The 72,089-nt window shown below is 38.8% G+C and overlaps 2 protein-coding genes and 1 pseudogene across 3 annotated transcripts; 1 reads left to right on the top strand and 2 right to left on the bottom strand.

The window, feature by feature from the left end:
- The first annotated feature begins 44,334 nt into the window (after positions 1-44,334).
- On the top strand, positions 44,335-47,130 carry LOC107821032 (putative fructokinase-7). Its single transcript, XM_075239241.1, has 4 exons — positions 44,335-44,373; positions 45,708-45,845; positions 45,982-46,175; positions 47,043-47,130. The coding sequence occupies exons 1-4, from the start codon at positions 44,335-44,337 to the stop codon at positions 47,128-47,130; spliced, it is 459 nt and encodes a 152-aa protein (XP_075095342.1).
- Positions 47,131-47,842: 712 nt separating this feature from the next.
- On the bottom strand, positions 47,843-71,295 carry LOC107821034 (MADS-box protein SOC1-like). Of its 2 annotated transcripts, XM_016647426.2 has the most exons (9): positions 71,092-71,295; positions 70,632-70,820; positions 49,150-49,234; positions 48,983-49,044; positions 48,774-48,873; positions 48,646-48,687; positions 48,378-48,419; positions 48,063-48,245; positions 47,843-47,969 (listed from the first exon to the last, which is right to left on the bottom strand). In XM_016647426.2, exons 2-8 carry the CDS (start codon positions 70,811-70,813, stop codon positions 48,099-48,101), a joined length of 660 nt encoding a protein of 219 aa, XP_016502912.1. In that variant the 5' UTR covers positions 70,814-70,820; positions 71,092-71,295; the 3' UTR covers positions 47,843-47,969; positions 48,063-48,098. The 2 variants fall into 2 exon arrangements, with proteins under 2 accessions (XP_016502912.1, XP_016502911.1); XM_016647425.2 differs by having other exon boundaries at positions 47,843-48,245.
- LOC107821030 (pre-mRNA-splicing factor ATP-dependent RNA helicase DEAH1-like) lies at positions 49,494-56,609 on the bottom strand (annotated as a pseudogene).
- Positions 71,296-72,089: the final 794 nt, after the last annotated feature.

The raw sequence follows: 72,089 nt of genomic DNA, 5'->3' as shown, positions 1-72,089 counted from the left end.
CCAATTTAAATGATAAAAACAACCATGGATTCGGGTAATTTAACTAATATTGAGTTAAGAACACTTACCCCGTTGTTTCCTCTGAAAATCACCCAAAATTGCCTCAATTCTGAGCTCCAAATCGCCAAAAACTTTCAGAACTTAAACTCACTACCCAGACTTTTCTTCTTCGCGAACGCGGTCAGTGTCTCGCGTTCGCGAAGCACAAAATAACTCCCGTCCAATTTCCTCCTTCGCGAACGCGACAACACCCTCGCATTCGCGAAGCACAAAATGCCTCTGCCTCAATGCCTTCTACGCGAACACGTTCAACCCATTGCGAATGCGTTCAACCCATCGCGAACGTGACACCCCCCTACGCGAACGTGTAGACCAATTGCCTGGGGGTCTTTGGCTGCTTCCTCTCTTCTTCGCGAACGCGTAACACCTCTCGCGTCCGCGATGCACACCCAGTCCACCCTTCGCGAACGCGGAGAGCAACTATTGCCAGCCTCCCAGTTCCTCTTCGCGAACGCGAGGCTCCACTCGCGAACGCGATGAAGGAAAATAGATGGTGCATCAGAAAAATTCCAGCACAGTTCCAAGACCAAAATCTAACCCGCTAACCATCTGAAACTCACCCGAGCCCCTTGGGACCTCAACCAAATATACCAACAAGTCCTAAAATATTATACGGACTTAGTCAAACCCTCAAATTACCTCAAACAATGCTCAAACCATGAATTACACCCCAATTCAAGCCTAATGAACTTTGAAATTTCTAATTTCTACAAATGACTCCGGAACCTATCAAATCACATCTGATTGACCTCAAATTTTGCACACAAGTCATAAATGACATAACAGAGGTATTTCAATTTTCAGAATCGGATTTCGACCCCGATATCAAAAAGTCAACCCCCGGTCAAACTTCTCAAAAATTAAACTTTCGGCATTTTAAGCCTAATTCCTCTACGGACTTCCAAATAATATTCTGGACACGCTCCTAAGCCCAAAATTACCATACGGAGCTATTGAAATTATCAAAATTCAAATCCGAGGTCGTTTACATATAGGTCCATATCCGGTCCACTTTTCTAACTTAAAGTTTCAATTATGAGACTAAGTGTCTCATTTCACTCTGAGTTCCTTCCGGACCCTAACCAACTAACCCGATATAACATAATATAGCTGAATAACACAAAAAGAAGTAGAAATAAGGAAAACGGGGCTATAACTCTCGAAACGACCGGCCGGGTCGTTACAGTACCCCAGATGAAGTTCCTTTGTATTTTATCTATTGCTTTTGTGGTTTTTTAGGGGAGCTTGATGAATTTCATGACATGGTTTGGTATGCTATACAGGGAGGCTTTGCTAGGGTAGTTCTCCCAGTCATGTTTAGGAAGCTTGTTTTCCACCCAGCTAGTTTGGAGTGCATGTTGTCAATGATGAATTGGAAGTCACTATTAACTGGCATTTTATGGAAGATGGGTTAGCCCAAATATTTGCCAAAGGTATATGAGGCTTAGATGGATAAGCTGGCAGAGTTAGCCTCCATTTGGTGGGGTTGGCAGTTAGCAGAGAAGAAGACCCTCAACTTTGTGAGGTTAATTTTTTGGCCTAAAGCCTGATTAAAAAAGTTTTAAGTATTGATGATTATTGTTGAGCAATTTTTTTGGTCACCCCTGGAAAATAATGTTAGGTCATCAGCAAAGAACATATGAAAGATCTTTAGGCTAGACCTACTAATGTTGATTGGGCACCACTCCTTTGTCTGAACAACTTCATCAATTAACCTAAAGAATCTTTCCATACACATGATGAACATATAAGGGGATAGAGGGTCTCCTTGTCTTATACCTCTTGATGGTTTGAAATGAGGGGTTTGGTTGCAGGAGTTTCACTTGCTAAAGCACCTAGTTTTGAGAAAGCTCATGCTATTGTTGTTGTTGGTATTGCAAGATTCAGAGATTCTTCAGCTTTTATTGCCAAGGTAATTTTATAAAAAGCTTATGTTAAGCAAATAACAAATACAAATATCCTCTGTTGTGTTGTTGAATTGTGAATCATTTAATCAAACAATTCATAATATTTCTATATATTAGTATTTTGTATCAATGGTATATTTCCTAACCTACGTGTATAGGCCAAAATTATCCTAGTTATATTTAGGCCACATTAGCACTATGAGAGTCTTCGAAGGCTGCCACATGTCATCAGTATGATTTCAACAAAAGACGGATTCAAGGCTGAAGTGATCTGACGAAAGTTAGGGGCTAGGTCGAGGAGTCAACAGAGATCAAGGTCGAGGATGAGTACTCTCCTTAACGGAGCAGTAACGGCTAGTTTTGTTGATCTGACTTTAAAGAGAATATTACAGTGAATATTTCTAAGATCTGTACTATTAGGGTTTTATGTCACATGACCCCTTATAAATAGAAAGAAACATAGTTATATGGGGAATGGAACACTCATTTGTAAAAGAACACTTTGACATTCTCTAGAGATTCTTGCTTTATTACATACATACAAAAGACACCTTTTTCTTGAGATCCATATCTACTCTTTCTCTCACGATCCAAGGAGAATATGAATATTCAAAGGCTTATCAATCATTTATCATTGTTAGAAGGAACATTACACGATTGACGATTCCATTCTCTTTTTCGGTCATATCTGTTATATTTATTTACATAAATACCATTATACGTCATTTATTTCTATTTAATGCTATTTACTTCGTATTTATGCCATTAAGTGTTGTTCATTATTATATATTCATCACTGTTACCACAGATCTTGTAATATTTTGTCACGGCACTAGTTAAATAGTCTAATGGATATTGTTGTTGGCTAAGATTAACCGTATCTTGTTAAGAAAATCTAATTGTTTAAATCTAGATCTAAATTTTGGTCAAATAGTTTGGCACCGTCTGTGGAGATTTCTTAGCTAATCTTTTAGTTTCCATTAGATCTAAAACTCGCGTGATTTGCTAACTTAATAAGCCACAAAATTTATCTCTCCTTTCTGCACGTCCAGAAATTTCCATGGCAGGTAACCAAGGAAACGGGACTAGAACAATAGATGACGTTCCCCCTAACCTCATGAATTCCATCAACAAAAGCTATGAAACACAGGGCGAGGATGTGATGCCCACGGCCTCCCCCAGGCATGAGAGGTCGCCTCTTCCTTTTTGCAGCAGGACGAAACCAAATGAGAAAGGAGCTTCCACATCTACAGGAGAAGGGATGCCACATGCTATGAAAAAGCTCCTCAAAGCATGGCTAACAGATACCCTAGTAAGTGTGCTCAACATAGAAACTCCATGCACGACCGTTGAAACCACAAGAGCCTTCACGGTACAATGAAGGGACGAACATAGCGATCAACCAGACCCCTTAACTCTAGGTAAAACTCACAATGTTACTGACAGTGCAGGTGATAGCGTTCTCGTTGCTGTTTTGAAAAAAATGGAAGAAATGGAGAATAAGAACAAGGCGCTTAGAGACCAAATGAAAGAACACCAGGAACGAGTAGACAAGATACCAGGCGCCCCTAAATTACTGCCGAAAAGGGATGTCAATAGATTTATAGAACAGCCGTATAGCGAGGAAGTGGCCACACATGCCATACCAAAGACCTTCAAGATGCCACCGTATCTCAGAATATACGATGGGACAACCGACCCCGAAGACCATGTGACTCATTACGTCACCGCCGTGAAGGGCAACAACCTCACCAAGAAACAAGTGTCCTCCATTTTATTAAAGAAATTTGGCAAAACCCTCACCGGAGGTGCATTAACATGGTATTCATAGCTCCAGCCCGCTCCATAGAAACGTTTGAAGAAATGGCCGACAAGTTCGTGACGGCACAAGTCGGGGCCAAGAAAGCCGAAATGAGAGTAAACGACATTTTCGCCATCAAGCAGTCCTTAGGAGAGGGACTAAGGGATTTCCTCCCCGATTTAACAGGGTAAGGATGACCTTACCAAATGTGTCCGAAGGGATGGCAGTCGCAGCCTTTCAGAACGGGTTGAGTAGAGAGGGTTCAAGAGCGACCAGAAAGCTGCTGAGCTGAATTGATTAAGTACCCTCCAACCACTTGGGATGAAATCCATACAACCTATTGTGTCGAGATCCGAGCAGATGATGACAGCCTCAACGGACCAACTCGACGACTCATCTTGGTGAAAACCGAGCCTAGGAAAGAACAAAGTGATAACATGAGGAGGGATCACCCAGTCTCACGGCCAAATGGGGAACGACATCAGCCTTATGCAGGCACCCGCCCCTCCTTCATTTCTCTATGATGATGGCTCATCTAGGCCAAGAACGAGGACCCACATGAACGAGATAGGTATGTGCCCTTTGTTATCTGCTCACAATTTTTGTGTTTTACCTACAAAGGTGGTCTATGCCCTTGATAAGCTCGAAACAAAGGTGAAATGACTGCCAAAGATGAGGTATGATCCGAGCACTAGAAAATCCGATGCACTCTGCGAATTCCACCAAGAACGCGGACACAAAACAAAAGATTGCATCGCCATAAGGCAAGAGGTAGAGAACATGTTACAGCAAGGGCACCTCAAAGAGCTACTGAGCGATAAAGGAAGGAACCCCTTCGCTAGGGGTTGAGAACATCAAGGACCGTCGAAGCCGCCCTCACCAGCTCGTACCATCAATATGATTATTAGTGACAGTGATGACGCCTCCATCAATGGCGTCAAGTTCACTGCCACCCACAAGCTCAAAAGATCGATCACACATGCATTGTATGACGGACTCGAAGAAAGTATCATTTTTGATGAGTCAGATACCGAAGGTTTGACTTTCCCTCACAACGATGCTCTAGTCATTACTTTATGAATTTTAGACATTGATGTTAAACGTATCATGGTAGATGATGGGAGTGGAGCGTGCATCATCCATCCCCAAGTCCTCGCCTAGATGAGACTTGAGGATAAGATAGTGCCACATTGCATCACACTAATCGGTTTTAACAATACAGTTGAGCAGACTTCGAGAGAAATTACGCTCTCCGTCCTCGTCGGTGGCGGAACTGTGGAGACAATGTTCCACATTATAGATCAGGCCACCGTGTACAAAGCCATAGTGGTGATACATCCTATGAGATCCGTCCCCTCCAGTTTGTACTAAGTGGTTAAATTCTCAACAACTTGGGGAATATTCAGCATACGAGGGGAACAACGCACGTCCCCAGAATGCTACCGAATTGCTATGGATAGCACGACAACTCAACAAAAGAAAGATAAGGAAAAAGAAGCATAGTAATCAGCAGGGTCGAGGTCATCACAAGAAGGAGCTGAGGAAGTCATTATGGACCCCGAAACGGTCGAAGCCACAGAATCAACTATAGAGGACCTCGACCCCATTCAATTAGACCATAACGACCTCAGTAAAAAGGCTTATATCAGTTGCAAACACCAAGAACCAGGTAAATTTAGTCAGTTCTTAATAGCTAACGCAAATTTGTTTACTTTCATCCATGCAGAAATGCCATGCATCCCCAAGGAGATTGCCACACAAATTGAATGTCAACCCTTCTATCCCTCAGTGAGGCAGGTCCGATGAAAGTTCAACCCTACCATTAACGATGTCATCCACGAGGAGGCAGAGAAGATATTAGTGAATGGCTCCATCAGGGAGTCGAAGTACCCCAAATGGATAGCTAACGTGGTGATGGTCAAAAAGAAAAATGGGAAATGGGGGATGTGTTTTGATTTCGCATACATAAACAAAATATGCCTAAAAGATTCTTTCCCGTTGCCACCTATCGATCAACTCATCGACGCAACGGGAGGGCACGAGCTGCTATGTTTCTTGGACGCATATTCAGGTTATAACCAAATACTCATGGAGGAAGAAGACCAAGAAAAGACCACATTCATCTCCCACAGGGGGACATATTGTTATATGGTCATGCTGTTTGTGTTAAAGAACGTGGGGGCCACCAATCAGAGGTTGGTCACAAAAATGTTCAAAGATCAACTCGGTAAGACCATGGAGGTATATATCGACGATATGTTGGTCAAATCCATGAGTGCAGAAGATCATATAGACCATTTGAAGGAAGCTTTCAACATACTAAGACAGTACATGATAGAATTAAACCCCGAGAAATGCGCGTTCGGCATAGCCTCAGGAAATTTCTTAGTATCACAACGAGAAATCTAAGTCAACCCAAATCAAATCAAGGCTATCGACGGGATACCTGAGAAACTAACTACTAAGAAGCAAGTCCAAAGGTTGACTGGTCGAATCGCCGCCCTATCGAGATTTTTCTCGCAGTCGTCCGATCATAGATTTTTTGGCGTACTCAAAAAATATAATGGCCTCGAGTAGACGCCCAAGTGCGTGCAAGCACTGTGATAACTGAAGGCGTATCTGTCATCACCGCCTTTACTCTCGAAACCTGAACCCGGGGAATACCTCATCATCTAACTTGCCGTCTCCAAAGTAGCAGTAAGTGCGGGCCTATTTCGAGAAAGTAAAGGTACGCAATATCATATTTATTACATCAGTAAAACACTGGTCGATGCACAGACGAGGTACCCACACCTCGAGAAAATTGCCCTGGCATTGGTCATAGCTTCACGAAAGCTTAGACCCTATTTTCAGTGCCACCCTATCTCGGTCGTCACCACTTTCCCTTTAAGAAGCATTTTTCCTAAACCCGAGCTATCGGGGAGGCTGGCCAAATGGGCCATCGAGCTCAATGAGCACGACATCATATATCATCCTCGAATAGCAATAAAGTCGCAAGTGCTCGCCGACTTCGTAGCAAACTTTAGCGCAAAAGTAATGCCCGAGGCCGAGAAGGAAGCCGCTCAAGCTTCTCTCCAAACACAAGACCTCAGGGTCCTATACACTGACGTCACATCCAATGCTGCCGGATCTGGACTAGGACTCGTACTCGAGGTCCCTACCGGCGAAGTAATTCGCCAGTCCATAAGATTCCCTGATATGACTAACAACGAGGCTGAGTATGAGGCCGTAATTGCAGGGTTGAGGCTAGCACTCAAATATGGGGCGAAGCGGCTAAAACTTCATTGTGATTCTCAGCTCCTGATCAACCAAGTTACAGGGACTTTCCAAATCAAAGAACAGAGGTTGCAAAAATATCAAGTCGAGATCCGTAAGCTGCTGCCCAATTTCAATAAGTGCCAGCTCGACGAGATCCCACTAGCTCAGAACATCAAAGCAGATGGCCTCGCCAAGTTGACCGCCGCCACCAGAAGCATCACGACTGGGGATAAAAGAATATCCATATCCTCAACTTATCACTAGAACAAATCGAGGTAAAATCTGTAAGTTTAACTTGGGACTAGTGCAATTGTATTATTACATACTTGCAGGATGACACCCTCCCAAACGACAAAAAGGAAGCTAAAAAACTAAGAATGCAAGCGGCCAGATATAGCCTCTTTCATAATGACTTATACAAGATAACGTATGGAGGTCCTTTGGCAAAATGTTTAGGCCCAAACCAAACCCAACGCGTTCTTGAAGAGGTCCACAAAAGCCATTGTGACGCTCATTCTGGTGATCGAGCACTCGTCAGGTGTCTCATATGGGCCGGGTACTACTGGCCCACCATGAAGAAAAGATGCCTCAAAATTCGTGAAGAAATGTGAACAATGTGAGAAATACGCCTCAATAATCCACCAAGCAGGCGAACACCTTCATTCGGTCACCTCTCCATGGTCATCGTGGGTCCATTCCCGCCAGGGCGAGGTAATGTACGATTCCTTTTAGTTTTAACTGACTATTTCTCTAAATGGGTGGAAGCAGGAGTGTTTGCCCAAGTGCGCAAACAAGAGGTAATCGCCTTCATAGAAAAACATCATCTGCCGATCTGACCTACCCAAAGAGATAAGCTGCGACAACGGGCCTTAGTTCGCGGGAAAGAAAACCATCGAATTCTTCGAGAAATGGCTCATTAAAAGGATACTTTCAACTCCTTATCACCCAGCAGACAACGAGCAGGCAGAATCCTCCAATAAGTCCATATTAAACATCATGAAGAAAAAACTTGAAGAAGTTAAGGGACTGTGGCCGGAAATACTCCCAGAAGTATTATGCGTGTACAAAACCACCCCAAAGACGAGCGCAGGAGAGACGCCCCATTCCCTAGTCTACAGAACATAAGTAGTTATACCAGTCGAGGTTGGAGAACCCAGCCTGAGGTACTCCTATGAAAGCGGCACCAACAATATAGAGAGTAGGATACAAGACCTCGATGAGGTCGACGAATGAAGAGATATAGCATACATAAGGATGGTCACTCAAAAAAACAGGCGGAGCATTACTACAACAAAAAGGCAAAGGTCCAACCGCTTAAGATCGGGGACTACATACTCAAAGCCAAAACCAAAGAAAATAGGAATCCACGAGAAGGCAAATTGGGAACCAACTTGGACGGGCCATACAAAATTATAGGCAAAGCAAACAAGGATTCATTCCAATTAGAGACAATGGAAGGAAAACAACTACCAAATAATTAGAATATCAGCCACCTCAAATACTTCAACTTATAGAAAATAAGAATTGCCCCCAAGTCGTACTCTTTTTTCCCTCATTTGAGTTTTGTCCCAATAGGGTTTTCTCAAGGAAATTTTTAACGAGGTGACGAGTGGGACACTTTGAGTCTGAGTGTACGAAAACTGACTAATTCCTTTTTCATTGCCCGACTCCTCAAGATTCTACAAGTCGAACAATGAAGGGACTGGATATACTAGGACTAGGACTGGGATGGGAACGCCAGCTAACGCCCAAAATTTGTAACCTTCTCCAAAACTTTCCCAAGGGCAAACTAATGTAATCAGAGCAACGATGTCAAAGTAATAGAAATTCACACTTATCAAAACTGCTCTAACGAAAGGTTAAGTTGGATCAAGCTCGAACAATACCTACCGGCCCTTAACCACAACTTAATGAAAGATTAAGTTCGACCAAGCTCGAACGACACCTACCGGCTCTCGTACATAACTTAATAAAAGGTTAAGTTTGACCAAGCGCGAACAACACCTACCTGCCCTCGGCCACAACTTAATGAAATGTTAAGTTCGACCAAGATCAAACGACACCTACTGGCCCACGGCCATGACTTAACGAAAGGTTAAGTTCGACCAAGCTGGGACAAACACCTATCGACCCCCGGCCATGACTTAACGAAAGGCTAAGTTCGACCAAGCTCAAAAAAATACCTATCGCCCCCTGACCACAACTTAACGAAAGGCTATGTTCGACCAAGATCGAACAAACACCTATCATCCCCCGGTCACGACTTAACGAAAGCCTAAGTTCGACCAGGCTCGAAAAAACACCTATCGGCCCTCGGCCACGAATTAACGAAAGGCTAAGTTCGACCAAGTCTGAACAACACCTATCGGCCCTCGGCCACACCCTAGCTAAGAGACATACTTAACCTATATAAAAAAAAAAGGGCCATTATGGCCCATGGCTATTTGGCTCAAAAGCTACAGTCAGAAGCAAAACATACAAACACAAGCTAAAATATACAAGCATAGAAACAAACCGCAGGAATGAAAAAGGTACAAGGATCAAATTTGATATTCATACTTAGATAAAGAGTTTTTTACAAAAAGCACTCGAAGATGCCAACAAAAAAAACATAAAAATTTAGAGAAAAACCTCTGGCAATCACCACCCCGACCGTCGACGCCATCACCGTCTCGGCCTCCTGCATCCTCTCCATCCTCGCCCTGCGGGTAAGCGAAAACATACCAGGCCTCATCCTTGAGCCGATCTACGCCTTCCTCCTCATCCTCCTCACCAGGCCGAGGCATAGCAGGATCATAAACATAGGCGAGTCGAGCCGAGTGAGACTTGACTCGAGCATTCTCGAGACTCGTTCCCGAAATAGTGCCTGCTTCATGTAAGTCGCGGAGCATATCCAGACGGGCTTCAACATGGATCCAATCCTCGTACAGCTCCCGAGGAATGTAAGGATACTCGGCCTTGAGAGCAGCAACTCAATCGTGTTGTTCAGCGTTCGCCTTGTCTAGCTCCCCGATCCTTTCTCCAAGACGGTCCTCCTTAGCCCTCATTGTCGACCGATCATTTTCCCGCTCAGCACGAAGAGTTTTGTTTGCCAAGGCAAGGATGTCCAACTTTCTTCGAGCATCCAACCGAGAAGACTCTGCCAGCTCGAGCTCTTCCTGCTTCTCGGCAATTGATAAGTGGGGCTTTTTAAGGCTTATTAGCGCCTTTTAGCTTTTGTTTTAGTCTAAAAGCATTGAATTTTATTTCCAAAACTAATAAAATTATGCAAAATTGCAGGAATGCTGGAAGTTGGTCTCCCGATATGAAATCCGACTCAAAAGGAGTAATTCGGAGCACAAAGCAATCAAGGGCACAAACGCACAAATGTGCGGTCCGCAAAAGAAATTGCGGACCACAGAATTCCATCTGCGGCTGCAAACAAAGAGGAAAAATCTAGCAGACATTTACACAAAGTGCAGACCGCACATGAATTGTGCGGCTACAATGCTGGGCTAAGAGTCAAAGATCAGAGAGTATGCAAAAAGACCAAGTCCAGGAGCTTCTGTGAATTGCGAGCTACACAAGATTTGTGCGGTCACAAAAGAGTGCCTTGTGGCCTCAGTCCTAATTGTGCGGACCGCAGAAGTGTTGCCTTACGGCCGCAGTCCAGAAATATGTGGCTACAGAAGAATGCCTCGCGGCTGCAGTTCAGAAATGTGCAGTTGCAGGACTCCAGTTCCTGCTAGATGAAGAAATCTGCGGACCGCACATGGAATTGTGCGGCCGCAGAACCTCCCGAGGAGCATTTTTGTCCGAGATTTTCACCCTTGTATAAATAGACAAGTTTCATAAAATTAGGTTAAGTTTTGAATATAGAAAGTTGTTGTAGTCGTTTCTCTTTGCAATTTTAGGAAGTTTTAGCTTATTTGAGTATTTTAATATTAGATTTCATCATTTTAATCTTCCATTATGAGTTACTTAGATTTTTATCTTTATTTTCTTCAAATATCATAATAAGTAGCTAGATTTTTACTAGGGTTGTGACCCAACCCTAGTGTGTAAACCTTACGGGTGATTAATTTTATGTTTGTTTATGATTGGGTGTTGATTATTTAGCTTAGTTCATACTTCAATTTTAGAATTAATGGTTACAAATATTGATTCATGCCTATTTGACTTAGTCTCTACTTGAGAAAGAGGGACCTAGTCTGGGATAACTAGGCTAACAAGGAATTGGGTCAATTGAGAGATTGATTAACCCAATTAAAGGGTTCAACCTAGAGATAATAATAACACGACTTGAGCTCTTATCAACTGTTTTGGGTAATACCCTTTTGGTCTTGAGAAAGCCAAATTGGGCAAAACCATTCTCTGACCGAGATGTAGTGAGTGGGTAATTTAGATTTGAGAGCTATAATATACCCCAATCGACAAAACAAACATTAAAGTCTTTATCCCATTAGGCAGAAACCTAGCTCAAGGTCACAGCCCTAGGCCTTTTATCCATTTGGAAAAACCTTAAAAATAATTATCTCTAGTCTTCTTTCTTTATTTTGTAATCATTAGTGTAACAGTAGAAATACAAAACAAATCCTTATTATGGAAGTGAAATCTAGATAATCCAATTGCTCAAATTGAAATATATACCCCTAACTCCTATCTTAGCTCCATGTGGATTTGACCCTGGCTCTTAGTTGGGTTTCTATTATTGCATACGACTGTTTTATACCTCTTTTGAGTATGCATTAGACGTCATCAACAATCTCACCCCTGAGAGCCTCCACCTGGAATAAGCACCCTTCTAACTAGAATTGCAGTTGGACTACTTGAGCTTGAAGGTTGCTACATTGGGCCTCCACGCCAGCCCTTACTGAGCTCAAGCTCCTCTTCTTTGCTCCTAAACATTCCCTCGAGGACGTTGCACTTTTCCACGGCCACCATCAGCTCCTCATCCCTCTTCTTCAAATCTTCTCTCAAGGCTAGCACATCAACTCCCTCACGAAGGTGACTTCAGAAATCCTGGTACTTTCCACGGTACTCGGTATACTTTCCTTTCATCTTCAAGAAAATCTCTTTATGCCTTTTCTCCCTCAGAGCACTCTCAATTTCCAAAATGACCATCTATAAATCAAAGAAAAGAGGTTAGAACTTAAAAAATCCAAGGCATAAGGAGAAGGGCGGATAACAGTCATACTTACCCTAAGAGAGAGACCAATGATACTCTTCGACAAAGTATTGTGGATTATCTTCTTGAGGGTCTCACCCTCGATGTCAAACAGAGAGGACCGAGGGCAGAGACTACCTCCTCGGTATTTACAAGCAAATCACGATACATTGGGATCGTGATGGTCCTAGAACCTCCCTCCAACCTCACCTCGAGTTGGGTGAGCCCCTCATCGATCATCATCAGATCGTCCAAGTCAATGTCGAAACTCGACTCATCACCATCCTCATCGACGGCTTTCCCTCTATCACCGGCTGGAAAAAGTAATATCTATTGATTCCCGGAAGAATGAAGCCTCTTCTCGCCTCGAAAGTACGGGGCCTCCATCAAATGCCCCCTCATCGATCAGCTCCCCCTCGGGATATACCAGTACGGCCACATCTGCCTCTTCCAGTTGTGGGGCCTCGGAGGTCGCCCCAGTACCTTCATCAATATGTATTGATGTCATTTCCCAAAGAGCAAAGTCGTCCTCCAATGAGTCAACGGCCACCAGGATTTCCCCCCGGTGTCTAAAGCTCTCCTCTTACGAAGCCTTAGATCCCCATCACTGGGGGAAAATTCATTATCTTCATCGACTAACGAGAATAGCTGAGGAGCAGAAGCTATAGTTGGGATGGTGGTAGATTCAGAGGCCGCAACAGTCAAGACGGGTGCAAGTATAGGAGACTCACCAGCCACGACGAGGGCGAAAATCGAATGCATAGCGGCCCCTCTCTTAAAAGATGGCACAGGCGCCCTGCTCCTTCTAGAAGACCCTCTAACTGGACCTATGAAAGGAAGAAACATAAAAGTTAACAAAAGCAAGCCAACATACAACGAAGAGAAGCAACGATCGCGGTCAAAAAGAGAAATCACTTATGGAAGGGAGAGCCGGTATGAACTTCTTAAAGAAGCTCGGCCAGTCATGAAACACTACGGGAGGACAGTTGTTGGCTGCAAGGAAGGAAGAATCACTTAACTAGCCCGAAATAGGCGAAGAGATGCAAAAGATGAAAAACGAAAACTGGACATTTACGTGTATAATTCCAAGCCTCAGGGAAGCCGTCGGTGTTGGCCATGACGTCCTCAGTTCTGACATAAAAGAAATCAAGCCAGAATTGGTGACTGGCCTTGTCGTCCATCTTCACCACCAAGCACTTGCCTCCATAGTGGCGAAGGTTCAACATCAACCCCCTATAGAAGCTAGGGGCGAATAGGTGCACGAAATGCTGCACTGTCACCTCGACCCCGGCGAGCTCAAAAAACTTGGTCAACATCTTGATGACCTTGTAAACGTAAGGGGCGAGCTGAGTGGGGAAAATGCCATAGTGGCGGCAAAACTCCTCCACCAGCGGGAGAAGAGGAAATGAGTAATCGATAGTGAACAGGTAAGCATACAAAGTGCAGTATCCGGGGCGGTGAACATGTACTTCATCCCCCTTAGCATGGATCAGTTCGATATGGTTAGGGAGGCCGAACTTGGCTTTAAATTCAGCCAACTATTTGGGCGCCATTGTCGACATAAATTTCCAAACACCGCGTACGGTGATCATTAGAAATTGGGCCTGGCTTCAGGGTTGCGGGGGATAATCTCCTCCACCGATGGAAAAGTTTCATCCTCCACGATGGCAGCTGCATTCTCCCCGTGAGCAGGGAACACCACCTCCAATGGAACGGTGGGACTCCCTTCACCAATATCAGATGGTAAATTCGACATATTTATGAGAAAGTGAAGAAGAATACTGAAAAGTGAGTTGAGGATGCGGTATAGAGCAACGAAGCAGAAAAGTGAGGTTCAGAGAGGAAGTTTGAAGTCTCAAAGTTGGGAAGAATAAAAGTTTCAAATTTAGGTTTGGCCATTACTATTTGTAGAGATTAAAGAGGTACCGAATCTGAAATGGTTCGTCATGATAGGCACCAAACCCGAAACGGCTCATCATAATTGGCACCGAAATCAAAACAGAAGATCCAATCATAGGTTATGCGTAAATCGACGTAATGCATCGGGAAAAAGCATAATCATGATGCATGATGTCATGACGCCACTCCCTCTCTTGGACTAGATGGTTCCAACAAATCACCCAGAAAATTTAAAGGACTTGAAATATGCGCCCCAGAGAGAGCCACGTCGCATGCTCGATACAAAACCACGACCCATATTATCTGTTCGGCAAGCTCGACCACGAGGATGACCATGAATGACATTATCCACTCATTGACCTCGCCTGTAAAGAGGACCTCAACAAGCGAAGAGACTAACTATATGGGCCAAAATTATCCTAGTTATATTTATGCCACATTAGCACTGGGAGAGTCTTCGAAGGCTGCCACATGTCATCAGTATGATTTCAATGAAAGAGGGATTTAAGGCCAAAGTGATCTGACAAAAGATAGGGGCTAGGTCGAGGAGTTAATAGATATCGAGGTCAAGGACGAGTACTCTTCTCAACGGAGCAGTAACGGCTAATTTTGTTGATCTGACTTTAATGTTATTTACTTCGTATTTATGCCATTAAGTGTTGTTGTAACATTTTGTCACGGCACTAGTTAAATAATCTAGTATATGTTGTTGTTGGCTAAGATTAACCCTATCTTGTTAAGAAAATCTAATTGTTTAAACCTAGATCTAAATTTGGTCCAACACTACGGGCCTGCAATATTTTGGGGCCAAACACATTGATATTTTGTGAGTGACAGTGATACTCAAAGCCACGAAGCGAGAAAATCTTAACCAATTTGATACTATGTTGAAATATTTATTGTTAGTATTCTGTATTCGAAAATATATTCAAAAAATTGAAACAATGTAAAACCAGAAATGCAGAAGAACAGAATTAATCCGAGCGATGACGATAACGGCGCGAGACTTGCCTTCTTCTCAACTCTTTAAGAGCTAGAAGAGGAGCAATTGTTTATATACCCATCAAAAGTTTTTTCCTCCTCCAATATGGGACAATGTTCCTTTGTCAAGGAGGGAAAATCAAATTTTCAATCTTCCATCCATTTCCCATTGACCCTCTTTTAAGCTCTAAGAAGCTTAAACCCAACAATCTCCCACATGAATGGGGAATGGCTATATCATGGAAATATGCATGAAAAAATGTGTGATTTACAAGCAAGGATTAATCGCATCTGGATAAGTAGGTTTCCCTTTGAACTTTCCGTAGTGAACTTATGTCGGATATACTCGATCAATCGGTAGATTTGATATCTTTGAACCGTCAAAATTTGGTGTATACCTAGACAACCATAAGTCACACAACCAATCCTTAACCATCTCTGGTTCTCATTGTTGTGTTCGTTTCAGCCATGAACACCGCCTGGTTTCATAAGTGCGTAGAGAACTGGCCTTGCAAAATTCTCCTTGAAGCGGCTAACACTTCTCACTTACATAGGTGATTCCTAAACGTGTCATCCCATAGATACACTTTTTGATATACCCCGTATCAAATTTAGAAACCATTAAAAATCCTTAATGTTTTATCCTTGGTACTGAACATTGTCTCATCACGAGAATGGACCAAAAACTTTAGTTAACAATGTTGAACCATCATTAATGATTTTGTTTGATCTCCTTAAACCTAGATCTTGGGATCTCCAGTCTTCTAGGTAGAGTTGCCGCCACAATGACTTATCCTCAGCCATAGTCCCATTCCCCTCGATGATCTTTAAACTACCTCTCTAGTTAGGCCTTTTGTAAGTGGATCCGACACATTGTTGCTTGACTTTACGTAGTCAATTGTGATGATCCCTATGGAGAGTAGCTGCCTAACAGTTTTATGTCTTCGTCATATATGACGAGATTTACCGTTATACATAATGCTCCCATCCCTTCCAATTGCCGCTTGACTATCGCAATGTATGCATATTGGTGCCAACGGTTTGGGATAAAATGGAATATCTTCCAAGAAATTTTGGAACCATTCAGCTTCTTCACCAGCTTTATCTAACGCTTTAAATTCAGCCTCCATTTAGAGCGGGCAATACACGTTTGTTTGTGAATACATATCCACTTGTGGACTTAGAATCAGTTGAATCGGTGATCCAATTTGCATCACAGTATCCCTCAATCACCGCAGGATAATTACTATAGTGCAAAGCAAAGTCTTGGGTATGTTTTAAATATCCCAAAACTCGCTTCATCCCCATCCAATGAGAGTGACCTATATTACTCGTGTATCGACTCAATTTATTTATAGCACAAGCTATATCTGGTCGAGTACAATTTATGATATACATTAAACATCCCAGCACATGAGCATAATCCAATTATGATATGCTTTGGCCTTTGTTCTTTGCAAGTGCAAGATTCACGTCAATTGGGTCTTTGCAACTTTAAAATCTAAGTACTTGAATTTTTCAAGTACTGTTTTAATGTAATAAGATTACGACAATGCCAGACCTTGAGGAGTCTTATGGATCTTAATACCCAGAATTAAATCGGTAACTCTCAAGTCTTTCATATCAAACTTGCTAGTTAGCATTAATAAATGGGGATTTTGACTACTTATTAGCGCCTTTTAACTTTTGTTTTAGACTAAAAGCATTGAATTATGCTCCCGGAACTAATGAAATTGTACAAAATTGCAGGAATGCTGGAAGATGGGTTCCCGAGATGAAATCCGACTCAAAGAAGAGTAGTCCAAGCACAAGGCAACAAAGGGCACAGAGGCACACAATGTACAGTTTGCAGAAGGAATTCTGCAACCGCAGAAGAAATTGCAGACTGTAGAATTCCACCTGCGGCCGCAAACAAAGAAGGAAAACTCAGCAGACATTTGGGCAAATTGTGGACCGCACATGAATTGTGCGGCCGCAAGAGCTGGGCTAGGATTCAAGATCAGAGAGTATGCAAATTTCCAAGTCCCGAGTCTCTGTGAATTGCGGACCGCACAAGAATTGTGCGGCCGTAGAAGAAGTGCCTTGCGGCCGCAGACCTAATTATGCGGACCGCAGAAGATTGGCTTGCAACCGCAGACCTAATTGTGTGGACCGTAGAAAACTGCCTCGCGGACACAGTTCAGAAATATGCGGCTGCAAAACTCCACTTCCTGCCAAGATGAAGAAATCTGCGGACCGCGCATGGAATTGTGCTACCGCAGAACCTCCCGAGGGGCATTTTTGCTCGAGATTTTTAAACTTGTATAAATAGAAGAGTTTCACGAAATTAGGTCAAGTTTGAGCCTCTGTAAACATTGTAGCCAATTTTTCTTTGCCATTTTTGGAAGTTTGCTTTGCTTTGGTGTAATTTACAATATATTTAGCTATTTTAATCTTTTATTATGAGTTTAGTTAGTCTTTCTTCTTCATTGTTTTCAAACCCAAGTATGAGTAGCTAGATTTTCACTAGGGTTGTGATCCAACCCTAGTGTGTTAACCTTATAGGTAATTCCATTAGAGCTTATTTATGATTGAGTATTTACTATTTAGCCTAGTTCATGCTTTAATTTGAGGAATTAATGGTTGCAAACATTAGTTCATGCCTATTTGACTTAGTCTCTTCTTGAGAAAGAGAGACCTAGTCTAGGATAACTTTGCTAACAAGAAATTGGACCAATTGAGAGATTAATTCACCCAATTAAAGGGTTCAACCTAGAGATAGTAATAACCTGACTTGAGCTTTTATCAACTTTTTTGTGTGATACCCGTTTGGTCTTGAGAAAGCCAAATTAGGCAAAACTATTCTCTGACTAAGAGGTATTGAGTGGGTAATTTAGAGTTGATAGTTATAATACACCCCAGTCATTAGAACAAGCATTAAAGTCTTTATCCCATTAGGCAAACTCCTAAGAAATAGTCACATCCCTAGTCTTTTAATCAATTTGGAAAAAACCCCAAAAAGAGTTATCTCTAGTCTTCTTTCTTTAATTTGCAATCAATAGAGTAAAATTAGAAATAAAAAACCAATCTTTTTGTGAAAGTGAAATCTCGATAATTCAATCACGCGCATTAAGATATATAACCCTTACTCCCATCTTAACTCCCTGTGGATTCGACCCCGACTCTTAGTTGGATTTCTATAATTGCAAATGACCGTTTCATATCTCTATTAAGGTGTGCAATTGGACGCGATCAATTTTTGGCACCATTGTCGAAAAGTTAAAAACGGTGTTAGCTATATATTTGGGACTTTTTTTGTAGTATCCTTTTTTCCTTCCGTACTACTAACTTGTTTGAGTAATCATAGGTAAAACCATGGCCAATAATGATCTTGGAAATATTGCTTTGGGGGATGTGGACATTGAGGATGACCAAGTAGATAAGGTTCCTCTTGAACCTCAAGCCAATAAAAGAGGTCGAGTGCCCCATGACAATATGCTCGTTCCACCCCCACCTCCACCATGAGCGGCTGCACACCAGGTGTAACCCAATGAAGGATATGCAAGTGCAATAAACCATCCCCGTATTAGGGCGGACAACTTTCAAATCACCAACGTGATGCTCACTTTGCTAGAGAAACGAGGTTTCTTTACCCGTGCTCCAAGTCAAAATGCTTACAAACATTTGAAGGGGTTTGTGGACACTTGTTGGGGGAGCAAACAAACAAATGTCTCCGAGGATGCTTTGAGGCTAAGGCTTTTTCCTTTCTCTCTACGGCGGAAAGCTTTAGATTGGTTGGAATATTTGTCGAACCATTCCATTCACACTTGGGATGAATTGGCGGAAAAGTTTATTTATAAGTTCTTATCTCTGGGGCATATGGCTACACTTCGGGATGAGATTCTAGCATTCAAGCAAGATCCCAATGAACTACTACACGAGATATGGGAGCGTTCTAGAACAATGGTCAAGGAATGTCCCAATAACGATATGACGGAAAACATGATTCAACAAACCTTCTATCGTGGGATTAACACGACCAACCAATGTGTGGTGAATCAACTTGCCAGTGGAAATTTTTTGACTACGCCTTATGGGAGGCATGTGAAATTCTAGATGTAATGGCAGAGGGAGTAAACAATGCCATGGAGGGAGTGAACAATGTGATGAACAAAAGAAGAACAAAGGGTCAACAACTGCAACATCAGGTGGATAATTTTGAGTAAGAGGGTAGTAGTTTTGATCAAGATGACTCTTACAATGATCAAGAAGAGGAGGTCCAATATGTGAACAACTTTCTATTGCGGCGAAATAATTTCCAAGGCCTAAATCAACAACAATGGCGACCTCAAAACAATCAAGGAAATTGGAATTCTAATAACAAAGGTAATTGGAGTGGTGGAAACATTTAAGAGAATTGGCATAACAACAACAATCAAGGAAATTGGAATGGAAATAATCAAAGAAATTAGTAAGGTAACAATCAAGGCGGATGGAACCATAATTAAGGCAATCGGGGGTCGGGTTTTCAAAGGCCCTCGATGTATCAACAACCGAACAACTCGCCTCCCTGTCCTTCCCATGGTAATAGTTCTTCAACCAATGAGATGGGGCGTATTGAGTATACGTTCAAGCAAATGATGGAATAAATGTTGATTCGGATGCCCAACTTGCCTCACACAACACATCGATCTGCAACTTAGAAGTGCAAATGGGGCAAATCTCTCAAGCTCTCAATTCTCGTCCTAAGGGGGCACTACCAAGTGACACGGTGGTGAACCCAAAGGGTGGGAACAACACGGGGCATGCCATGGCCATTACTACAAGAAGTGGAAGAGGTGGGAATGCACCCACCTCAAGTCAAAGGCAACTTGTGGATGATGATCAAGTGGTACAAGAAGAAGAGGTCCCGAACGATGTGGTGCAAACAAATGATGAAGTTCGGATTAATATTGATGTAGTTTGGAAGAGACTCAAGAGGAGGTGAAACCGTCTAGGGATCACGTTATTGACATACTGGAATCGGTAGTGCAAAAGGCTAAGGCACCATTTCCTAAGACTCCAGCTCCATATCCTCAAAGGCTTGCCAAACAAAATGGCGAGAATCAATTCAAAAAGTTCATTCAAATGATGAAGAGTCTCCCAATCAATGTGCCATTATTTGAAGTTTTGGAACAAATGCACGGTTATGAAAAGTTTATGAAGGATCTTGTGACAAAGAAGCGGTCAATGAATTTTGAAACTATCAAGGTCACTCATCAAGTGAGTGAAATTGTGCACTCAATGGCTCCTAAATTGAAAGATCCTGGTGCTTTCACAATTTCTTATACAATTTAAAGTGCCGAGTTTTCTAAAGCTCTTTATGATCTTGGGGAAGTATCAATTTGATGCCATATTCGGTTTTCAAGACCTTTAGAATTGGGAAACCAAGGCTCACCTCTATGAGATTGCAAATGGCTGATCGTACCATGAAGAGACCTTTGAGAGTGATTGAAGATATCTTGGTTCGTGTTGATAAATTCATTCTTCCGACGGATTTTGTCATTCTAGATTGTGAAGTTCATTATGAGCTGCCAATTATTCTTGGAAGACCTTTCCTTGATACGGGGAAGGCTCTTTGTGATGTTGAAGCGGGAGAACTCAGCTTCCGAGTGGGAGATAAAAAAGTGGTATTCCATGTGTGCAAGTCCATGCGGAAACCAATTAGCAACGAGGTATGTTCTTTTGTGGACTTGGTGACCGATGTTATTGTTGATGATATAAGTGCCATAATCAATGTTGGTGATATGTTGGAGGTCGTCTTGCTCAACTTTGATGATGGTGAGATGGATGGCTTCATGGAATGTGTGAACTCTTTGCAAGGAATGGGGTTGTACAATTATGCACCCCGAAAACTATCTTGGATCTTGAAAATAGGAAAACTCCTCCTACAAAGCCTTTCATTGAAGAGCCTCCTACCTTGGAGTTGAAGCCATTGCCTCCACATCTTCGGTATGAATTTCTTGGCCCTTGTTCTACTTTACCGGTTATTCTTTCCTCTTGTTTGACTAACGTGCAGGTAGATTCTACATTGGTGGTGCTACAAAAAAGGAAGAAGGCTATTGGGTGGACATTGGCGGATATTCGGGGAATAAGCTCCTCATTTTGCATGCATAAGATCAACTTGGAGGAAGGTGCCAAACCATCTATTGAACATCAAAGGAGACTAAATGAGGCTATGCAAGAAGTTGTCAAAAAGGAGATTATCAAGTGGTAGGATGCCAGGGTTGTCTACCCCATTTCTGATAGTTCATGGACTTCTCCGGTTCAATGTGTCCCAAAGAAGGGGGCATGACGGTGATCACCAATGACAATAATGAATTGATTCCTACAAGAATGGTGACCGGTTGGAGAGTGTGTATGGACTATCGTGAGCTCAACAAAGTCACAAGGAAGGATCATTTTCCACTTCCCTTCCTTGACCAAATGCTTGATAGGTTGGTCGGTCATGCTTTCTATTGCTTTATTGACGGGTATTCGGGCTACAACCAAATCCTTATTGCTCCGGAGGATCAAGAGAAAACAAACTTTACATGTCCCTATGGTACTTTCTCCTCCAAGAGGATGCCATTTGGTTTGTGTAATGCACCGGTGACTTTTCAAAGGTGTATGATGGCGATCTTCACGGACATGGTGGAGGATTACCTTGAAGTTTTCATGGATAACTTCTCGGTGATTGGCGATTCCTTTGATAATTGTCTTGCAAATTTAGATAAAATGTTGGCAAGATCTGAAGAAACGAATTTGGTGCTCAATTGGGAGAAGTGTCATTTCATGGTCGAGGAAGGCATTGTCCTTGGCCACAAAATCTCAAAGAATGGAATTGAAGTTGACAAGGCAAAGATTGAGGTGATTTATAAACTTCCACCTCCAACTTCGGTGAAAGGTGTGCGGATTTTCTTAGGCCACGCGGGGATTTTGTCACGAACCAGAATCCCACCACAGACGTCGTGATGGCACCTAGTCTCTAAGACTAGGTTAGCCGATTTTAATTTCATTTTTGAAGCCATTTTTTTTAATAAGAGATAAATATGTAATCATAACCAACAGCAGAATAAATATGAATATACAACATCCCAAGACTGGTAGTACTGAGTCATGAACTCTAACTGAATACATGGAATGATCACGAGGACCGAATATACAATATTGTTTGATTAAAAATTAACAGTACAATGAAATGAAAAGACTCCAAGGGACTGCGACGACCAAGCAGCTCTACCTTGAATCCTTACGATCCCGCTTTAACTCTGCTCAAGTCCGATATCTCCAATACCTGGCTCTGCACAAAAATGTGCAAAAGTGTAGTATGAGTACACCACGGTCAGTACCCAGTAAGTATCAAGACTAACCTCAGGGGAGTAGAGACGAGGTACAGTCAAGACATTCACTAGTTTAATAGCCTATGCAATATAATATACAAAATAATATGAAACAAATAACAATAAGGGCATCATAAAACAACCAGTGATATGCACAGCAAGAAAACAAGAACACCATTAATAAATACAATTACACCCAATTAAACCAAGTCCTTCAAATAAAATATCTTTCGCATAAAATTCTTACGAATAAAACTCTTTTCCAAATATAATTTCCTCAAATAAACATCTTTCGAATATAAAATTCTTTCACTAAATCTCTTCAAATATAATTTCTTTCATATAATTCTTCTTGAAAAAAATCCTTCCAAATAAATATTTTGAATATAATTCTTTCAATTTAAAAGTCACCATGTGACACCTCATTTCAAAATCATAAAAAAATATGGGTCTCAGCCTATTTTCATATTTTTCGTAAACACGGGTCTCAGCTCATTTTCATATTTTTACGGCACTTCGTGCCCATAATTAAATCATCATATTTCTCCAGCACCTCGTGCCCACTTTTCATATCACAGCTGCACGGACAGTTCACGTGCCAATATTATTATCAATTAATCACAGCACCTCGTGCCCACATTTCATATCACAACTGCACGGACAATTCATGTGCCAATATTTCCATTATTTACTCACGGCACCTCGTGCCCACATTTCATTTTATAATCCGCCTGGCAATAGACACAAGCTCTCAATTTCAATATAAATCAGATTGTTATCAATTTACCAACAACAAGACAAATTACACAAGGTATAAAATAAACAAAAGAAAATCACAACATCACATGAAAATCACCAACACCACAACTCCACATCATCACATATCGTAACTGATAATAGACGCCCTTATCGCTCCTATTGCCACCCTTATCGCTCCTATAGCCACCCTTATCGCTCCGTCCAGACAATATCAATAGCCACCCTTATTGCTTCTATTACCACCCTTATTGCTCCGCCCAAACAATATTCCAACAAATAAAATAACAGTGAAATACCACCCTTATACCCACATAATATCAATGGTGAAATGCCGCCCTTATCTCCCCCAAAATAATAACTCACACAACACAACAATTTACACGGAAAATTATCATGGCATCATAACAAAATCAATTCATATCACAATTTGCCCAATAGCCACAACCAAAGTTTCAAAGATACAACCAAATCAATTAATTTCACAACAAATAGCCGAAGGCTCCACACAATATGTATATCACCACAAAAATAATCAACCGGGATAGAAATTATTCAACATAAAGTAAAGCCTTCATTAATCTAAATTTAGATAATTATATTAACACATCTTCTTAAGCCTGCTTAATTAATTATTTGCGGAGGAAAAATCCATAATGAGATTAAATTCCAAGAAATATCAAACCGACAAACTCATGGAATTACATAAATATTCAAATAACAATCATATCAAATTGTCATATAAAAACAAGTTCAACCAACAAGGATTTAGGCATAGCAAATAGATGATTAAATAAATGCCAACAATTATCCAATTTACTACACAATATGCCTATATTTTGCACATATAAGCCCGAGTACGTACTCGTCACCTCGCATACATGACTTTTCACATTTCTCAAACGGCACATAAGACTCGATGCCTAAGGGGTAATTCCCCCACTCGAGGTTAAGTAAGACACTTACCTTTTTCAAGTTATGTCGATATTCCAAAATCGGCTTCTTGCTTGAATTGACCTCCGGACAACTCAAATCTATCCAAATTAATTGCATAACTTCATTAAAATTCATCGAAAACAATTTCGGATAATAATACGTCGACTTAAAAATTTATTCAATAAGGCCAACAAAAGTCAACGCGGGGCTCGCCCTCAGAACCCGACATAATTTTCATGAAATCCGAACGTCATTTTGATACGAGTTCAACCATAATAATTTTATCTAATTCCAATAACAACTCGACCTCCAAATCTTAAATTTTTATTTTTGGAAGATTTTACAAAATTTTGATTTTTTTCTCCATTTAAATCTGAATTAAATGATGGATTCAAAGGCATAATCATGGAAATTAATCAAAATTGGATAAGAATCACTTACCCCAAACACCCACACAAGAATCTCTCCAAATATCGCCTTCTACCGAGCTCCCAATTTGATTTTTGTGTTATGAACTCAAACCCCCGTTTTTGGGACTTTTAATTCTGCCCAGGCGTCAAAGCATCACGATCGCGGAACATCAAACGCGATCGCGAAGAAGGAAAAGAGTGTTGCCCAGATTGTGCTTCGCGAACGCAGAGAAGAAAAGTCTGATGGCTCACGACTGACCTACGCGAACGCGAGAAATAGTACGCGAACGCGAAGAATGGGATGGCATACCTTCGCGAACGTGGAATGAAGGACGCGAACGCGAAGAGGATGTAGTCACCAGTGCCCAGCTCCTATTTTCTTCTACGCGAACGCGAAGAGAGAGCTGCAAACGTGAAGAAGGGAAAGGCAGAAGTACGCGATCACGGAAGTAAGCTCACGAACACAAAGAACAAATAATTCTCCTTCCAAAATAACACTACGCGAACGCGGACTGGGAGACGCGAACGCGATGAAGGAAATGTTACTGCCATCCAAATGCACTACGCGTTCGCGACACTTGCCACGCGAATGCGATGAATGATTGAGGCACAAGATATCAGCAGAATACAGCAGTGGAAAATGAAGGGAAAATGGTCCGAAATCAATCCGAAATACGCCCGAGCCCCTCGGGACCTCAACCAAACCTAACGACAAGTCTTAATACATCATATGAACTTAGTCGAATTCTCAAATCACATCAAACCACATCAAAAACGACGAATCGCACCTCAAATCAAAATCTATGAACTTTGAACTTTCAAATTCTATATCTTGTACCGAAACACATCAAATCAATTCGGAATGACTTTAAATTTTTTACACAAGTCATAAATGACATAACGGAGGTATTCAAATTTTCAGAATCGGATTCCGATTCCGATATCAAAAAGTCAACCCCCCGGTCAAACTTCCCAAAAGTTCATCTTTCGCCATTTCAAGCCAAAATCTTTTACAAACCTCCAAATAATTTTTCGGACACGCTCCTAAGTCCAAAATCACCATACGGAGCCATTGACATCATCAAAATTCCATTCCGGAGTCGTTTGCTCAAAAGTCAACTCTCCGGTCAAATCTTTCCATTTAAGCTTCTAAATAAGGATTGTTCTTTTAATTTAATTCTGAATCTTCAGTAAATCAAACTCGACCACACCCGCGGGTCATAATACATATTGCGAAGCTGCTCGAGACCTCAAGTCAATGAGCGGGGTATTAATTCTTAAAACGACAAGTCGGGTCGTTACATTCTCCACCTCTTAGACAAATGTTCGTCCTCGAACGTGCTAAGAATTATTCTGAGGTTACCAAATTGATGATTTTTACTTGTACACATATACTCGCGGTTGATCCCACGTTACTGCATTTGAGATAAGTCCGACAACACCATCTCATTTGAGATTATTTCTTTTATCTATATTTGTAAACTTTAAGACCAATTTCTTACACTCCAAATATTTTCAAAAGGCCTGATTTTCACAATAACGCATGGTATTAGTCTCAACTAGCTATAGCAGCTCATGCCTACGCACACATCAACTTTCTTGATAGTGTGGAAGTACTTTAAAATTTTTCTGAGGTGTTATATTCTTTCCCGCTTAGGATCATTAGCCCTTAAACACATAACATAATTTATCTCTTCTTTTACATATATCAATCTGCCAAAATTTTTCTAGCTCCCAAAATTTTTTATTTTTTTTTAGAAATTTCGGAAGAGTCTCCCCTGTAATTGGGCCTAACCACCTGCCAGAGTAACACCAAAACAACTCCTAACAACACATCCACAACCCAACAAAACACCACAAGGTATATATCAATAACACTAATCTCAGCATTACAAGCACTGCATTATCATAATGATATCAAGACATGAAGCACATCATATGTATGTTCATCACCACATCTCTGGTCTTAAAAGTTGTTCATAATTAATTCCAGCATCATCAATTAATCTCATATTAACCATCACCTCGTTTCGAATTTTTACAACATTGATGACAGAATGTGAGGCATGAAGACCTCATAACTATTTACCCGAATTAACGTGTCACATTTAACGCCACCTAGGCACTCATCTCATAGGCTAAAACTCAATGTTTACAGCACGAAAATGGCTGAATATACACAGAAAATATACAAGAATTATCAAATAAGCCTAACAGGCATGACTCCCTATTAATATTATTGTACAAATTTAAATTTCACACAGGGAGAATTTTAAACTCATAAATATTTCACCACAAAGACCTCGTCCTTATATAACTTCAATCGCAGCTCGTAGCCCAGTTTAAATATTTCATCTTATATAAAAAAAATACGAGGATCTCGTCCTCAACTCCGAATCACAAGTATTTTGCACATTGTGCCAACTGAAATTTCAATTTCCTTTCTTTCTTCTTTTCAATATATTTCATAAACAGTTTTCACAACACATAATGAACCCTCATACCGGTAGGGCATATAATTCATAAATATTGGAATCAATTATTCCAAAACACATTAAACCCGTTGTAATGAATAATAATAATTACTTTTGAACTTATAGCCCTCAATGGTGTACAAAAATAAAATGACAGACACGACTCACATCTTCAAATCTCCAACAGGGATAAACATGTAAGTGGGTCACAAAATTACGAAGCTCACCCATAAGCGGAGCATAATAGGAGGACTCACCTCAATATTCAGAACGAATCAAATTAAAGAAAAATATCCTTTTATAACAGAATCAGGATCGTACCTGTAACGACACCATCTGGTGTATCGGCCTCAGCTAAATCATATCGATTATATCAACGGGTCAGGCCTCCACCTCTTAGGCGCCCACTACCCGCATGTTCTCCACCTCTAATTGACTGTGCACGTGGAGTATTAACTGGAATAAAGCTTGTAGCAGGAGTGCTCTGAAGAAATCCACCCCTCCCGAGTCTGGGACAATCTCTCATGATGTTCCTAATATCACCACACTCATAACAACCCCTCTGAGATCGCGATTGCTCGAACTAGGTCTGTGTCGAATAACTGAAATAGTCATTATAGAAATCTCGTCACGGTGGTGCGTTGTAAGGACTTACTTGAGCACTCTGAGTAATCTGATGTGCAGACTAAGTTGGCCGACTGCTCGAGCCTCTGCTATAATGGGTCCTAGCTGAAGAGTAAAATTCACTGAACCCTCCAGGTTTTCGAGACATTTTGGCCTTCTTAGACTCCCTTTCCTCGCCTAAAACACCCTCAATCTTTCTCGTAATCTCCACTACTTATTGAAATGGAGTATCAGTTTGCAATTCTTGAGCCATGCATATTTTAATATCATAATCGAGCCCCTCAATCAATCTGCGGACCCGCTCTGTGATTGTAGGAACCAAGATAGGTGCGTGACGGGCTAACTCACTGAACCTAATAGCATATTCTGACAATGTCATAGTGCCCTGACGTAACCGTTCAAAATCTATGCGCCGCGCATCTCTGAGAGTCTAGGGAACAAACTCTTTCAAGAACATTTCCAAAAATTGAGCCCAAGTTGGTGGTGTTGCATCGGCTGGTCTACCTTCTTCATAGATTTTTCACCACCGATACGCTGCGCCTAACAGTTGAAATGTAGTAAAGGCAACTCCACTCACTTCCACAATACCCATGGTGTGGAGAATACGGTGACAATATTTTAGAAATCCTTGGGCATCCTCTGTAGTTGTACCACTGAAAGTAGGTGGACTATACCTCTTAAACCTTTCAAGTCTCTTTTGTTCTTCTTCTGATGCCTCTGGCCTGACCTCAGGCCAAACCGAAATAACAGGTTGTACCAGTATTACACCCGGAACCTGACCAACGTGAACCTGCTGCTCTGGAGTTGTGGTAGGAGTCTGAGCTACTCCCCCAATATGCAAAATATTTGGTGCAACAGAGATCAATCCTGCCTGAGTTAATGTACCAAACATACTCAGGAACTGTGCCAAAGTCTGCTGAAGTCCGAGAGTAACAACAGGTGCTTCTGGTACCTGTCCCCCAACTGGAGCTACTGGCGGCTCCTCAACTGTTGTTCTGACAGGTGCTCTAGTCGCGACACGTGCCCTTCCTCGACCTCTACCTCGGCCCCGGCCTCTTGCAACCCTAGCAGTATGTGCGGATGCCTACTCTGCTAACCCAATAGTGCGTGTCCTCACCATCTGTGAGAGAATAGAGATACAAAGGCTCAAATTCTATAATCAACAAATTCGCCCGATAGGAATAAAAGAAGTGGAAATTTCCTAACAGTTCTGTAGCCTCTCGAAGATAAGTACAGACGTCTCCGTACCGATCCGCAAGACTCTACTAGACTCGTTTGTGACTCGTAGAACCTATGAACCTAGAGCTCTGATACCAACTTGTCACAACCCAAAATCCCGCCACAGGCGTCGTGATGGCACCTAGTCTCTAAGACTAGGTAAGCCGATTTCAATTACATTTTTGAAGCCATTTTTTTTAGTAAGAGATAAATAGGTAATCATAACCAACAGCAGAACAAATATGAATATACAACCTTCCAAGACTGGTAGTACTGAGTCATGAACTCTAACTGAATACATGGAATGATCACGAGGACCGAATATACAATACTGTTTGATTAAAAATTAACAGTACAATGAAATAAAAAAACTCCAAGGGACTGCGACGACCAAGCAGCTCTACCTTGAATCCTTACGATCTCGCTTTAACTCTGCTCAAGTCCAATATCTCCAATACCGGGCACTGCACAAAAATGTGCAAAAGTATAGTATGAGTACACCACGGTCGGTACCCAGTAAGTATCAAGACTAACGTCAGTGGAGTAGAGACGGGGTACAGTCAAGACACTCACTAGTTTAATAGCATGTGCAATATAATATACAAAATAATATGAAACAAATAACAATAAGGGCATCATAAAACAACCAGTGATATGCACAGCAAGACAACAAGAACATCATCAATAAATACAATTACACCCAATTAAACCAAGTCCTTCAAATAAAATATCTTTCGCATAAAATTCTTACGAATAAAACTCTTTTTCAAATATAATTTCCTCAAATAAACATCTTTCCAAATAAATATTTTGAATATAATTCTTTCAATTAAAAAGTCACCATGTGACACCTCATTTCAAAATCATAAAAATAATACGGGTCTCAGCCCATTTTTAAATTTTTCGTAAACATGGGTCTCAGCTCATTTTCATATTTCTACGGCACTTCGTGCCCATAATTAAATCATCATATTTCTCCGGCACCTCGTGCCCACTTTTCATATCACAACTGCACGGACAGTTCACGTGCCAATATTATTATCAATTAATCACAGCACCTCGTGCCCACATTTCATATCACAACTGCACGGACAATTCACGTGCCAATATTTTTATTATTTACTTACGGCACCTCGTGCCCACATTTTATTTTATAATCCGCCTATTGCAGGCTCTCAATTTCAATATAAATCAGATTGTTATCAATTTACCAACAACAAGACAAATTACACAAGGTATAAAATAAACACAAAAAAATCACAACATCACATGAAAATCACCAACACCACAACTCCACATCATCATATATCGTCCCTGACAATAGTCGTCCTTATCGCTCATATTGCCACCCTTATTGCTCCTATCGCCACCCTTATCGCTCCTATAGCCACCCTTATCGCTATGCCCAGAGAATATCAATAGCCACCCTTATCGCTCCTATTTTCACCCTTATCGCTCCGCCCAGACAATATTCCAACAAACACAACAACAGTGAAATGTCACCCTTATACCCACATAATATCAACGGTGAAATGCCGCCCTTATCTCCCCAAAATAATAACTCACACAACACAACAATTTACACGAAAAATTATCACGGCATCATAACAAAATTAATTCATATTACAATTTGCCCAATGGCCACAACCAAAGTTACAAAGATACAACCAAATCAATTAATTTCACAACAAATAGTCGAAGGCCCCACACAATGTGTATATCACCACAAAAATAATCAATCGAGATAGAAATTATTCAACATAAAGCAAAGCCTTCATTAATCTAAATTTAGATAATTATATTAACACATCTTCTTAAGCTTGCTTAGTTAATTATTTGTAGAGGAAAAATCCATAATGAGATTAAATTCCAAGAAACATCAAACCGACAAACTCACGGAATTACATAAATATTCAAATAACAATCACATCAAATTGTCATATAAAAACAAATTCAACTAACAAGGATTTAGGCATGGCAAATAGACGATTAAATAAATGTAAATAATTATTCAATTTACTACACAATATGCCTAAGACTTAAACCCAATATATTTTGCACATATAAGCCCGAGTACGTACTCGTCACCTTGCATACACGACTTTTCACATTTCTCAAACGACACATAAGACTCGATACCTAAGGGGTAATTCCCCCACTCGAGGTTAAGCAAGACACTTATCTTTTTCAAGTTATGTCGATATTCCAAAATCATCTTCTTGCTTGAATTGACCTCCAGACAACTCAAATCTATCCAAATTAATTGCATAACTTCATTAAAATTCATCGGAGATAATTCCGGATAATAATACGTCGACTTAAAAATTTATTCTAAAAAGTCAATAAAGGTCAACGCGGGGCTCGCCCCTCGGAACCCGACATAATTTTCATAAAATTCGAACACCCATTCCGATATGAGTTCAACCATACCAATTTTGTCTAATTCTAATAATAACTCGACCTCCAAATCTTAAATTTTTCTTTTTGGAAGATTTTACAAAAATCTTGATTTTTTCTCCATTTAAATCCGAATTAAATGATGGATTCAAAGGCATAATCATGAAAATTAATCAAAACTGGATAAGAATCACTTACCCCAAACACACACGCAAGAATCTCTCCAAAAATTGCCTTCTACCGAGCTCCCAATTTGATTTTTGTGTTGTGAATTCAAACCCCCATTTTTGGGACTTTTAATTCTGCCCAGGCGTCAAAGCATCGCGATCACGGAACATCAAACGTGATCACGAAGAAGGAAAAGAGTGTTGCCTAGCTTGTGCTTCGCGAACGTGACAACACGCTCGCGAACACGGAGAAGAAAAATCTGATGGCTCATGACTGGCCTATGCGAACGCGGGAAATAGTACGCGAATGCGAAGAATAGGATGGCATACCTTCGCGAATGCGGAATGAAGGACGCGAACGTGAAGAGGAAGTAGTCACAAGTGCCCAGCTCCTATTTTCTTCTACGCAAACGTGAAAAGAGAGTTGTGAACACGAAGAAGGGAAAGGCAGAAGTACGCGATCGTGGAAGTAAGCTCGCGAACGCGAAGAACAAATAATTCCCCTTCCAAAATAACACTACGCGAATGCGGACTGGAGGACGCGAACGTGATGAAGGAAATGTTACTGCCATCCAAATGCACTACGCGTTCGCGACACTTGCCATGCGAACTCGATGAAGGATTGAGGCACCAGATATCAGCAGAATACAATAGTGAAAAATGAAGGGAAAATGGTCTGAAATCAATCCGAAACACGCCCGAGCCCCTAGAGACCTCAACCAAACCTATCAACAAGTCTTAATACATCATACGAACTTATTCGAATTCTCAAATAACATCAAACCAAATCAAAACGACGAATCACACTTCAAATCAAAATCTATGAACTTTAAACTTTCAAATTCTATATCTTGTGCCGAAACACATCAAATCAATCCGGAATGACTTCAAATTTTGCACACAAGTCATAAATGACATAACGGAAGTATTCAAATTTTCAGAATCGGATTCTGACCCCGATATCAAAAAGTCAACCCCCCGGTCAAACTTCCCAAAAAATCATCTTTCGCCATTTCAGGCCAAATTCCTTTACAGACCTCCAAATAATTTTCTGGACACGCTCCTAAGTCCAAAATCATCATACGGAGCTATTAACATCATCAAAATTCTATTCTGAAGTCGCTTGCTCAAAAGTCAACTCTCTGGTCCACTCTTTCCATTTAAGCTTCTAAATAAGGATTGTTCTTTTAATTTAATTCCAAATCTTCAGTAAATCAAACTCGACCACACCCGCAGGTCATAATACATATTGCGAAACTGCTCGAGACCTTAAGTCACTGAACGGGGCATTAATTCTTAAAACGACAAATCGGGTCGTTACAATTTTTCCAGTGTTTCATCAAAGACTTCTCTAAGGTGGTGAACCCCTTGTGCAAGCTACTTGAGAAAGATGCTAAGTTTAACTTCAATGATGATTACATGAGCGCCTTTGAATTGTTAAAGTTCAATTTGACAACCACTCCCATCATCACCGCTCCTAATTGGAGTGTCCCTTTTGAACTCATGTGTGACACTAGTGACGTAGCGGTTGGGGTTGTTTTGGGGCAATGTATCAACAAGATTTTTCATCTGGTCTACTATGCTAAAAAGACAATGAATGGTGCCCAAGTCAACTATACTATCACGGAGAAAGATCTCCTTGCCATTATGTTTGCAATTGAGAAATTCCGCCCGTACTTAATGGGTGCAAAATTTATTATCCACACGGATCATGCGAAACTTCATTATCTTATGAGCAAAAAAGATTCCAAAGCTCGGTTGATGAGATGGGTGCTTTTACTGCAAGAGTTTGATATTGACATCCAAGATAGAAAATGGAGTGAAAATCAAGTGGTGGACCACTTGTCTCGTTTGGATGAGAAGGGGACGCCACATGATGGCCTTGAAATCAATGACTCCTTCCCCGATGAGCAACTCTTGGATATTTCAATGAAGGAGGTGCCATGGTTCACGGATCTAGCAAATTTTCTTGTGTGTAGATCATCCCGGATGAATTCTCTTCAAACCAAAAGAAGAAGCTCAAACGGGATTGTCAAGATTATTATTGGAATGAACCATACCTTTTTCGGATTTGCACGGATGGGGTGATTAGAAGATGTGTACCAGAAGAAGAGCAAGGTAAAATTATTGGGTCTTGTCATTCTTCGCCATATCGTGGTCACCATGGTGGAGCAAGAACGGTGGCCAAAGTGCTAAGTTGCGGTTTCTATTAGCCCACTTTTTACAAGGATGCAAGTGATGTAGTGAAAAGATGTGATGAATGTCAACGGGCCGGTGACATCTTGAACAAAAATGAAATGCCCCTCACTACCATTTTGGAGATTGATATCTTTGATGTGTGGGGTATTAACTTCATGGGTCCTTTTGTGAGTTCTTGTGGAAATACCTACATCTTAGTCACGGTTGATTATATGTCTAAATGGGTTGAGACCGTTGCTATACCCAACAATGAGGCGACAAGTGTGGTGGCGTTCTTGAAGAACAATATTTTCACAAGGTTTGGTACTCTGCGGGCTATTATAAGCGATGAGGGGTCGCATTTTTGCAACAAGGCTTTTGACACTTTACTTAGCAAGTATAGTGTTACTCATCAAGTTACGACTCCTTATCATCCACAAGCAAGTAGTCAAGTGGAAGTCTCCAACCGAAGATAAATAGTATTTTGTCCAAAACAGTGAATGCTAACCAAATGGATTGGTCCAAGAAGCTTAATGATGCATTTTGGGCTTATCGGACGGCTTACAAAATACCTATCGGAATATTGCCATACCGGTTGGTGTTCGGCAAAGCTTGTCATCTTCCGGTGGAACTTGAGCACAAAGCCATGTGGGCTCTAAACAAATTGAATCTTGATTGGGATGTAGCCGCTAACTTGAGGGTTGCACATTTGAATTAATTGGATGAGTTCCGGTATCATGCTTATGCAAGTTCATCCTTTTACAAAGAAAATATGAAATATCTTCATGACAAACATATTTGTAACAAAGAGTTCAAGGTGGGCGATCTCGTATTGTTGTTCAACTCGAGGTTGAGGATGTTTCCCGGAAAACTAAAGTCTAAATGGAGTGGTCCATTTGAAATTGTGGGTATGACGCCTTTTGGTGCATTGGACTTGAAGAACAAAAACAATGAGGTATTCCGAGTCAATGGTCACCGGGTGAAGCACTATTTGGGAAAGTTGGAGATGGCCACGTTGTGGCAATGATTCATTTCAACTAATGGTATTTTGCGTCGTGCCGCGACATTAAATCAGGCGTTTCTTGGGAGGCAACCCATGTTTCTTTTTCTTTTCTTTGTTTCTTTGTAATTAGGTCTTATTTTTGTACTAACTTGATTTGAAGTGTGCTGTAGAGATGAGTGTGCTTTACAGGAATTGTGGACAGAAATCTGGTTAAGTGTCGAAAGAATTGCGGACCGCAATTGCATTGTACGGACCACACAATTATGGTTGTTGTAGCAAAAGGTACTCTACGGCTGCACAATTAACTTGCGGACCACACAAATTGAAGGTGGAAAATGACAGCTCTCTGAAGTTAGCCTGTCAAAGAAATGGCCGATCTACGGCCGCAACACAAAATATGCGGTCCGCAATAAGGATCTGCGGTCGTACACAATACTTTGTGGACAGTAGACAAAACAAAGGTTTAATCTCACCAGGTAACAGAGTACGGTCCGCAACCGGAATTCTGCAGCCGCGCTCGCCCCTTTTCCCCTTTTGAACTTCAAGCATATAAATAAGATGGTTAGGGCTACTGTTACCCTTTTCCCTCTCTGAGCACAAAACTGGCACAAATTTAAAACCTCTTGGTAAATCATATGCCCACACACCTAGAAATTGTTGATCACTCATTTCTTGCACTCATTCATATCTAGTATGATTCAATTACTTGTTAGAATTGTTCAATTTTTAGTTTAATTTATAACTTTTTAATTAGTTTAGGCCTTTTGTTAGTAGAAATAAATTGTACAACCATGTGGGGGTAAATCTGTAGTGGTCAACTAGTACATGCTCTATGGGGACTGGTTCAATAGATTTTCATGCTTGTATGTTGTTTCCATGTCAAAATTTGTGCAAAACAAATTGCAAGCTCTAGATAAAAGGACTGACATGTTCGTAATTGTTTGAAATTGTGCGGTCCATAGAAGTTGAGTCTAGGGTAACTCTAGGAATAAATGGGTCTGCGTCCGCAAGGAAAATTATGCGGACCGCATAATTTCTATTGCGGCCGCAAAACAGCTATTTTACTGTCTTTAGAGAAGTGTAATATTTGTGCTTCAATGTGCAGCCGCAAGAAACAATGTGCGGTCCGCAGAAAACATGTTGCGGCCACATATCAGCCAATTCTCTGTTATGAGTTGCGGCCGCAATGAAAAATATGCGGACCGCACTTCACATCTGCGGCTGCAAGAGAGAATTGTGCGGTCCGCAAGGCCTAATCTGCGGCCGCAAGGATAAATGTGTGAACCGCAGATCCCTATCATGCAAGCATATTTCAACTATGTTCCTCACTGTGTCTTCTGGTGTGTCCTTACATAACTCATTGTATGTCTGAACTTGAATTGCAACTAACAATTGCCTTTGCTTGGTATAGAAAATGGTTCGATCTAGAGGCAGAGGCGACACTTCGAAAGGAAGTGGTGAAATCTAGGGGTCGAGGCAAGAGTGCTTTACCCCTCGGCCTACAAAAGACAATCATAAAGAAACCTACAACCGGTAGAGGGAAAGGTGAAGACCTTTCCGAGACCGGCTCTTATGTCCTATCTAGGGAAGTATCAGAGGGCAACTCTGCCTCTGTACAAGAGTAGTCGGCTGTTCCGTCAAGGCCGCCATGGAGGTATCAACTCAAGGACAAGTCGTCCTCATCTCATAGCACTTTTGAGGGATCGGAAAATGCTAGTCAAGCTTCTGAGCCATCTACTACACATGGCCTTAAGGCACGAGATACATCAGTTCAGGGTATCCCCGGTGATGGCGGGGGGGGGAGGGGGTGATACTACAGTTTTCGGCCTTGAAAGATCGAAGAAGAAAGAGGTGTGGGAGGACCGGTTTGTCATCTTTTCCGCTTTCTCTAGCTTCCGTGAATGGTGTCCAGTGAGGTCGCTCACTCTTGAGCAACAGTTTTAGTTGAAAGATCCGGAGGGGTATAACCCGGCAGTATTGAGAAAGTTTAAAGAACATAAATGGTGGATGTGGTTTACCCAGAGCGTGGTAGATGCTAAGGAGTACCTTGTCCGAGAATTCTACGCCAATGTGGTGTATATCAAGAAAGGGCAAAGGTGACGAAAGTGAGAAACCTCAAAGTGCGATTTGATCAGCACACATTGAACATATACTTGGTATTTGATGATGTCGAACCCACAGAGTACTTAGAGAAGTGTGCACTTAGGGATGCAGCTCGTCCTTGGCTAGCAGAGATTCTAGCAGCCCCTGGGCCACCACCACCATGGATCACAGCAGGGGTTTCTATTCACAGGAACACTCTGAGCTTTGAGGCAAAAGGATGGCAAACCTTTGTCTGCAGCAGACTAGACCCGTGCCAGAATGAGACTTATATTTTGATCCCTCGGGCAGTTCTAGTTGCTTCTATCATGGTCGTGTACCCTATCAATGTGGGTGTCGTGATGTCAGCCAATATCTCTATGATAGCTCGGCAAGCTGACACGTCCTACCTGTATCCCAACACTATAACAAAGTATCTCACAGATGCGGCAGTAGAGCCGAGGGACTTTGATACAAAGGTGCGGCCGAAGAAGCCTTTCTCATGGTACTCACTGATGGATGCACACAACCCTAAGAGAAAGGGTCAGCCGTCTACCACCACAGGCCAGTCTGATGATCCATCAGTGGTAGTTGCAGAGGCAGTTGATGTTCTATCCACTTTGGCGGAGCCTTCATCTAGTGCTGCAGCTATGCCTCCACCACCATCTTCAATTCCCACTGCAGTTCCTTCCACATGTTCCACTTCGGCTTTGAAGCCGGTGCCCATGCCTACTGCTTTACTTTCTGCACTGCGAGTCTCCCAGACATTGGCGAGCCTCAACAACCGGATGTAGATAGCCACTGCAAAGCTGTCTGACTTATCCAGTACTGTTACAACACAGTCTTCTATTCAGGCACCTCAGGTTCCCCCTACTGTGGAAGAAACATTGAAGAAGCTCTTGGAGAACTAGAACACCATCATGGCTACCTTGGTCTAGCATGGGTCAGTGATCGAAGAGTTGGGCAAAGAAGTATAGAAGATGAGAAAGTCCCAAGCTAGTAAGAACTCAGTGGACAAGCTCCAAAGGTAGGTGACCAAGCTTGCTGCAGCCGGAGATATTCCATTTGACATGTTGATTGACCCACACCCTTCAAGCCCAGAACTAGCAGCACCATCAGCACCGATGGCACAAGCTGGCAGTCTGAGGAGCTAGACTCTACTGCAGACACTGCTGAGGCAGTGCGTCAGATGTTCACCAACCTAGTCACTCCCAGAATTGAGGATGATGAAATCCAGTTGGAAGAGACTGAGGGTGTTGACCTTGCTGTGGACACAAAGATGTCCAAGGAGCCATAGGGAGTTCTCTTCACTCTTTCCCTTCCTTTACTCTTATTTTGTTAAGCATTGGGGACAATGCTTATTTTTTTCGGGGGGTGGAGTTTATTTTATATTAGTTGGTGATTCTGAGACATTTGTCTTGTAATAACTTAATACTATTTTCTTCTTCTTCTTCTCTCATTATGTATATATCTTCTCTTTCTCCCTCATTATGTATATTCGTTATTCTTTCGATAGTTTTTGCTTTGTTAACTTCTTTATGTTTGCTTTCTTATTAGTTAGTGTTTAATTTAGTAGCTTCTTTTTTATTTAGTAGCTATTTTTATCTTTCAGTATATAATAAGCCTTTGGTTTTCTTAATGTCACGGTTCTTTCCAAAGGTAGTTATTGTGTGAACTGGGTGACTCGTCCCAATGATGGATGGCGTGACAACCTTCTTAAGGGAATGAGTCAGTTTTGTGTTTAGGTAATAATAGTAGTAGTAATGAATAAAAAGACCTAATTGAGTCATGCTCGAAGAGTCAATCGTTCTTCATTTGGTACCTACACACTTAACTATGTGCTTATGGTTAAAAATAAGGTTTTTGAAAGAAATAGCTCTAGTTAGTGACTTTGTGACTCTTGTGTTGACTTTGGCAACCATCGAGTGGTTTAATTGAACCATAGTGATTTTCAAACTTGAATGTGGTCGTTGTGGGCCCTCAACTCTATCCTCTTTAACAATCCAGTTGTGTGAGAGGTGAGTTGCTTTGTTGTTAGTCCAAGTACCCGTGCAAAAGGTCTAGAACTTGCCCTGAATGTATTTCAAGGTGAAATCTTAAGTTTTGCTTGGCTTGAGAAGTGATTGTAGGATTTCCTAGGCCCTTTTGCATTTTCTATTGCCTACCAATGATGCCATCCCTAGTCAACCTCTTCGAGCCTTTATCCTTTCTCATTTGAAAACAATATTACAAGTCTTTACCCGTTCTATTGTGACCCTCTCTTGGCACCCGAGCTTTCCTTAACACTCATGTGAAACAAATGTCTAAAAACGTAAGTTTGGGGGAGAGATGAGGAAATTGAAAAAGGTATCAAGGCACAAATAGAGAAAAATAAATGATGAGAAGAAAAGGTAAAGAAAAAAAAAGAACAAAAAGAAAAATGCAACAAAATAAATAAGTAGAAGAGTTGAAGGGATTCAAAGAAAATCAATGATCCCAAACATGGAGAAATATGAATGTAATGATCAAGAAAGAATGATGTTAAGTCTCTCTAGTCCCCCATAGAAAAGGAAGTACCTCAAAGAATTGGCAAAGTGTGAGCCGAGAAATGAATGATGGAGCGCTTATGGAAGGTGTAACCACTCAACCATATTGTATCCAAATCTAATCCAAAAACTTTCATTATATCCCGAAAGAAGTCCTATTTGATCTCGAGCCGAGAGAGCTTACATTAGTGGTGATCTATATGAGGGGCAAGCCTATGGTACTTGAAGCCGTACTTGCGACATTCTCTTGAGAGAGATGAGTGAACCTTTCATAAATCTTTGGATTGAGTGCTAAATTTCTTAATTGAGCCAGGAAACCGAAGAGTAGAGGAGGAAGAGTTTAGAATCCACAATGACCTACATGATAGAGAAAGAGTCCTTGATGACTAAAGTCAACTTTTGATGCTCAAATGTCACTTTAGAACTATATATGCAGAAATGTTTAACTTGTCGCCTTGTTGATAATACATAAGCAGTGTGGGTAATTATTGGTCCCAACTGATGTATGGATGGCTCACTTTCGACTCGCTGAAATGACCCTTAACTTTTGGAGGTGGGAACTAAATTAATAAGTGGGGATAAGTGGGAGAGTTGATAAGTGGGGATTTTGACTACTTATTAGCGCCTTTTAACTTTTGTTTTAGTCTAAAAGCATTGAATTATGCTCCTAAAACAAATAAAATTGTACAAAATTGTAGGAATGTTTGAAGCTGGGCTCTCGAGATGAAATCCGACTCAAAGAGGAGTAGTCCAAGCACAAGGCAACGAAGGGCACAGAGGCACACAAAGTGCGGTCCGCAGAAGAAATTGCGGACCGTAGAATTCCACCTGCGGCCGCAAACAAAGAAGGAAAACTCAGCAGACATTTGTGCAAATTTTGGATCGCACATGAATTGTGCAACCGCAGGAGCTGGGCTAGGATTCAAGATTAGAGAGTATGCAAATTTCCAAGCCCCGAGTCTCTGTGAATTACGGACCGCACAAGAATTGTGCGGCCGCAAACCTAATTGTACTGACCGCAGAAGATTGGCTTGCGACCACAGACCTAATTGTGTGGACCGCAGAAGACTGCCTTGCGGCCGCAGTTCAAAAATGTGCGGCCGCAAAACTCCACTTCCTGCCAAAATGAAGAAATCTACAGACCGCACATGGAAATGTGCGGCTGCAGAACCTCCCGAGGGGCATTTTTGTCCGACATTTTTAAACTTGTATAAATAGAAGAGTTTCACAAAATTACGTCAAGTTTGAACCTCTGTAAATACTGTAGCCATTTTTTCTTTGCCATTTTTGGAAGTTTGCTTTGCTTTGGTGTAATTTACAATAGATTTAGCTATTTTAATCTTTTATTATGAGTTTAATTAGTCTTTCTTCTTCATTTTCTTCAAACCCAAGTATGAGTAGCTAGATTTTCACTAGGGTTGTGACCCAACCCTAGTGTGTTAACCTTATGGGTAATTAAACTAGTGCTTGTTTATGATTGGGTATTTATTATTTAGCCTAGTTCATACTTTAATTTGAGGAATTAATGGTTGCAAACATTAGTTCATGCCTATTTGACTTAGTCTCTTCTTGAGAAAGAGAGACCTAGTCTAGGATAACTTGGCTAACAAGAAATTGGGTCAATTGAGAGATTGATTCACCCAATTAAAGGATTCAACCTAGAGATAGTAATAACCTGACTTGAGCTTTTATAAATTGTTTTGTGTGATACCCATTTGGTCTTGAGAAAGCTAAATTGGGCAAAACCACTCTCTGACCGAGAGGTATTGAGTGGGTAATTTAGAGTTGATAGCTATAATACACCTCAGTCAGCAAAACAAGCATTAAAGTCTTTATCCCATTAGGAAAACACTTAGGCAATGGTCACAGCCCTAAGCTTTTTATCAATTTGAAAAAAACCCAAAAATAGTTATCTCTAGTCTTATTTCTTTAATTTGCAATCAATAGAGTAAAATTAGAAATAGAAAATCAATATTTTTGTGGAAGTGAAATCTCGATAATTCAATCACGCGCATTAAGATATATACCCCTAACTCCCATCTTAGCTCCATGTGGATTTGACCCCGACTCTTAGTTGGGTTTTTATAATTACAAACGACCGTTTCATATCTCTATTGAGGTTTGCAATTGGACGTGATCAAGCATACGCTTAGTCGCATTTATGTTGGTAATGTCATTACTGATTATCAGCATATCATCCACATATAAGCAAAAAATGACTATGTGATTTGTAACATTTTTAATGTACACACATTTATCACATTCATTTATCTTAAAACCATTTGACAACATTGTTTGGTCAAATTTCGCATGCCATTGTTTGAGTGCTTGTTTTAGTCTGTAAAGTGACTTAACAAGTCTACATACCTTCTTTTCTTTACCTGGAACCACAAACCCTTCAGGTTGTTCCATGTAAATTTCTTGCTCCAAATCTCCATTTAAGAAGGCCGTTTTAACGTCCATTTGATGAATTTCAAGACCAAATACCGCAACTAATGCTACTAACGTTCGTGTGGATGTAATTCTTGTAACTAGAGAGTATGTATCAAAATAGTCAAGACCTTCTCGTTGTCTATACCCTTGGACCACAAGCCTTGCCTTATATTTGTCTATAGTATCATCATCTTTCATTTTCCTCTTAAAAATCTATTTAGAATCCAATATTTTATTGCATGGAGAAAGATCAACTAATTCCCATTTATGGTTGTTCCGTGTGGATTTTATTTCAATATTGACTGCCTCTTTCCAAAATAATGATTCGGAAGAAGACATATCTTCTTTAAATGTTCGAGGCTCATTTTCTAATAAGAAAGTCACAAAATCTGGTCCAAATAAAGTAGACGTTCTTTGACGTTTACTACATCTTGGATCTTCCTTATTGTACGTACTTTATTTTGTTTCTTCCAGAGGGCATTTAGATCCTTCACTAATTGACTCACATTCCTTTTTATACGGATATATATTTTCAAAAAATTCAGCATTATCTTATTCTATAACTGTATTATTATGAATGTTGGGATTTTCTTATTTGTGAACCAGAAATCGATATGCTTTACTATTTGTTGCATATCCTAAGAAAACATAATCAACAGTTTTCAGTACTATCTTTACCCTTTTGGATTTAGGAACTTTCACTTTTGCCAAACACCCCCACACTTTAAAATAATTCAAGTTCGGCTTTCTTACTTTCCATTTTTCATATGGAATGGATTGTGTTTTGCTATGCGGTACTCGATTTAGTATCCAGTTAGCCATAAGAATGGATTCCCCCCACAAATTCTATGGTAAACCAGAACTTATAAACAAAGCATTCATCATCTCCTTTAATGATCGATTCTTTTTTTTCGCAATCCCATTGGATTGGGGCGTGTAAGGGGCCATTGTTTGATGAATAATTCCATATTCTAAACATCTCTCTTCAAAAGGAGATTCGTATTCACCACCCCTATTACTTCTTATCATTTTTATTTTCTTGTTAAGTTGCGTTTCAACTTCATTTTTGTATTGCTTGAATGCATCTATTGCTTCATCTTTACTATTAAGTAAGTAAACATAGCAATATCGAGTACTGTCGTCAATGAAAGTTATGAAATACTTATTTCTACCGCGAGATGTTATTGACTTCATGTCGCAAATATCTGTGTGAATTAAGTCTAAAGGATTTGAATTGCTTTCAACTGACTTATAAGGATGTTTGACATACTTAGGATTCCACACATATTTGACATTTTGATTTGTCGCATTCAAACTTAGGCAATACTTCCAAATTAATCATTTTTCGCAAGGTTTTATAATTGACATGTCCCAAACGTATATACCATAAATCATTTGACTCAAGTAAGTAAGAAGAAACAGAAATTTTATTATTGTCAATAACCATTACATTCAGCTTAAAAAGGCCCTCAGTAAGGTAACATTTTCCTAAGTACATCTCATTCTTACTTATTACAACTTTGTCTGAAAACAAAAACACACTTAACCCGTTCTTGACGAGAAGTGAAATAGAAACTAAGTTCTTCCGTATTTCAGGAACATGACAAACGTTGTTTAGAGTCACCGCTTTGCCAGAGGTCATCTTCAGGAATATCTTTCCATAACCTTCAATTTTAGCCGTTGCAGAATTTCCCATAAAACCGGTCTCGTCGGGTCCAGGGGGAGCATATGAAGCAAATGCTTCTCTAACAACACAAACATGGCGGGTGGCACCAGAATCAATCCACAACTCCTTAGGATGTCCTACTAAGTTGCATTCAGATAACATAGCACACAAGTCATCAATATCATCATCTGTTTCAACCATATTTGCTTAACCCTTTTTCTTTTCTTTCTTTGGAGCACGACATTCTGTAGCTTTGTGTCCAACCTTTCCACAGTTGTGGCAGTTTCCCTTGAATTTCTTCTTGCTGGGATAGTTGTTTGGTCCAGAAGACTTCTTCCGCTTTTCGGATTAGTTGGAGCAGTTTCAACAATATTTGCTCTCATAATTATTGAGTTCCCACGTGTCTTCTTTTCTGCAGCTTTATTATCCTCTTCGATCCTCAATCGAATAATGAGATCTTCGAGTTTCATCTCCTTGCGCTTGTGTTTCAAGTAGTTCTTAAAGTCCCTCCATAAAAGAGGCAACTTCTCAATCATTACTGCAACTTGAAATGCCTCATTGATGACCAAACCTTTAATGAAAAATTCTTAATTAGTAACAAAATTAATACTTTCAACAAAAGCATTAATTCGGATTATACCTTCAGCAAGGAGATCATGAATTATAACTTGCAGCTCTTGAACTTGGGTAATGAAAGCCTTGCTGTCTACCATCTTATAGTCCAAAAACATGGTTGCAACAAACTTCTTCAAACCGGCATCCTCGGTTTTATACTTCTTTTTCAATGCATCCCATAGTTTTTTAGAAGTTTCTGCATTACTATAGACGTTGTAAAGATCATCCTCCAGTCCGCTAAAAATATAATTCTTGCACAAAGAATCTGAGTGTTTCCATGCCTCAGTCATAATAAAACATGGATTATCAGGAGTTGATTACGGCAGAAGCGGAACGTCCTCCTTGATGAACTCCTATAGACTCAAAGTAGTCAAATAGAAGAACATCTTTTGTTGCCAATGTTTGAAATCAATCTCGAAAAAAATTTCGGGCTTTTCCGCCGGAGCCGGTGGTGGCACAGAATGACTGGAAGTAGCAACATTGCTCGTAGAGCCAACCACGTGTGTTACTGTTTCTGTCATTTCTGTTAACAACAAAACAGAAACAAAATTAATTAACGGTGAAGTATTTAAAATCTTCAAACCAAATAACTTTAACATAAACAGATTAAATACCACGGTGAAGATTTTATTTCTTCAAACCGAATACAGAACAGGTAGAAAATCATAAAGATTTTAATCTCGTAATGTCAACCAAGGAGTAGAAAATCCAAATATTTTAGTCTCCAAACTGAGAGTAGAAATCACTAGGATTTAGTCTCCCAGAAACAGAATATAAGATGAATACGGAAAAAAATATTTAAGTTCCTTAAGTTTGTTAGTATTTTGTATTTGAAAATATATTCAAAAAATGGAAACAATGTAAAACCAGAAATGCAGAAGAAAAGAATTAATTCGAGCTCACTGAAGAACAGAATTATTTTCTCTCATGATAGAACGGATAACCTCACTAGTGTAGCGGTACTTCAAACCGTAGTGACAACGAACGTAAAGAATAGTAGTAAATCACACTTACTACTTTCTTTTCTGTTAAAACAATGCAGAAAGAAGAAGGAGAAATCAGAATTTTCGTAAGGAAAATCTGAGGGAATAGTCTGCTATTTATGGCCAACATGTTGAGTTTAAACGAAGAGATGCAACTCTTCAGAATATCTGTTATGACTGTTCGCATAAAACGGCCATTACGTAAGTGGCTATTTACGCAAAATAAAACGGGAAATCAAAACGCGGAGGAAAATTAATTTACCGTTACAAGAACGGCTAATTTGGATTAAAAGAATATTACGTTAATCTTAATATTAATAAATAAATTTGGTCCAAAAAATTAATCAATCAATCATTTGACCGAATCTGAATCCGTCGAAGTCGTGCGATGACGACAGCGCGAGGCTTGCCTTCTTCTTAACTCTTTAAGAGTTAGAAGAAGTGCAATTGTATATATACTCATCAAAAGTCTTTTCCTCCTCCAATATGGGACAATATCCCTTTGTCAAGGAGGGAAAATCAAAATTTCATTTTTTCCCTCTATTTCCCATTCACCCTCTTTTAAGCTCTAAGAAGCTTAAACCCAAAATTTGTCTCGTCTTGAAGCTTATATTGTTAAAGATAGGACACTTTTATTTGTTGTCTAAGGACTGCTGTAATAACTAACCATTATGGTGGTCTTGCTTAATCAGTTTTCTTGGTTCTCTCGTTTGCTAATTCGAGAGCTTTTCTCAAATTTTTGCCAGGATAATTGGAAAGATTTCATCATTGTTTCAGGTAGGTGAAGATCAGTTTGGTCATAACTTATATGCTAGCTGATGACTTAAAAGAGAACCGTGTTAATAATTCAGGTATCTGTTTTGATCCCAAGGCAAGGACAGCCTTGGCCTCCTGTCAACTTAAGATCAGATGGTGAGAGTGAGTTCATTTTTCCAAGTGCTGAAATGCTCGTTACTGAAGCAGAGCTAGCCAAATATCTCATTCAGAAGGTAAATAAACTTAGCTTTCTCTAGGCTGAAAACTAATTGTACGAAAGATGTCCTAGTGCGTTTTTCATAGACGAGAGGTATCGATTCAATTGGTGAGATAGCCCTCTTTCAACTGGGTTGATCGGGATGCTTATAGTGGTGTGAGCTGATAAGAGAGCAAATATGCTCTGCTCCACTTAAGGCAGCGAAAGCAGGCAAAAATCTTGCTGCCGTGGAGATTGCAAAGAAAGCAGATTGCATTCTTTGTTACGACCCCAATCTAAGATTTGCATTTATGGCCATCAGCAGAGGCTGCTTGGAAAGGCATCATGAGCACTTGGGAGCAAGCTGGCATACATAATCAAAGGTAAATGCGGCATACAAACAATTTAAATCAATGCTTTTGCAGTAAAAGTCCTGTATCTTGTGCTTGCATGGAAATAGCAGACAAGCAAGGACGAAATCACTTTGTTAACTGATGGTGAAAATGCATTTGATGACAATGTTGTGATAACTAAACTTTTCAACCAGAATCTTAAGCTTTTGATGGTAAATGAAGGGGGAGAGGGCTGCAGATACTACACCAACGTTAGGGTTATAATATTTGCAACTTGGGTATAAAATCAGTAACACTTTAAGAGCATCACTTCTGATATTGTTATCACAAATTATAATATGCGAAGATTTAGGTATTGGGGTTGCTCAGTCTAGCTCAGGTATTGTTATTTCTCAAAGAAAATATGGTTTAGACATTCTTGAGGAGACAGGGATGATAGGTTGCAGACTTGTTGACACTCCGATGGATCCGAATTCCAAACTTCTGCCAGGACAGGGGGAGCCGCTTAGCGATCCTGCAAGCTATATGCGGCTGGTTGGTAAATTAAATTATCTCACAGTGACTAGACCCGACAAGACTACATTATACATATCTGTAAACTAACAGCTAGCATTAGTGTTAGTATGGTATCTTTTATTCATAGATGGCTATTACTACCTAGAGTTTGACTGCATTCTTGGATTCGATCTTATTTTATCTTGCTATTATTCCTACTTGTTGCAATTATCTTTTCTTTTTCAGTCGTTCTCTAGCCGAGGGTCTATCGGAAACAGTCTCTCTGCCCTTCCAGGAGTAGGGATAAGGCTGCGTACATATTACCCTTCCCAGACCCCACTTGTGGGAAACTACTGGGTTTGTTGTTGTTGTATTCATCTTGGCAGGGAAGATAAATTTTTGCAAGAGTTTCACAGAAGAGTAGGTAGAGTTAAACTTGAGGCTGTCGACACCACAGGGGCAGATGATGCATGAGTTGGTGGAGTTCTAAACGCCTCGGCCTCAGATTCATAGGTATAATTTTTAATAGTTCACTATACTGAACATTGTGTAACCAACTTTAAGCCATAAAGTTGTATTTATGGGGCAAGCTTTAAATTGTCTTTGAATTTTGGCTGCCAGAAGAGAAGAAATTAAAGAAAGCCCTATTCTTTGCAAATGGATGTGGAACTATTACTGTAACACAAAAAGGAGCTATTCCTACTCTTTCTACAAAAGAAGATGTGCTTAAAATTTTGGATGGTGCCACAGCTGAATGATCACATAGAGGTCTATTTTTGAAACTCCATAGGAGATGATCTAAGTCTGGTCCTCGGCAAAATTATCCAGAAATTGTTTTTTTCATATGTTTATCCTCACTCCTCGTTTTATTTGCACAGCTTGTGGTAACATTTGATACTAGATGTTAACACATGCTATAAGTAATTTTTATTATGCAAACTCGTTTTGATCTTCAAGAACACAAAAGCTTTGTGTTTTCAGGACTTCTATCCCATATATAAAACTAATAATGCAACTGTTGGATCGCAACATGAAGCACCATACAAATAAAGGTCTACGATTCAGATCGCAGAAGGGGATAAAACTAACCTCCCCATTGTCAGAAAGTTCTCTGATTTATATGGTTTTGAGGCAAGAGATACACTAGCAAATGAACAAGAGCCAAGCAAGAAAGTCAATATCCATGTTGCTTAAGATTTTCCTGACATAAACAGTGATTAGAATATTGTTGAGTTGTATAGTTGTCCCACAAATATGGAAGCAGCTAAACTGGTACAAATCAAAGGAATTGACCAAAAGTGCATCAGCTGCGCCTAAGAGACATACATCTTATTAGTTGCTTGCTCAAAAATGCACAATTATTTAGCATGAATACTAATATACTATTTTCACAATTGATTTTATACCCTGGAACTGCAGATAGTCCAAAGATTTTTCACCTATCAATTCTGTAAGGGACGCCTTATTCTGCACTCGGGTGGTCCAATGAACAATTCAGTCTCCACATCTGATTTTTCGCTACTCTCTGTACAAAGAGCTTCCCCTTCCTTTTCTCCAGTTGATCCTTGTCTCCGTTGAAGGCCACCAAACTAAAAAAAGACGCGAGAGAATTACTACTTTCCTTTATTATGATTTTATACTCAACTATGAACTATAGAGTCGAAGAGTTGAAAAAAGAAGACTTAAACTAAGGTTTGAGGCTAAGGAAAAGAAAAATATACCTTCTCCCTCAGTATTGCATTTTCAGAAGCAAGGATTTTCTCCTGGATTTGTTAGACAGGAAAGAATTAAATAAACTAGTAAAACAGTTAACTGACGGACAGAGACATTGACATGCAGCGAAGTTATGCCCATATGTAAGTTGTTTCGACTTTGCAATCCGAGTTATCTTGAATTCACTGTTTGAATGATTGCATTATGCATGAAAACACTTATTGTGTACCTTCATGGGAATTGCAGCTCAAAATAAATTAATAACTGTGGTGTTACCTTTTCTTTTAGTCGTTCAATTTGTTCCTTAAAAACTTGAATCTGAAAAGAACAAGCAAAGTAAATTAAATGATAAGTTCCCAAAACTTCATAAGAACAGATCATTTCTTGGACTTTTATGAAGAAACCTTTCGTGCTCGGATGGTACTGACACTCCGCTCCAACTGTTTTTCTATCTGTTGTAGTTCTCCAAGGGTACAGGACTGCAGACCTTCTCCTAAGAGTTTCCTGATGCAAATTCCATTTGTTTTAGAAGACTTTCAAACTTACTAGGAAAGGGAGAGAAATGACAATGAAATGACAATGCAACAACTTTTGGAGTGGGGTTTGATTGAACCTTTTAGATTCTTCAAGGAGCTCTATCTTCTTCATCAAACTTGCTGCCTCATGCTGCATATGCTGCATTATTGTGTAAGCTACATTAAACCGGTTTTTCCATTTTTTGCAAGAAACTAATTGCTTGTCAATTCACCCTAAGGAGGAGGCATAAATCCAAGGCATTACCTGCAGATTCTGTTCCCCAACATGGTTTTCAGGTTGAACTTTGTCTTTATTATGCCTCTTATATCGCTCTATTATCTCCTGCGTGCTGCCAAATTCTCCCTATTACTCCCTTTTTCTTTCTTTTGATAAATATACCCACAGGCGAATAGCATAAAGAATTTTGAGTGACAACTATTCTAATAAGAACATAAGCAACTCTTGGACTCCTCAGGTAGTTGAACCCACAGGCAAATTGCATAAGAATAGACCTCTATGTGATCATTCAGCTGTGGCAATTTATCTAGTACATAAGACTTTGGAGTGTGGGCAAACATGTATTAAAATACCAGTGTTTAACACAAGACTCACTGGAACTTTTTTCTTTTTTTCGCAGTTCATTAATTAGACAGTTGCACTTCCTCGTGCTGACCTACAATATAATGCATCAGAAAGAGGCATGTACAAAGAATTACAGCCGTAAATCTACAAAAATCCAATAAAATGAAGAATCTACAAAATCCTATATACAGCTATCTAATTGTCTCAGTTAATGTCTATGGGCTTCTTCAAATAGCAGAATCCTCCCCCCAGGCAGTATAATGGGCAAATTTCCAAATCCGAGCATACGTCACTATGCACGGCCACTTCCGCGAGGCATTTTCTTTGAGCTGGAGTCTTCAACATCTTTCAACTGATAGTAGCGAGGAGCTATTTCTACAAGCCATTCTATTCTGGTTTCAGTTCAGTAATCTGCCGAATGTACTCCTTAGTCGTCAGGACCAGCTCGTGGTAGACAACCCATCTAGGAAGCCCCTGCGCTAAACCAGATCTGGGGTGAATGTAAACTGTCTGCGGATGTTTAACAGTTCGATAAAATCTGTTTTTTTGTAGTCTTGCTTTGTGGGGAAAAAATCCTGATGCTATAGACTTCTTCATAGCATCCCAGTCATTAACATTTGAAGTCAACTCAATTTCCACTCTTTCTTGCCGGCCTTCCAATTGATCTCAGATATCCCTAGCTCTCTTCATGCTTCTAACCTGAATGTAGTTTGCGTAGCACCACTCCGTGGAAAAGTTTGTTTCCTTCCAAGAATTGTAAACATTTAGCAGAGTGATATGATCTCCCATGTTGCCCAAAAGAAAATTCATCTGCATGGACTTGTTTGTCCTTTGGACGATAGAATATTGAATTCCCCACAGAAAGCATTGCAGCAATACTTATTATTTCATCAGAGCACTTGTACTTGTCAGACGCAACAATCATCTTGGATAGCATGGGATCTAGGGGAAACTCGGCCATTCTTCTACCTATTTTTGTTAACTCGCCAAGCTTATTAAGGGCACCAAGGGCAAAGAGCAGTTCCAGCGCTTTAAGTATAGCTTCTTCCGGTGGGGGATCCATGAAGTCAAAATTCACCAAGTTAATAATCCCAAGGCTCTTGAGACAAAGCACCACATTTGCAAGGTTGGTCCTTTGTATTTCAGGGACTGTGTTATCTTCCAAATCATTCATGTAGTTATATGCAGTGCATAATCGAAAGCACTTTCCAGGACCTGTTCTTCCAGATCGTCCAGCTCGCTGGTTTGCAGAGGCCTTCGATATAGGAGTGACCATTAATGACTCCATTCCCGTCCGAGGGTTGTAAGACTTCATCTTAGAAAATTCTGGATCAATAACATATTTGATCCCATCAATCGTCTATGATGTTTCAGCAATATTTGTAGCTAGGACAACCTTGCGAGCCCCTTCAGGAGTGGGCTGAAATATCTTGGCTTGTAATTCAGTTGGCAGGTTTGCATATATTGTGCAAATTATCAGCTCAGGAATTTTGTCCCCAAACCCTTTATCCGGTGCTTAATAATCTCCGTCTGCTGTTTCACTCACTGCATTCCAAGGCAAACTCCTACTAGATCCTACTATTCCTGATATTCCTACTGGATTTGAGCAACTCGCATCTCCTCCTGCCCAGTCAAAAAGATTATGATATCACCATCACCAGGTGGTTGAGTTACATGGATCTGAAGAGCAGTGACTAATGCTGCATTCAAGTAATCCGCCTCTGGTGCTTTCGTGTAGTGTATATCGACTGGAAACCGCCTTCCAGGAATTTTAAAAATTGAAGCACAGTCAAAATAATCACTGAACTTCTCTGGATCTAGTGTCGCACTTGATATAAGCAACTTTAAGTCAGGCCGAAATCGAGCAATATCCTTAACCAACCCAAACAAAATGTCAGTTGATAGTGTTCTTTCGTGAGCCTCGTCGAGCATGGTTACACTATAGCTTGCTAGATCAGGTTCTCCAACGAATTCCCGTAGCAACATCCCACCAGTCATGTATTTCAGAATCGTTGTTTCAGAAGTGCAGTCTTCAAAACGAATAGAGTAGCCAACCTCGTGACCAAGTTTGACTCCCAATTCATCAGAAACACGTGCAGCAACACTCATTGCAGCAACTCGGCGAGGTTGAGTACATCCAATCTTCCCACACTTGGTATATCCCGCCTCGTGTAGATACTGCGGAATCTGGGTAGTTTTTCCGGAACCCGTTTCTCCGACAATAACAAGAACTTGATGATCATTAACATCTTTGAGCAAATCATCCCTGTAGGGGTAAATGGGCAGAATCTTCCTGTCCTCCTGAAGTTTTTCTAATGCCAATTTAGCCGTAGATTTTTCTCTTGACTCAATGGGAGGCTCCTGTTCAACATTAACACCATCCATTACTGTTGCTTCTATGAACTCAATTTGATCTTCAAACGCAAATTGATAGTCCTCAGATCTTGGGATTCTATTTTTCGATCCAAATGTAAGTGTTGCCTTCGTAATCTGATGTTCTTCCCATGCTTCTTGTTCCGCGAAAGAGCTCATATTTTGAGCAGCATCTGGATCCCTGTAACGCAGCTTTGCAACTGAAAATCTCTTTTTTTGATTTTCACCACCTTCAACACCATAGGCATCAGGCATTTTATATTCGCCCATGACATCAGTATCTTCTGATTGCTTCTTTAACTTGTTCATATACTTTTTGCTTATATCTCAGTTAACTTTGCTCTACTTCTGTCAACTTCACTTTGTCAAACAAGTATTGCTCATCTTCTATATCGTCTTTGAGTTCCTCTACGTTCTTCTTTGTTGGGCACCAGCTTGCACCACTTCAGGCCCAAAGCCGCATACTTAAATTTGGCTTAAGTTGGCCCCACTATTTATGTTTAGCCCTTTTGTTATTAATAAGCCATTCTTTGTTAATATAGCATAGTAGTTACTCATTTTAGTGGTTAGCCATTTTACATTGTATAAACAAGATATAAATAGAAGAGGCCACATCTGTTAAGGTTTGGCCGATTGTTTTGCATTCTCTCTTCGTTTGTTCTCTCTAATGAACTCTCTAGAAAGCCCTAACCTCCATTAACGAGCTTCCCTTTCTGATTTATTTTCTTCATGGTATCAGAGCGGGGAATCCGTTAGATTTTGCTCATCTACGTCGAGCGGTGTTACCCCTGCCTGATTTCACCTAATTTTCATAAGGATTCATCTTCGTCGGAGCTTCGTTATTCTTTTGTGATTTTCCGGCAAATACACTATGTTCCTTTGCGACTGATTCTATTTTGCGGTGCAGATTGTACTGAAACTTTCTGGTGTTGATTGGAGGCTGAGATTTCTATTTTGTTGAAGCTAGAGTTTCGTCGATTTCTCTCGGAGCTAGGGTTTCCTCGTTTTTCATTACTTCTTGCAGCTGCTCTACTATATCAAGGCTTTACTTCTTCAGGTTGCGAAGAAAACCGGTATTTTCACCTCTCTTTTGCATATGTTGGATTCTGATTTTAATCTAAAGTGTTTGTTGGTAAGTTAATTGTTGTAACCATGACTTCTTCCGCGTACACTCCTAACCCTACATCTCCTCTATTCCTTTTGTCGTCTGATGTACTTGGTGTGTCCTTGGTCCCTGTGCCATTTTCGAGGAGTGGGTTTGGAGGTTGGAAATGAAGTATGATAGTGTCGTTGTTTGCTAGGAACAAAATTGTATTTATTGATGGTTTGTGTCCTAAACCTGCTCCAACTTCCACTGATTATAAACAATGGGACGGTTGTAATAATATGGTGATATATTTGGTTAACAAGCTCGTTTTCACTAGATATAGCTGAAAGTGTTCAATACACTGAGACAGCAAAAAGTATATGGAAACAATTAAATAATAGGTATGGTAGTGTAAATAGGACCAAAGTTTTTGAACTAAAAAGGGAACTTGCCTCTACCTATCAAAGATCCCTTGATATTGCTTCATATTTTACCAAACTTAAGAGAATCTAGGATGAATTGGGAGTAATGTGCAGCACCTATGCGAATTCTTGCAATTGTGCTGCTAAAAAGGGTCTCCAAAAGGAGAAAGAGGAGGACAAAGTTCATCAGTTCCTCATGGGATTGAATGAGGTTTATGTTGGTGTGAGAAACAATATGTTGATGATGCAACCTCTACCATCCCTTGATAATGTCTAACATTTTTCTTCAAGATGAAAAGCAAAGACAAGTCAACCCACCTCCTCAATTTACCTCTGAAGCCGCCTCCTTCAATGTGAATTCCCTTAATAAAACTACTCAACCCCAACTGAATATGCAATTCCAGGGGAAGCAGAGACAGTTTACTCAAAGAGTGAACTTTGATAGTCAGTTCAGGGCCTTTAATCTCTTCTGTAAGTATTGCAAGAAGCCTGGGCACTTAATTGATAAGTATTACAAGCTTCATGGCTTTTCTGGTAACTTTAAGTTTACAAAGGGTAGAAAGGTAGCTGCTAATATGGTGACAGACTCTGATTTCTCTGCTTCTGAGTGCACGTCTTTCAATCAAACCTCTATTGTGTCTGTTGCTGAAAATGTTTCTATGGTGCCTGGGTTAACAAAGCAGCAATACTCTCAACTGCTCTCCTTGTTGCAGCAAGCAATCTCATGTCTCTGATCCTGCACCTCAACTCAATATCATGAGTTCTGCCAACTTTGCTGGTACTCTATTGCCTAAGAATGTAGTATATGGTTTCAACTCTATTTTGCTAAACCAATCTGATTCCTTAACTTGGATAACTGACTCTGGTGCTTCTGACCATATGACTGCTAATAAAGAATATCTCATTAATATCACACCTTTACTATTCCTTTCTTAGTGTCTCTTCCAAATGGTTATAAAGTAAAAGTTACTTATACAGACTCTTTTGTTTTGACTGATTCTATAATTCTTTACAATGTCCTTTATCTACCTTCCTTTAAGCACAATCTCATATCTGTACACAAACTCACAGACCAATTTGATTGTATAATTCAGTTTACTAGATTTTCATGTCTCATATAAGGTCCTTCTCTGAAGAAACCTCTGGATCTTGGTAAACTGGACAGTGGGTTGTAAAAATTTGTATGGAAAAAACCCTCTCAGCCTCAGGTTACTTTGTCAACTGCCTGCAGCAGCTTGTCATCTCTGTCTATTTCTGATCATCTTCCTTGTACTATAAATACTGTTTCCCCTTCTTGTAATAAAGCTGCTATGAATAAAATGGATATTGTTTGGCATCATAGACTTGCACATGTTCCTTTTATTAAAATGAAAATTATTTCTGAAATTTTCTCTGATATTTTCTCTACACAGTCTTTTCCATGTACTATTTGTCCTATGGCTAGACAAACTAGATTACCATTTTCTGATAGTTCTATTCATAGTTCTAAGCCTTTCCAACTTTTTCATGTTGACACTTGGGGACCATATCACACTTCTACATATTCAGACTCAAAATATTTCCTTACCATTGTTGATTTCTCTAGATGCACTTGGACTTATCTAATGGGGTCCAAAAGTAATGCCTTTCCTCTCCTAAAGGCCTTTGTATTGATGGTTCAAACTCAATTTCATGTTACCATTCAAAGCATAAGGTCTAATAATGCTCTAGAATTGAGAAATAGCAATGTTGCAGTTTCCTTCTTTTCTGAAAATGGAATCATCCATCAAACTAGCTGTCCATACACACCTCAACAAAATAGTGTGGTGGAGAGGAAACATAGAACCCTCCTAGAAGACTCCAGGGCCTTACTTTTTCAATCCAAAGTACCAATCAGATTTGGGGGAGATTGTCTCATCACAGCCACATACATCATTAACAGACTTCTCTCTAGGTTACTATAGAATAAATCACATTATGAGTTGTTATTTGGAAAGACACCTAGCTATTCACACTTGAGAACTTTTGGCTACCTCTGTTTTGCCACTGTTCCAATTCATCAAAGAGACAAATTGAAACCTAGAGCTATCCCATATGTTTTTCTTGGCTATCCTTTTGCAAAGAAAGGTTATGAGTTGTATAACCTTCAGTCAAAGCAGTGTTTTGTCTCTAGAGATGTCATTTTTCATGAACAACTATTTCCTTTCTCTTCAGATTTTTCCCTTCCAGTTATGTCAAAGGACTCATTGTCAACTACTTCACTTTTTGTTCCACCTTATTGGTCTGAACCAGTTCTACCTCCTGCTGCTACCACCCCTTCAACTCCTACTGACAACCATCCTTCACCTTCTCCTCTCATTACTGATGCTTTCTTTGACTTTGTCCCTTCTACTTCTTCTTCTACCACCTCTGTTGCCCTACTTAGAAAATCTGATAGAACATACACTCATCCCTTTTATCTGAAGGATTACATTTATAAACTGCCTAGTTCTCTTTCCTGTTCTGCTATCCAACCTGTAGAGTTTGAGTCATATACTTATTCTCATGCAGCCCCTATTCCAGCTTGGCAGGATGCTATGAGAAAAGAGTTTGAAGCTCTAGAAGCTAATAACACTTGGGATATTATTGAATTACCCCAAGGTAAGAAGCCTATTGGGTGCAAATGGGTCTATAAAATTAAATACAAAGCTAATGGTAAAGTAGAAAGATACAAGGCTAGGCTTGTCATTAAAGGGGACACACAGGTTGAGGGGGTGGATTTCAATGAGACATTAGCTTGGCAGGATGCTATGAGAAAAGAGTTTGAAGCTCTAGAAGCTAATAACACTTGGGATATTATTGAATTACCCCAAGGTAAGAAGCCTATTGGGTGCAAATGGGTCTATAAAATTAAATACAAAGCTAATGGTAAAGTAGAAAGATACAAGGCTAGACTTGTCATTAAATGGGACACACAGGTTGAGGGGGTGGATTTCAATGAGACATTTTCTCCAGTAGTGAAGATGTCTATTGTCAAGTGTTTGATTGTTGTTGCTATTAAGAAAAATTGGTATTTATTTCAACTTTATGTTAATAATGCATTTCTTCAAGGTGAGTTGGATGAAGAGGTCTATATGAAACTACCTCCTGGCCTTTCTGTTTCATCTTTTTCTTCTGCCTCTTTGGCTTGCAAGTTGAAAAAGTCTCTTTATGGGCTCAGACAAGCTTCGAGGCAATGGTATGCCAAATTATCTCAAGCCCTTTATTCTAAAGGTTTTCATCATTCACTCAATGATTAGTCTTTTTTCATCAAAGGGTCTCCTAGTCATCTAGTCATCCTGGTTGTTTATGTTGATGATATCATCTTCATTGGTGATGATTTGCATGAGATTTCAGTTTTAAAATAATTTCTAGACTCTAGACTCTGAATTTAAGATCAAAGACTTGGGTTTTCTTCATATTTTTTGGGAATTGAGGTTACTGTCTTACCTGATGGTGTTGTATTAAATCAGAAAAAGTTTACTTCTGACGTGCCTTTCACCATCCACATTCCTAACTACCTCGTCTTCATGAGTCTCAACCCTCCTCCTGAATATCTTTTTACGGGTATCCTCTTTCCTAGTCTGAGAGGGCATAGAACTACTTCCCTCACCAACATTATTGTCAACATCATCAGCCTCTAAAAGTGTGCAGGTCTTTTGCTTCCTCGCCAACATTGCAGCCTCCTTTTCTTGTTGTAAATAAAGATTTGGCCATGTCGTTATACGCTCAACTCTAGCAAAAATTTCTTGAGCAAACACCCGTATTTCGTCGGAGGAAGACTTTCCCATATCAACAAGCTGATTTTTTAGATCAGCAGCTGATGAAGCTTGCTTAGAAAGATTAAGAACACAAGTAACAACTGTGGGCTGTGAGACATTAATTTGTCTGAAACCCACTTCCTTAATTCAGACCCCATCCCATCTTTTAAGGTTGATATCGCAGGAGAAGAAAATCGCACTATAGTTTGAAATTGGCGGGCTAACGGAATTTGGGTTCCATCAATCAATTATTGCCAACCGAAAAGGGTTTGGGGCTTGCAAATATAAATATCCGATTGATGTTTACCCAATCCTATTTGGACTGGGATTCATGCAGGTATATTTGATTGATGTTACCGAATCCCACTTGGACTGGGATCCATTCTCACTTAAAAATAAAAATTATGTTTCAACTTTCAAAATCCTTTTGAAATGTGGAAAAGCTTAATGAGAATACTCTGATATGGAACTCCTCCTTATAAGTCCAAGCCCAAAACATTCATTAGATAGTCTTTTATAAAATACAGAAAACTTCTTAGTCAATGGATATATTTGGAACTCTGAAAAATAAAAGAATTTGGATATTCAAATATCCAAACTAGAATTAGCAAACATATGATCTGCTCAAAACGTCAAGCTTTTTACATTGATAAGTAACTTTAGTAACAATCGTTAAAACGAAAACAAAAATAAACTTTCATCGACTAGCAATTCAACAGTCATATGAATAAACGACTGCATCCATGTATGGAGATATTCTGCCACTTTGTAAAGCTCCAATATAGTTCAAGAAATGCTGAGTAAATTCCCTATTTGTGGAAAAAAATCTTGATATTTTTTATTGACACAGGTAAAAAGCAAAGACATAAACTAAACTATGATCTAGACTGATATACTTTCTAGTTCTCATATGATTTAGGGCCAACCTCAACAGTTTATGTGCTCTCTATGTGCTGCGGAATCAGCTAGTTTGGACAAATTATAGCATTTGCGCTGATATGTCAGGAGTAGTATTTTAAAAGGCGTTTTTGAATCAATCCCGTGGCAAACCCTGGACGAGGCATAGTAAATATGCACCGGGGCTATCCGCAGGCGAAAGTATCACAAGACATAAGGCTCATTTCCTAGGCGTACGCCTAGATGTTGGGCAAGTTTTTATTTTATGGCATAAGCCGAGAAACCTTTCCAAAATAGAATTAAAAGCTAAATGAGTCCTTAATTTAATACCACAAAAACACTAAAGTCAAATAATTATTACATTCTAAAAATCTTAAATAGTTAAAAGTCAAAAGATTTTTATTCCTAGCCCTAATTTTTACTCTTTCTCTTTGTCTTCTACCGCACAAAGGAAATAATTATCAATTTGCAATACTATAAAATCAAAACGCATCATCCTTCATGATTTGCTCTGGTTCAACGTTTCTGATGGTTTCTTCTTTTTTTTCTTTCTTTTCAAGTTATTTTGCTATTTCACTTTAGTTTATAAATTTATACTCAATTTTTTTTTCCAAAGTCTCATTAGCTTTTGTCATGAAACAGTTTTGATTAGTTTTTTATAGCCTGTTTGGCCAAACTTTTCAAGAGGTCAAAAGTATTTTTTTCCCAAAAGAACTTTTTTTTCCTAACTTCAGGTGTTTGGCCAAGCTTTTTGGAGGAAAAAAGTATTTTTGGGAAGTTTCTGAGAAGCAGAAATTAAAAAGTAACTTCCTTCCAAAAGCAGAAACATAAGCATTTTTAACTTTTCTTCTTACCAAGAATACCCTTAACAAAATATAGTGTATACCAAAATAACCGTTAAACCTAATACTTAGGATATTAATGTATAAATATTTCTTATTATTTTTAGGATAGTTTTCTAATATATAGTGACTTTAGAGATGAATATTTTTATATTTGTTGAATGTTTTTTAATATATTTAACTTATATCAAAAGAATTAAGTACTTTTAAATTTTATTTTCATATTTTACTTAAATAAAATGAAAAGATTTAATTATCGCATGTAATAAAAAAAATTAGATTATTTATTTACTTATAATATTAAATATTTAAATTTATTCACGTCTTTATTCGTAATTTGATACTTAAAATCACTTTCTGAAAAACTTGGCCACACACAAATTATTGCTCAAAAGTATTTTTCAGAATGAGTAGCCAAACACAAACTACTTCTCTCCAAAAGTACTTTTTTCAAAAGTACTTTTTGAAAAAATACTTCTCAAAATAAGCTGATTTTTTCAGCTTGGCCAAACAGGCTATTAGTCAATTGCTTATTCAAATTTGCATTTTAAGATGAACTAGTTCTATATACATTTCACTTCTTCTATCTTTTCTTCAAATTTCTATAACTTTGTGTAATTTTATCTTTTTAATATATATTTTTATAATAGTAATATATAAAATTTAAAAAATTAAAGATCCATAAGCTTAAAGCATAGTGCTTCGAGGCTAAGGCATCGCCCCACATCAGATAAAGCACTTTGTTTCACGCCCGCGTTTTTTAGAACTCTGGCCAGGAGCAACTATGTTTACATGATTTTTAATTTGGATCCAAATTAAGTTCCTATTTTGAAAACCACCTAGGAATTTGATTTGGGTCTAATTGGGTGTAATTACAAAGTTTAGCATGTTTATTTGGCCAAGTAATTACTTGATCACCGTGAAATTGGGTGTAATTGAAAGATTGTAATTACACTCTCCAATTCTCAAAAGAAATGTGAGAAATAGTGGTAAGGTAATGTAACTCTTCTGATCTTTTTTTATTTTTATTTTTTGAATATATTAAGTACTATTCTTTTTATAATATTTCTTTTTTATTTCTCTTACTCTCATTTCTTAACCTTCAAACGTGTTACTTAAGGTGTGCTTCCATATAATTTCGCAACCTCTCTTCCTTTATTATTTTCTTTATTTTCTTAGTTGTTAAACATAATTTCGTATTTTACTAGCTTTGTTTTCTACTCATTAGTATGAAATAATTATTTAAAAAATACCCCCTAAACTCATATTTATCCGTTTGTTATTTAAAAAGTACACTCACCAGACTCACTTATGGGATTACACTGGGTTTGTTGTAGTTGTTGTAATTAAAAAGTACAACAAATTATGAATTTAATATTTTACTCATTTAAGTTGGTAAAAACTTTAATTCATAATTGAAAACTATATTAATTATTTTAAGCTAAAATATTATTTATTTGAAAGATAATCAAGATACTGATAATTCTTTCTGATATTAGTTATCAATTTATAATTATCTAATGCTTTTATTTTTAAAAATTACAATTTAAATATCTAATTATAAATAATATTTAGCTTTTCTTATATATACATTTTTTGTCACACATTAATGAGTTAGTAAGAACTTAAATCGTTTCTGAAATTTGAATTAATTAATTTAAGTAATAATATTATTTATTTGAAAGATACTTACTATTTTTATGATATTATTATAAATATATAATCATCTAACATATTATTTAATATATTTTGATAGGTTAATCTGAAAAAAGTTTATTTAACTATAATTATATTTTCTCAAACAAACAGGTTATTTAATTACTAATTATCAAATTGTGTAATTACACAATTTGGTAATTACACATGGCTTTCCAAGCCGACGTAAAGGTGACTATTCGAAAATTCTTACACACTCTACGAGGAAAAGGTGTAACATTTTGTACCATTAACTATATTAGTATCTATTTGTTTCTTTATTCATACATCTTAAAACGCCACATGAGTGGTCAGGTTACTTTTGAAGATATTTTTCATTACTATGCAAGTTTGGAAATCGATTAATACAAGTCACTTGAACTTTTGTTGAAGACTAATTTAAAATTGGAGTTGAGAAATCTGAATTATTCAGGATTTGGTATTGATTAGTTTTTCTTAAGTAATATCTAGATAGGTTTTGTAGTCTTAGGATTTTCGGAAAACGGCCTAAAATGCCCCTTTACTATATGAAATAGAATATGACAGCTCTCCGTTAAAAGTTGGTCTCTATTATGCCCTCGCTGTCAATAAATGGGCTCGTATATACCCTCCATCACTAACGGGAGACTCATAAAGCCACGTGGAATATATGTGAGGACAAGTTAGACCTAGTTCGAATTGTACAGGGGCATATATGAGTCAGTTATAATAGTCATTTCTCAAATACTTCACAACTCCATATCAGTTTACTTAAACACCTATTTGACAACACCAAACTAATTATCACAGCAAATAAACTAAGTCATAGACACAAACATTCAAATGAACGGCAATGACTTCATTAAATCCTAGTAGTTCAAAGGGGTCGAATCATAATAAAAGACAATGTCAGAATGTTCTAGTAGCTTAAAGGGGTCGAATAGGAGGTGTCATTGCGGACTTGCTGCCAATTATTTCATAGCATGGACTCCTTTAAATGCTGGGACAAGTTTTTTCAAGTGCCCGAAGCATGAGGTAAGTAAATTTTTTGATGGGTTCTTTTAATTATCCCGATTTGCTTGTAAATTTATTTTTTTTATTTTTTATTTTTAGGACGAAAAATATTCCTATTGGGAATGGCAAGATAAAGAGCTACCTCCTAGAGTTTCAAATCTCATATGCAGTTTAAAGAAGGAAAAAGAAGCTCTAATCCGTGAAAGAAATACTCTCCAAAGGAAAATTTGATCTTGAGAATATTATGATGTTTATCGATCATGGAGGAATAGAAGCCTTGGAATTGGAAAAAAATGTTCTAATGAAGAAAGTGACTGATTTAGTGTAATGACCCGACCGGTCGTTTTGAGCATTTATGCTCCTTTCAACTATTTGAAGTCTTGAATAACTTCCTACGATGTATTATGACTTGTGTAAATTATCGGTTGTAGTTTTAAGGTATTTCGTAGTTAGCTTGGAAGAATGAATTTTCATGTTTGAAGCTTAAGTTGAAATAGTTGACCGGTTATTAACTTATGTGTAAACGACCTAGAAATTTAATTCTGATGATTCCAATAGCTCCATATGGTTATTTTGGACTTAGGAGCGTGTCCGAAAAATTATTTAGACATCCATAGTGGAATTAAGCTTGAAATGCCGAAAGTTAAATTTTGAAAGTTTGACCGGGGAGTTGACATTTTGATATCGGGGTCGAAATCCATTTTTGGAAATTTGAATAGCTTCGTTATGTAATTTATGACTTGTGTGCAAAATTTGAAATCATTCCGGATTGATTTGATGTGTTTCGGCACAAGACATAGATTTTGATTTGAGGTGAGATTCGATGTTTTGATGTTATTTGATGTGATTTGAGGCCTCGAGTAGGTCCGTGTTATGTTATGGAACGTGTTGGTATATTTGGTTGAGGTCCCGAGGGGCTTGGGTGTATTTTTTGATCATTGGTTGAGAGATTAGTAAAGTTAAAAAATTTGGGAGTTTGGCCATGGTCAATATCAGGTCAAGACAATCTCTTTTCAGTGTTTTGAGTACACGAGAAGGTCCGTAGCATGTTTTATGATTGAAATTCATATATGGTTTGTGTCTGGGAGGTTCCGGATGAGTTTCGAGGTGAGTTTTGAGCGAGTCCGGGCATTTCGGCACTTTGATATTCTTCTGGCACTTTTGGGGGTGTGGACCGCACATTTTGGGGTGAAAAATGTGGACCTGGGAGGAGGAGTGCGGACCGCACAATTCTGTCTGCGGCCGCACTCCAGGGAGTTCTGCAGATTCGCCGGTCCGACTTCAGAAGCTTATATCTTTTGATCTACAAAGAATTTTGAGATGATTCAAAAACAAAAATTATAGCTCTTCGTGTCTAGTTTCCAGAAAGGTGAATAAGTATCATTTAGACATCTGTAGAGAAAGTTATGGCTAATTTACTGAAGCCTGGTAGTGGAGAGGCTGCGAAGTGCGGACCGCACAATTTTTGTGCGACCGCAGGAGCTGGGATGTGCGGCCACACTTGAAATTGTGCGGACCGCACATAGTGAGTTCAGAGAATGTACTATATAACCGAGACTTAGGTCATTATTTTATTTTTGGACCTTGGAAGCTCGGTTTGAGACGATTTTTCGTGAGTTTTCAAGAAATTCATCGGGGTAAGTAATTCTAACTCAGATTTGGCTAACATACATGAATATATCATTGTTTTCATCATGTAATCAGTACTTTGAGATGGAAATTTGTGGAAAATTATAGAAATTTCATAAAATAAATTTTTGGGATTTGAACACCGATTCAGAGTCGGATTTGAGTGAAATTAGTATGGTTGAACTCGTAATTGAATGGCTTGTCAGATTTTGTAACTTTTGTCGGGTTCCGAGATGTGGGCTCCACGGGCGATTTTTTATGAAAAATTAGCATTTTCTTATGGAATTAATTCCAATGAATTTTATTGACCGAAATGAATTAATTGTGACTAGATTCGAGGCATTCAGAGGCCTATTTGCGAGGCAAGGGCATAGTAGAGTAAAGAATTTCACACTCTAAGGTAAGTAACAATTTTAAATCTGGTCCTGAGAGTATGAAATCCCGAATTTTGGTGTCATGTGATTATTTTGGAGGTGACGCACATGCTAGGTGACGGGCGTGTGGGGGTGTAGGCGTGCACCGAGGGGATTGTGACTTGGTCCGTCCCGTGGGATTGTGACTTGGTCCGTCCTATGGAAACTGTAAAGCTCAATAACTTGTTGATAGTTATGTGCTCTCTATGTGTTGTGGAAACTTGACTATAAGTTATGCTAGAAATCATGTTAGGCTATATGTTGGTATTGTTGGGACTCGCAGAGGTCGTGTACATGTGAATTATCTGCTTAAATTGTTATTTTGTACTCGGTCACAACTTACTTGATTATTTTATCTCAGTCTCTATTGTTCATTTCATTATTGATGTATCATATCATTGTTGTTTGGGCTGATTTTATGATTGTGGAGAGCCCGAGAGACTGGAGAGCTTTATGACTGAGTTGGTCGTGCAGCACGTGAGTTGGCCGTGCGGATCCTTAAATTATACTATAGCACGTGAGTTAGCCGTGCGGATCCTTATATTATACTATAGAACGTGAGTTGGCCGTGCAACATGTGAGTTGGCCGTGCAGCACGTGAGTTGGCGTGCGGATCCTTATATTATACTATAGCACGTGAGTTGGCCGTACGGATCCAGATATTTATATTATGGCACGTGAGTTGTCCGTGCAGATTATAGCGCTTGGGCTGTAGGAGCCCCTCCGAAGTTTGTATACCCCGAGCGAGCGCAGGTTCCCATTGAGTGTGAGTGCTGAGGGCTGAGAGCCGAATGATTGAGTTATTGTGACGAGTTGAGTGACTGTTGCCTGAGAGGCTGTACTTGCTTTCATTTGTCGTTGCACTTAGTTGCTATCTGTCATCATTGTGAAACTCTCTGAAAGATTTTATATCCAAATTATATGAACTTGAACTGTATAAATTGATTTGACTTAAACTGCTGGATTTAAAAGCATATCTATTCTCTGTTGGAATTATTGAAAATGAACTATAACTGTGTAGCTCGTCATTATCTTCAATTCCTTAGTTATTATTGTTACTTGCTGAGTTGATTGTACTCATACTACACCTTGCGCTTCGTGTATAGATCCAGGTATTTTCGGACATAGCGGGTGTTGATTCTCTAGCACAGTTGATTTTTCGAAGATTCAGAGGTAGCTGTCGTGTTTCGCAGACCTTGCCCCTCCTTTCCTATCTCCTTATTTACTGCATTTGGTCTCAGACTATTATGGACCGTATTTTTCAGACTTGTATTCATATTAGATGCTCATGTACTCAGTAACACCCGGTTTTGGGAGTGTTTATATATGTATTTGTGAGTTTTTCTTTCGCTAAATTTAGATATTATGTTTTCAAACTTATAAGATATGGTGGTTTATTGGGATTGTCGGCTTGCCTAGTATTAAGATAGGTGCCATCACGACGGATGAGATTTTGGGTCATGACATTTAGAGTACTCAGTTGTGCTTGATGCTAAATTTCGGAAGAAGATGTGGATTTTCATGTGTGTGATATTGGGATGTTTTATTATGTTCTTTGGATCAGTGGGAAATAATTTATAATTTTAGTGTTATTGTGGCTTAATTATTGTCTTTTATTATGTAATGAAGCATTATGTTTTTGTACAAGGATTTAATGAAGTCATTGTTGTTCATTTATTGTGTCTATGACTGAGTTTATTTGCTATGATAATTAGTTTGGTGTTGTCAAATAGGTGTCTAAGTAAACTGATATGGAATTGTGAAGTGTTTGAGAAATGATTATTATAACTGACTCATATATGCCCCTGTACAATTTGAACTAGGTCTAATTTGCCCTCACATATATTTCACGTGGCTTTATGAGTCTCCCGTTAGTGATGGAGGGCATATACGAGCACATTTGTTGACGACAAGGGCAGAATAGATACCAACTTTTAACGGAAGGCTAGTATGTCCTATTTCATATAGTAAATGGGCATTTTAGGCCCTTTTCCGTAGGATTTTTATTTTCTACTTAAAATAAGTTTTGTATTATTATAAATAGGAGTTGTGCTACTACCCATTTTCTCTGTTGTGATTTATGTTTGTGCCGAGATGTATGAGCTTATGAGTGAAGGTAATAGTATCTTTTAAATTGATATTATGTTTGCTCAGAGACGTTTGTGTGTAAAACATTTTCACTTAGAATTTCAAAGATCTCTAAAATTTCTGTTAATGAAATTTAATACGCTTTGCAAAAAAAAAGGTGGACAACTAGAGATGAGAAAATAAGTGAAAAGGTCTTTGTTGCGAAGTCGCTTTGGGCAAACTATAGCAAGACTTCTCTGTGAGAATACTCGGCTATCTCCAACTTCAAATAGAGAAAATTCCTGGAATTCTCTGATGCCGGGGAAATCAACCAAAAAAGAGAAGTGTTCACCTTGTGGTATATGCAAAGTGTTTTATTTGTAAAAGATCTGGACATAAGTAACAAAGATTGTAGGTTTAAAAAGGAGCATGCAAATATGTCACAACAAAGAAGAAACTTTTTTTCTAAAAATTGGAGAGAAATGCTCTAAAGAAAAGTTAATGAAAGATAATTGTGAGAAGTGTATCAATCAATAACTGAAAGTTGATGACAAATGCAACAATAAAAAAATTCCAATCATTATCTGTATGGAGTTTCTCTCAAGAAATATTTTTAGTGACATCTCTTCTACTAGAAATGGGATCCTATAAAAACTGAAAAATCATGGTCAATGTTATCCTATCTATTCTTCGCATATGACTTAATCCTAATGGCAAGGCTTGTTAGGTGTGTGTGAACAAAATCCTACATGAAAAGTAAAAAATTAAAATAAGCTACTTATAAAGAGTTGTATACTCTAAATGGTGTGAGGCCTATTTGGAAAAAAACGTGCAGGCTTGGCCTAAAGCGGACAATATCACACCATGTTAAACATATATTTGGGCTAATATAGTCCAACAACTAGTACCAGAGCTTGTGATTATATTTGATTGTGTTGATTGTCTATTTGAATGATAGAGGCAAATATGAGCAAGATGAAATGTTTAAATGGCAGTAATTATTACATTTGAAAAGGCAAGATGAAAGACTTCTATTTATCAAGAAAATGCATTTATCTGTGTGAGCATTTACAGGTTTGTGGTTATATTACACAATTGGTTGAAGATAATGTTTGAAATCATATTGCGAATGAGACACAAGCTAGAAGTTTGTGGGAAAAATGCGAGACACTTTACGCTTTGAAGACTAGCAATAATAAGTTGTTCCTGCTGAAACAATTGATGAATATTCAATACAAAGAGGGCATTTCTATTTCTAATCATATAAATAATTTTCAGGGTATCCTAGACCAGCTGTCTGGAATGGGGTGTAAGATTTGATGAAGAAATATAGGGACTCTAGTTGTTGAATACTTTACCCGACTCTCGGAAAACTCTTCTGGGTTTCTTTGACTAATTTTGCTTCCAGTAGTGTTGTAACTATGGAATATGCTAAGAGTGGTATCTTAAATGAAGAGATGAGGAAAAGATCCCAAACTTCGTCTTCTTCAGATTCACACTCCGACGTTTTGGTTACTGAAGACAGGGGGAGAAGCAACTTCAGAGGCCAGAATGACAGAGGCAAAAGTAGAAGTAAGTCGAGGTCCGGGTACAAAAATGTTACATGTGATCATTGTAACAAAAAGGGGCACATTAAGAAGTTCTATTTCAAGCTTAAGAGAGAAATGAGACAACAAAAGAAAGATGGCGACAATGAAAATCGTGTTGCTACTGTTGTTGATGATAATATTCTTTTTTCCCACGATGAAGATGTCTTTAATTTTGTTCATGATGAGACTAGCTGGTTTGTGGATTCAGGTGTCACTTCTTATGTCATGTCAAAGAAGGAATACTTTTCTTCTTATACTTCAAGTAACTTTGGAAAGTTAAATGATGGTGAGGTTGATGTATTTGGTATTTGATACCAGTTGTTGGAGAAAAACGGCCCAAAGATACTCTTAACATGGTGTGATATTGTTCATTTTGGACCAAGCCTGCACGGTTTTCCCCATCATGCCTCACACCATTAAGAGTAACAAATCCCTTATAAGTAGAATCTTTTTCCTTTCCAGTTTTCATATACGACTTTGTTCACACATACCAACAAGGCTAACTAGGAAAACTGACACTGTAATGAGCACCCTCACTAATTTCAACACGCTAGCATCAATGATTTCGCTTTTCTAAGTCTAAAATCATTTTCTCTACAAGCAAGGATGATTAGGCGAATTAATGCCATCTCAAGCACGCTATCTATCAAAGCAAGTCAAGAGTTTGGTAAGTACTTGAGCTTCCCTATGTTTAGTAAGAGACTAACTCATAAGGACTTTCAGTTATTGATAATCTTAATACAAAATTAGCTGAATGGAAGACCAACTTTTGAACATGGCAGGTCGCACTAATTTGGCTAAATTATCTCTTAATAGTATTCCGAATCATGTCCTTTTACGTGTTTATTTGTCTTAGATTTTCATATCTTGCTTCCGTCTCAATGAAATTGTGTCTTCAAGTTGATGTGGTCACTTCCTGATGAAGTTATTGGATTCAACACTTTACTATTTATACTTTTTAAAGTAAAGGGAATTGGTTAGTTATCATATATGAGGAAAGCACTTTAATACTCTATCTAAAATCTCTATATTCATCATGAAAATTAAGTCAACCGGTTCATGCAAGTATACTATACGAAAATATTACAAACTTGGAACAAAAAAGAAGTTTCAGTTAAAGTATTGCTTCCAAAAATGATGGGGATGAAGAAAGAGGAAGAAAAACCCCAAGGATCAACAGTAGGGAAAATACTGAAAAGCTATATATAGGAAAGAAAAAAAGATATAAAGGGCCAAGTGTGTGGGAAAGGTAATTGGTCTTTTTACATGATCTTGGCAATCATCGCCTCATGAACTAAGGCTTGGAGCAAAATAGAAGAATTTTTAATTTCGAGGAAGCCTCAAAACCATTTTCATTGTGAACTGTGTAGCAAGTGTCCAATCTAAAGATGGAATCATTGGACAATTCAGTATTAAATTAACTTTAACAATGATAGGTAAGGATTCAATGGTTTAAATTAAGTTGCAACACATGTATCAATCACGTAGTAAGGCATTAAGGAAAGTGTAATTGGAAGTAGAGGAGTCATGTGCTGGAATATTCGTGCATTAGGTTATGGAGAGAGTGTACTAGAATGTTTGAGCATTAGGTTTTGTCAAAGTGTTCAAAGTACTTGGAGCAGCATTGAACAATATGAGTTGCCGTAGTGGTCCATATATCATCCATTTCTAAGTTTATGAGACAATGAAAACAAATCCAGTAAACAAGTAAGGATTTATCTTATATCCACAGCAAGTGCAAATATTTTCTACACTATTAATGTATTTTAACTTGTCGTAGCAGGTAACCTGCCTTATTTTTCAGTGATACTGAACTTACTTTTAATGGACAGTTCTCGTTACCTTTTAGGTGACCTTTTCTTATTTATTTTTATTAAGCCATTACGAAGGCTTGTGCAGTTGGTGTTGGGGTTAGAGGCTCGACCCTTACCATATCTATTAACATGCAAAAAATTACAAAATGAAGGAGGACATGGACCTTAACCTCCAAAAGAGACGAGACTGATGAATCAATCTTCAAAATATGTTGGAAGAGAGAAGCCTATACAACTCTTCCGTTGCTAACTGTGAATTCAACTTACAAAGAAATTACTTTTGTCGTATCTTCTTCTAATACTAGGAACTTGCCATTTGTCTAGTTGAAGATGCCCCTTGACCTTTTTTAGAAGTTGTTGTAAAGAGTAAGAGAAGGTAAGAGAAGGTACCGTTTCCACTAGACGAATTCATTTACCATTCAGTGGATAGCAGTTAAATTGAAAATTATTAATATAAAAATCGACTTTTGTGCATAACTGCATATAGATAGAAATCTAACTTAGGGTTAATGTCGATCTATTTAAGTTAAAGTATTTTATTGACAAACATAGTAGGAGTACTAACATTTTCTGAGAACAGATGGTACTAGTACATATCTGCCCAAAAGATTCTCAAGGTTTGTTACAAAGGAAACAGCCCAAGAGTATGGCCTTCCTAAGCAAGACAGTGAGCATGAAATCAAGTACTACTAACTTGACAACGGGCTCCAAACTTTGCTTTGAAGTTCACATTATACCTCTTTACAACACTAAACAAATCAAGAAACTCAGTTTCCTTTTAACTTTGTCAGTGAAGCATCCCTCGATTTATTATTTTTTGTCAACTGATTAATGCTTATTTTATCAAGTTTACGGGAAAGAATGACTCTGACGACTGTACTTTTAACGAAATATTAAAATTTTACACCACGTATAGGATGACGAGGCATAATTTTACTTCAACTACTGAAATAACAAACCCAAAATAAGTAACTACAAACGTGATTTATATACTCTAGTACTCATTTCCTTGGGTTGTCTTCTTATCATGATGAACAAGTTAAACTCAAGGAAATTAAAACTTTGGTCCTAAGAAGTTGATATTATTTCCCTTTTTGATTATCGCATGACGTGAACAAAACTTGGACGAAAAATTGAATATAGATCTTTATCTTGAATGATCATAAAATGACACTCTCAACAGGAATCTCTTAACTAGGGTTAAGTTGCTAGGTAGATGGACAGTACCTAGCTTGGAGAAGCAAATTATGCTTAGGAAGGATCTCTTCATGAATTAGATGTTGACAAATGAGAAGTCATTAGTTTCCTTATAATTTTGAATTTCAAAGTGTCATTTTAATTAAGCAGTAAGTCATATAATTAAAGAACTCTAAGAAAACCTATATCATTTATAAAATAAATTCGGATGAATGATTTTCTAGGTACAAAGATGAGATCTGATGAAAAGAAGCAAGAAAATCACACTTGATGACTATAAACAAATAATTAGGACTTAAACTCAATCAAGATGTTGGACATCTGAAGGGAAAAATTACTTGACACAAATAATTAAAACAACAGAAAAGTAAGAAAGAGATGGTGGTACCTAGAGCTAGCAAATTCATAGAGCTTTCCTCTTGGAGAAAAGATAACCAATCCAACCTCAGCATCACATAGTACTGAAAGTTCAAATGCTTTTTTTAGCAAACCATTTCTGCGTTTTGAGAAAGTGACTTGCCTGCTTGTCGCGTTCTCTATACGCCTCATCTGAGTTTTTCCTCTCACCATCTCCCTTCTGTACAAGATATGAAAATCACCCAAATATAAAGAAGAAGATGTCAGTGCCAACTTAGAATACAAAACAAGAATATACACACACACACACAGATATATATATATTTGTGCAAGTATAAGGAAGATATAGGACGTCAAGTAGAAGAAATGGACAGTTATTCCAATAGGTGAAGAAAGAGAGAGTCTTGATGAAGAAAGAATTGTACAAAAAGATATGAAAACCAAATTGAAAGCCTTAATTAGTGTATATTGGAGGAGTAATGAGGACTTACAAAATTGGCAAAAACTCAGGAAGCTTTTTCCTTGCAGGTATGAGGAAATATACAAGTGAAGCTAAAAGGGGGAAGTCCCAAATCTGATGTGTGTATGTGGAAGAACAACCTGAAAGGGTAATAGGTGCAAATTTTGCTCTTTCTCAGCCCCAAATTGTGGTATATTATCAAAATGGATAAACAGCGACAACGCCAAATACTTTACTTTCCTTATTCTAATTAAATTAGAATGTGATTTATATTGCGTAAAATATTTTATATTATCAGTCTAATTTGAACTCTTTATTTTTTGGATAATTATTTTCTTATTATACACAGTTGCTCCATTTATAATTACTCTTTAGATAACCTACTGTGTAAAAAATTGATATTATCAATGCACAAAAATTAGATGGTAGTTATTCTTTAAATGTTTGTTTGGTACAATAATGGGATATCCCATAAAATTAGTTATGGCGCCTTATATATGGGATAACTAGAGCCCACTTTTGGATTGGCTTAAAAAAATTATTTTTTCAACGTAAATAGCTTTTTAGCCAAAAATGTAATAAAGTTGGGTTTGTTTTAAGCAGTTTTTAATTTATTTTAAGTAAATTTTAACTTTGACAAACATTGAAAAAAGCTAAAAAGAACTTAAAAATTGATTTTATCAGCTTAAAAGTCAATCCAAACATACTCCTAATCCTACCATTTTAGTATAAAATTATCCCAATATTAACTAATACTTCAAAACAAACATGGGATAAAATTAATTCCAAGTTTTATTCTGAAATTATTATTGTACCAAACGACCCTAAGCATACTCTCTCTCTCCTTTTCTTGAGGTCTCCCCGTGCCCACTGAGAAAAAGAAAATTAAAGAAAGAAAAACTAAGAGAATTAATAATTCAGTGAAAGACCAAAACATCATCTTTCATTACTTTATAATAGTTTTGTAAACCTACAAACTTAACCCAAAAGAGAAAAAATGAGATGTAAAAGGATATTAGACGTGTGAAC

This window comes from Nicotiana tabacum, chromosome 19, assembly GCF_000715075.1.
Source record: "Nicotiana tabacum cultivar K326 chromosome 19, ASM71507v2, whole genome shotgun sequence".
Taxonomy (NCBI): domain Eukaryota; kingdom Viridiplantae; phylum Streptophyta; class Magnoliopsida; order Solanales; family Solanaceae; genus Nicotiana; species Nicotiana tabacum.
This window is presented reverse-complemented; position numbering and strand designations above follow the sequence as displayed.

Excerpts from the sequence above, each read along its gene's own strand:
- LOC107821032 (XM_075239241.1), top strand. The coding sequence starts at position 44,335 with ATGACTGGAAGTAGCAACATTGCTCGTAGAGCCAACCAC. Across the intron at positions 44,374-45,707 it reads TTGCTCGTAGAGCCAACCAC|GTATCTGTTTTGATCCCAAG; the intron begins GTGTGTTACTGT and ends TTAATAATTCAG. Across the intron at positions 46,176-47,042 it reads GAGCACTTGGGAGCAAGCTG|GGAAGATAAATTTTTGCAAG; the intron begins GCATACATAATC and ends TCATCTTGGCAG.
- LOC107821034 (XM_016647425.2), bottom strand. The coding sequence starts at position 70,813 with ATGGTGAGAGGAAAAACTCAGATGAGGCGTATAGAGAACGCGACAAGC. Across the intron at positions 48,688-48,773 it reads GTACCATCCGAGCACGAAAG|ATTCAAGTTTTTAAGGAACA; the intron begins GTTTCTTCATAA and ends TGTTCTTTTCAG. Across the intron at positions 48,420-48,645 it reads TTGAACGACTAAAAGAAAAG|GAGAAAATCCTTGCTTCTGA; the intron begins GTAACACCACAG and ends TAACAAATCCAG.